This window comes from Lithobates pipiens, unplaced genomic scaffold, assembly GCF_037356315.1.
Source record: "Lithobates pipiens isolate NorthernLeopardFrog02 unplaced genomic scaffold, aLitPip1_a1.2 Scaffold_25, whole genome shotgun sequence".
Lineage (NCBI taxonomy): Eukaryota > Metazoa > Chordata > Amphibia > Anura > Ranidae > Lithobates > Lithobates pipiens.
Genome location: NW_027507787.1, coordinates 11785755 through 11857665, shown reverse-complemented (window position 1 = coordinate 11857665; position 71911 = coordinate 11785755). Strand labels below are relative to the sequence as shown.

General features: G+C 48.0%; 1 protein-coding gene across 1 annotated transcript; it reads right to left on the bottom strand.

Annotated features, from left to right (window-relative positions):
• Positions 1 to 25340: 25340 nt before the first annotated feature.
• LOC143930038 (pancreatic lipase-related protein 2-like) lies at positions 25341 to 48198 on the bottom strand. The gene is made up of 12 exons (XM_077453937.1): positions 48150 to 48198; positions 42149 to 42303; positions 40425 to 40550; positions 40214 to 40348; positions 39942 to 40050; positions 35609 to 35728; positions 35031 to 35147; positions 34829 to 34947; positions 34259 to 34397; positions 32993 to 33104; positions 28018 to 28185; positions 25341 to 25416 (listed from the first exon to the last, which is right to left on the bottom strand). Exons 1-12 carry the CDS (start codon positions 48196 to 48198, stop codon positions 25341 to 25343), a joined length of 1425 nt encoding a protein of 474 aa, XP_077310063.1.
• Between the last annotated feature and the right edge of the window lie 23713 nt (positions 48199 to 71911).

Sequence of the window (71911 nt, the reverse complement as noted above, 5' to 3'; positions counted from 1 at the left end):
AACCCCCCGTATTGATAAATTGGTTTACAAAGGGCTTGTTCCACTCTTGTTTAAAATTTGATCACACAATAGACACCTTCTTCCCTCCTGACCTCGCCGGTTCTTTGCAGTGAGCCCGAGACAAGGAGAGAAGAGAAAAAAAAAAAAAAATAATAACCCCAACCAAAGATAAGCTGTTGTCAGAAACCTTAGCCAACACCTTTGTGCACCCCCACCAGTCAGTGATGGGATTCACATGACTCTAGCCTGGACACCCCTCTCACCAAGGGGGGGGGGGGGGAATTGGTGCTAGCATTGCATCCATATCACACACCCCGACACCCCAGTGTCAGCCTACTTGAGCTGGTACCACTGCCACCTGGTTCAGCTAGATCCATGCATCTGGCATCCACACGATCCAGATGTGCCAGAAGTCCCCACCCTCCCGCGTTCCACAGGCCAGAACTCAAGGCCTACGTCTGCTGGACTCATGCCGGGATGCCATAGTATTTGGCCAGCGAGTCCTGTGCGGGGGAATGCTAGTATCATCTCTCCGCAGCCTGACTGTTACTTGCCAACCTCCTTCCCCCGGCAGCACCAGCTAGGCCCAGGGGGAAGGAGTGCTCCCATCCAGCCTCCTTCTGGTGGAAACACAAAGGACTGACGGAAGCCACCTTTTATGGATTTGAATTTTGGGTTTCCTCCAGAGGTGAAGCCCATCTATCTAGTGCTGTCCTAGATAGACTGTCCGCTGGGGAAGAGCTCACTCCCTTTCCTACATGCACAGATAAGGGTCTGATATGGATTTTGGAGGGGACCCTATGCAATTTTTTGGGGGTTCCCCAAATTTTCTATTGCCAGAATGCTTCATCTTAACAGTCACCTGTCAAGGGGAATCTCACTGACAGATGACCCATGGTTAAGGATGAAGGTGGCCGGCTTAAAGTCACATGTTCCAGGGGAGATAGGGCTCCACACTTCAATCTTAGATACCAACTCTGCTCATCTCCATCCAAGCCTAGCAACACACTAATAAAAGATCATTATTTTGCATCTCAGTGTGCAGCATTTCTGTTGCTAGTATAGTTAATTGAAGCCAGTGGACTAGAATGACAAGCAAACAGATAGCATTTTCAGGACAACATGATAGCTATAATCATTCAGCGGCACAATGAATACCACTTTAAAGCAGGTAAAGACAGAAAACACATAACATGGCAGACTACCAATTCTTCTTAAATATGATGTCTGCATTTGTTTTTTTAGACCATTTTCACCTAGTGATCTAGCAAGCCTATTTTTCCAACACCAAAAGCTGCCCTGCAGATGTTGTAGTTAAAGGGTTGAGAGAAACCACTTTTAACAATGGGAAGGAACAGTACACACACACACACACCGCTCCAAAGAGGCCGCTAGCAGAGTTCCTGCCAGCGCACCACTCCAGTGTGAAAATCCTCTGGGCCTCCCTCTGAGACAGGAGCAGCTCTTTCAGGGCACTTTGCAGGCACCATTTTTTAGCACTATGGCACCTGCAAAGCACCCCATTTTGAAAGGGGTCTTAAAGTCAAAGCAATGTTAAGGTGCCTGCATTGCTTAGACACAACAGTGCCAGAAAGTGCAGATTAAAGTCCATCTCCAAAGTCACACAAGTGTGACTGGAGCCTAACAGATAGATGCAAGACAATAGCAGGACTGTGCCAACACCCTCAGGGTACACCATGTCCAACAGATCAGGCTTCAGAAGAGCCCCCCCACTAGGGTTGCCACCTTTTCGTCAAGCCAAACCCGAACACTTTAGCAACGCACGGAATTTTTTTTTTTTGTAGTAGACGCTATAGATACTCGATATGATTGTAGGAGACTTGGGACACCTTTGAGTTACCCTAGGAGAGTAGTAAGGAGGCGCGGATAGTGCGCTGCAGTGAACAGTGGCCAAATTGTGTTAACAGTGGAGAGGGGGGTAGACAAAGGGACATGGTTAAATAAAACAAAAGCATTTGAGTGACCATAAAATATGATTAGATTATTAAAAGAAATGTCACAGTTAAAATATGAACCTAGCCTATCTTAAAAGTGGACACTATCAGTGGGGCAGAGTGCGGTGTCAGTGGACTTTTAATTAACAAAAAAAAAAAAAAAAAAAATCAAAGCAATCCACAGGCACCTCATAAATAGAGAAGAAAAGATATTAAAGGCTACTGAGTGAGCACTGCACAATGAAGTCATTATGCCAGGATGGTACTGCAGGTAGAACTAGGTTGCAATCTTTAAATCAGCAGCCATGTCCCTGGAAAGACAAGCATGACAGTCCCACACTGGAGAGCTTGTGGACTGAACTGCAGGGAAGTAAAGGCCCTCAGCTCTGCACTCACCCAGCGGTCTGTCTGTGTCCCCTTCGCTCGCTCAGCAGGCTGTGTGTGTGTTCCTCTCGTTTTCTGGACAGGTCACATAAATGGCTAGCAGAGGGGAAGAGCCGAGGCTGTGTGTCTGCATGGAGTAGGCACTGGCGAGTCTCTTCCCCCCCTCACAGCCGCCCTGCAATGTGTCACAACTTAACTTACACAGTGCCGGAGACTCGGCCAGAGCACCAGGCAGTGCAGGCAGGGAGGGAGGGAGACACCTGCACGGGAAACCCCAATACACAGTAATAATAGGAGACTCCTCAGCACTGTGTCCAGGGCACAGGTGGACTGATCCCCAGACACAGGATTAGAAACCCTTACTGTCCGGGTGAATCCCGGACGGGTGGCAACCCTACCCTCCACAGCATAGGGCACTATTTATACCAGGCAGCCATTAAGCCCACTAACATCCTATAGAAACCCTACACTCAATAACAGCAGGGTTATCAGAGTGGATTTATGCCATTTACACACTCATGGTTACCTCAACAAGAGTGACACAATGATATCAGGCTCTTGAAGTACTCATAGCTCAAACATACTCTAGGAGACCTAAAAGCTGAGTCGGGGAAAAGACAATACAACATTTGCTCAGCACATTGACTTTATAGCATATAGACTATGGAGATTTCATAACAAATCCAGATCAGTGCAATTGCTAATAACAACCAACATGGCCCACCCCTCCCCCACATACCGAACACAGCAGATATCACTAAGCTGGACTCATACAAAATGACTAAACAGCAGGCTAATGATCATATGCACTAACCTTACAGCCTCTCTAAGGTGCACATGAAGAACATTACCCCACCTGGGGAAGTTGTATTTAAAGCACCTGCAGCTGAGCATGATTAGCTCTGTTAGGATAATGGTGACCCGCTGAGATTATCACTAACCTGTTTTCACCTTTCATAATTTACCAGTTTTTTGCCCCGACCCAAGTTAATTTTAAAGTGGCACTCCGGGCAAAGGGTTGTTTTTAGGGCCAGTTCACACCATAGAAATGCAGTCTGGGTGCGTTTCAGGTGCTTTTCTGCATGCATGTCTTTGACGTGTTCCATTGCATTTTTGGTGCATTTTTGATGCAGTCCAGTGCTTCCTCCCCTTTATTTCCTTAACCTTAAATAAGGACAAGTGTGTTTCAGTGCATTTTTGGTACTTTTAAGTGCATTCCAGTGAGTTTTTTATATGTTTTACAGAGTTCCAGTACAGTCCAGTGCGGAAAAAATACAGCATGTTCTACTTTTTTTCTGCAATTGTAACGCACTGGAACTGCAAGCACTGGTGTGAACTATGCCATTGAAAACCATATAACCTGAACGTTTCAGATACTTACAAATCTGCCACTTCTTTCTCTCCCATTACAGACTCCGGTCCCAGACCCAACTCACTATATTTGAGGATTTATGTTTTAACTTCCCACGCCAAAAAGACCTGATCTCCCTGATCTACAAAGCTCTTGAAGGACATGCTGTGGGTCAGACTCTGCGGTATAGATCACAATGGGAGAAGGAGTTGGCGCTGGAGACCGGTGTGGTAGACTGGGAAGAGGGATGGAACAATATGCGTAAATGCACTAGATCCTTAACAATCAGGGAAACGGCTATTAAAGTAATCACCAGATGGTACTACACCCCGGTGCGTTTGCACCAGATCTCTGCCCATACATCCCCTAACTGTTTTAGAGGTTGCAATCACCTGGGCACCTTTGTTCACATCTTTTGGGACTGTGATTTGATTCGCCCAGTCTGGCAAGAGGTTTTAAGGCTGATGGACAAGCTCGCTGGCCGGGCATTGTCCCTCACTTATCACCACTGTCTACTCTTCCAGACCCCGCCTGACACCCCAAAACACTTTGTAAGGCTCGTTCACTCCATATGTGTCTCTATGCTATGGACTATAGCACTTCACTGGAAGTCCCCGTCAATCCCTTTGTCTCAAGTTCTGTCACGCATTGATTAAGTAATGCTGACTGAGAAGATTTTCCATACTCTGCAGGACACGACTCACATATATGACCTAAAGTGGAACCCATGGTTCCTATTCCGTTTACTAAAATGATCGCACCTTGAGTTTTTTTTTCTCTTGGCTATCTGCACTTTTTTTCTCTTTTTTTTATTTCCTTTCTGAACTTTTTCTCCTCTCTTTCTCTGTATGATCTATTCTTATACATTTTAGATATGCTGGTCAGCACATTGAATGTTTTATCTTTTCTCTTTTTTGTGGTCTTTTGTTGGATGTAAGATCTACACTAATGTTTATAATCTTTGTTTGGTCTGTAGAGCCCTACGGTCTGTTTACCACTTCATTGCAATCTTGTCATCCAACTGCTGATGCTGTATATGTCATCTGTTCCTTTTTGCTGACGCTGTTTTCTATTTATCGCTTTAATATTTGAAAACAAAAAAAGAAAACCATATAACCTACTTCCATGCGTTTTTGATGCAGAGAAAAACGCACTGGACTGCATGTGGTGTGAACTGGCTCTAACCTTAAATAAGAACATGGGTGTTCCAGTGCATTTTTGGTATGTTTAGATGCATTCCAGTCCGTTGCCGTGAGTTTTTGATACTTTCTACAGTGTTCCAGTACAGTCCAATGCAGGAAAAATGCAGCATGTTCTACTTTTTTTTTTCTGGAACTGGAACACACTCGAACTGCAAGTACTGGTGTGAACTATGCCATTGAAAACCATATAACCTACTTTCTATGCATTTTTGATGCGGAAAAAAATGCACTGGACTGCATGTGGTGTTAACTGACCCATAAGGCTACTTTCGCACTGAGGCGCTTTATAGGTGATAAAAAATAGTGCCTGTAAAGAGCCTCTCCTGTCAGGCTTTCACACTGCAGTGGTGCGTTTGCAGGACGGTAAAAAAAAGTCCTGCAAGCAGCATCTTTGGAGCACTGTAGGAGTTGGCCTTTCGTCCGTTGCCGGTTCATCCGGATAGCATGCATTTATTGGGCTGTTGTTGGGAAGGGGAGCTTTTCGTGGATATGGATTGTGCCATCTCTTGTTCTTACTTTGAAGTGTTCAGTTCCTTTCTGGAATGGGTGGTCAAGGATTTGATGGGCCTTCATTCGATTTTGCACTATTTAGATGATTTTGTTGTGATAGGCCCTCCGGACAATCGTTCCTGTCTGATTTTGGTGGCCACAATCCAGCATGTTTTTCAGGTTTTTGGGGTACCGCTGGCTCAGGACAAGATGGAAGGTCCTGTACCAGTGTTGAAGTTCTTGGGTATAGTGATTGATGTTGAGCGTATGGAGTGCCGGCTTCCAGGAGATAAGCTGGAGGATCTTAAAGAGTCAGTGGCGACAGTGGCATTATGCCAATGGGGAGGGTGTTCTGCTGGGGTCTGGCAGCTGCTACGGCTGGGGTCAAGGTCCCGCATCATTTTGTTTGTTTGGGTCGGGACCATGGGGGTGATTTAAAGGTTTGGAGGGAATTTTTGGAGCAGTATAATGGTAGGTCTTTTTGACTTGGGCCTGCGGTACAGGTGCAGGAACTGGAGTCGTTCACAGACGCAGCAGGGTCTGGGGGTTTCGCAGCTTACTTTCAGGAGCGGTGGTGATTGAATAGAAGAGGAATTGAGGAATTTGATGTTGTTGGAATTGTTCCCTATTGTGTTGGATCTTTGGGGGGTGGGGTTTAGGGACTGGAGGGTCTGTTTTCATTGTGATAACCTGGGGGTGGTTCATGCACGTCATCTTTGCTGGTGATGTGTTTGTTGCGTCATTTGGTATTACATGGTCTTATTTTGAACATTGTTGTATGTGCTGTGCATATCCCAGAAGTTGAGAATGAAGTGGCTCATGCACTTTTTCGTTTACAGTGGGACAGGTTCCCGCAGTTGGCACAGGAGACGGAGGGGCTCGGGGTCCCATGTCCCAGTTGTTTATGGTATCTTGTGGTGGTACCATGATGGCGTTGGTTCGGCGGTCGATCACGAATCCACTTGGAGGTCGTACGAGCGGGTTTGGTGGGAGTGGTACGAGTAGCATTGGTGGTTGTCCTGGCACTGAGGACAGGCTCCATGCATTGCTTTATTTTCTTGGTCATAATTGCGAGGAGGGAGTGTCAGTAGCTTCTTTGAATTGTAAGTTTGTCTTTTTTGTTTATATTGGGAGGTGTAGAAGATGTTTCTAAGACTTTCATTGTCCGTAAGGTGCTACGGGGTTACAGGAAGGGGCGGGCGAGGCCTGATTCGAGTCGCCCGGTGTCATTGGGGATGTTAGAGGTTTTGACAGCGGTGTTACCCCAGGTGTGTTTCTCTTGAGACGTTGAGGGCGTTGAGAGTGGACGAGTTGGTCAGTCCGTTGGTGGTTAGGGGGTTAGACGTCTCGGATGTATCAATGGGGGGTGATTCAGTGACGCTGCTCATTTGCAAGTCAAAGACGGATCCTTTGGATAAAGGGACCAGGGTAGTACTGGGAAGTGTTCGTGTTCAAGACATGCCTGGAAGTGGGGGGATTTTCTGCATCGGATTATTCATTCCATTCATTTAGAATTGGGGCAGCAACAGAATAATCAAGGTGGGGGTTTGAGTGATCAAATCTTGTAAGGTATGGGGCATTGGGAATCAAATCAGTTCAGGTTATATGTCCCCCATCACCTCCTATGGGGGGGAGCATGTCCTTTGTTGTTGTGTTTTTCGTATTTGTGTTTATGTGGGCTGTCTTTCTAGGGTGTGTGCATGATGGGAGTGTGGTGATTTTTCCCAGGGTCTATGTCTTCTTTCTTTCTTTGTTATAAGCCTGGTGTGTCTGATGTGGATCCTGGGCCATTCCTATATGCACTGGGGGGCAGTGGCAGCTGATGAAGTTTTAGGATGGGGGTTCCCTCCACATTGGCCCCTCCCCCTTTATTATAAGCCACACCCCTTATATATTTCACATCATATACCAGGCGTAGTGATGAACGAACTTCCGACAGGACGTTTCGCGAACGAGATCCACGAACGTGCCCAAATGTTTGCGAACCACAGGTTTGCGGCAGACTCCATTCACTTTAATGGCAGGCGAACCTTAAAAACCTCCAGGTCATATTTTCAGCCACAAAATACTTACTAGCTGTGCACACATAGTCCCACAACATGGACACTGGCATGTGTAAGGCTGACCGCAGGTCAGCCTGTGTTTATAGGAGGAGTCAGGAGTCGGGCTGCATAAAGCCTGCCCTCCTCTGCCTCCTCCTCTCTTGGACGCTGGTTTTCGTGGGTGGACGCTGGCTTTCGACGTCACTTCCGGGAGCCTTCCCCCGTGTTATTCTGCAAGGGGGAACGGGGGGTTTGCTGGCGGCTCCGGTATCCGCAAGGGTGCCCTTCTCCCACCCGCCTCCCTCTTCGGCTGCCTTCTCTGGGAGGGGAGGGGGAGTGGGGTTTGTTCATCCAGGCTTCCTGTGAAATTCTCCTGGGGGAGGGGGGTTCGCTGGCAGCTCCGGTCTCCACAAGGGAGCCCTTCTCCCGCCCGCCTCCCTCTCCGGCTGCCTATGCCGGAGGGGAGGGGGTAGAGATGTTTGATCATCCATGCTTCCTGTGAAGTTCTGCTGGGGAGTAGGGATCGCTGGCAGCTCCGGTCTCCTCGAAGGGGCCTTCTCCCACTCGCCTCCCTCTCCGGCTACCTCTGCTGGAGGGGAGGGGGGAGGGAGGTTTGTTCATCCTGGCTTCCTCTGTGTAGTTCTGCCGGGGGAGGGGGGTTCGCTGGCGGTTCCGGTCTCCACAAGGGAGCCCTTCTCCCGCCCGCCTCCCTCTCTGGCTGCCGGAGAGGTGGGAGGTTTGTTCATCCAGGCTTCCTCTGTGGGGGGAGGGGGGGAGGAAGGTGTCAGCTGCAGGCTCTCCCGCCCGCCTTCTTCTGGTGGTTCTGCCGGGGGAGGGGGTGAGATTTGATCGCCTCCCTCTTTCCCCAGGTTTGTTTCAGCCACCCCCGCCTTCTCTCCCGGTGTTCATGCTGGGGGGGTGTTTCGTCCCCGCCAGCTCCACTCATTGACCCCACTTCTCCCGGTGTTCCGCAGAGGGGTGTTCAGCACCCGGGGGGCCGTTTCTCCTGCCCGCTTGCTTGCTGGGGGAGGGGGGGTTCGTCCGCCTCTCCTGCCTGCCTCCTTTTCCTGGTAGTTCTGCCGGGGATAGGGGGGTGGGTTTAATCGTATGCCGAGGGGAGGGGGGTCTTTCCAAGGGAAGGGGGGTCAGTCTGCCTGGTGGCTGCAGGGGCGATGCTTCTCCCACCCGCCTCCCTCTCCCGGTGTTTCTACCGGGGGGAGGTTCAGGTCACCTGCTTCTGCCGGGGGAGGGGGGGTTCGTCCACCTGCTGGCTCCGGGGAGCCGCTTCTCCCACCCGCCTCCTTCTCCTGGTGTTTCTGCTGGGGGGGATTTGGTCGCCTGGTTCTGTCGGGGAGGGGGGGGTCCATATGCATGGTGGCGCGCAATTTACGGTTTCTCATGCAATTTACGGTCTCTCATGCAGTTTACAGTCTCTCATGTGGTTTGTGGTCTTCTCATGCAGTTTGTGGTCTTCTCATTCAGTCATGGTCTCATGCAATTTACGGTTTCTCATGCAAATTTATGGTCTCGTGCAATTTATGGGTCATTATGCAATGTGCAGTTTTGCTCATTTACGGCTTTAGGCAATTATGGTTTACGCAATTTACAGTTCTCATGCAATTTGTGTGTCTGATGCAGTGGACATTTCATGCGATTTACGGTTTCTCGTGCAATTTATGGTTTCATGCAATTTACGTTCCATGCAATTTTACAGTTTTCTGCAAATTTCGGGTTTTCTTGCAATTTGCGCTGCTCACTTGTTTTGCGTTTCTCAGGCAGTTGACGTTTTACATGTTTTACGGTTCTTATAGGGTTTTCAAGGAATTTATGGTTCTCAGGTTTTACATTTTCCCATGCAATTTTGTGTGTCTGAGGCAATTTACGTGTCTGTTATATTTTACATGTCTCAGGTGACTTTTATTTTCTCTTACATTTTTCTCATGTTTTCTTACGTTTTTTCCCGTGTTTCTTACGTTTTCCCATATGTTTACGTTTTTCCAGTATGTTTACGTTTTTCCCAATATGTTTAAGTTTTTCCCATGTGTTGCATGTTTCATGTTGCCCTTTGTTTGCAGCATTTCCGTTAGCTGGTACTTACATCCAGGATCTGTCACGTCTACAGGACCATACGGGCTGAGGTTTCGTTGTTAATTGATTGTCATCCCACAATCTTCTCACCTGTAGTCCACTTATCATACGTATGTGTTCACCGTTACACCTTTACCACTACCCACCACGGTCTGACCTTGCCCCTAGGTATTCCTGCAGCATGTAAATCAGACGCTGGCGATGGTTGCTGGAACTGATCATACCTTGGGGCTGCGGACTAAAAATTGTCTGAACGCATCGGTCAGACGGCCACCTTCTCCACCGCTCCTTCTAACCGATGCCTCAGCAACACGTTGTCCAGGACCAGGAGTTTGTAACCTCCCAGTCTCTGGGAACACGTTGCACAGACCTTTCTGCAAGTCCTCCCGGAGATGTCTCATCCTCTGCTCCCTCTGCGATGGCAAGATAAGGTCGGCAACCTTACCCTTGTACTGTGGATCAAGGAGAGTGGCCAGCCAGTAATGGTCCCTCTCCTTGATAGGAAGAATACGAGGATCCTTCCGCAGGCTTCGCAAGATCAGGGAGGCCATGCAGCGTAGGTTAGCTGAGGCATTCGGTCCGGAGTCCTAAGGACAACATGATCCGCAACTACCTCCTCCCAGCCACGTACAAGTCCACAGGTTTCTTGGGACTGTAAATCATCCCTACAAGACTGCTGCTGATGCTGAGTGCCAGCCTCCACCTCCATGCTGACACAATCATCCTCCTCTTCCTGTGTGATGGGTGGGACAGCAGGAACACTGTCTGGATAAAGGGGGCCTTGAGAGGCAAGAAAGTCCTCCTCTTCCTGCCTCTGTTCTGCCTCAAGTGCCCTGTCCATTATTCCATGCAGCGTATGCTCCAACAGGTGGACAAGAGGTACAGTGTCACTGATGCATGCACTGTCACTGCTCACCATCCTTGTGGCCTCCTCAAACGGTGACAGGACAGTGCATGCATCCCTGATCATGCCCCACTGGGCATGATCGGCAGAAATGCACACAGACTTTCCTGGCCTGCTTCAGGACATCCTGTAAGCCCAGGTACCTGCCCAAGAACCGCTGCACCACCAGGTTAAGGACGTGAGCCACAGAGGGCACATGGGTCAGTTGTCCTTGTCAGAGGGCGGAGAGGAGGTTGGTGCCATTGTTGCAAACCACCATTCCTGGCTTAAGCTAGCGTGGCGTCAACCACCTCTCGGCCTGCCCCTGCAGAGTTGACAAAATATCTGCCCCAGTGTGGCTCCTGTCCCCCAAACAAACCAGCGCAAGCACGGCATGGCTCATTTTGCCTGCGTACTTGCGTAGCCCCTGGAACGCCTACGGAGTACCGCTGGTTCTGAGGACAGAGCACTGAAAGAGGCCATGGAGGAAGAAGAAGAGGAGGGGGTGGAGGAGAGAGGTGTGTCACAACCAGTAGTAGCATTTTGGAGGCGTGGTGGTGGAACAACCTCCAACACTACTGCACCTTGTCCTGCATCCTTCCCAGCTGCCGGAAGAGTGACCCAATGGGCCATGAAAGACAGGTAACGTCCCTGTCCATGCCTGCTGGACCATGAGTCAGCGGTAATATGCACCTTACTGCTGACCGCTCTGTCCAGCGAGGCAAGGACATTGCCTTCCACATGCCGGGAGAGTGCCGGAATCGCCTTCAGTGAGAAAAAGTGGCGTTTGGGGACCTGCCACTGAGGAACCGCACATTGTAAAAACTCACGGAAGGGGGCCGAGTCTACCAACTGAAAAGGCAGCAGTTGAAGTGCTAGCAATTTAGTCAAGCTAGCATTCAACCGCTGGGCATGTGGATGGCTGGAAGTGAACTTCTTTTGACGGTCCAGCAGCTAGGGCAGGGAAATTTGCCTGCTATAATCGGACGTGGGTGTTTTGCTAGCAGAGTGCCCACAAGCACTTGGCTGTGACACACCTAATTCTACACCTTCATTCCTCTCAGAGCAGGTTTCAGAGAGGACTGAAGGTCTAGTGGGGTTGGAGATCCCAACTGATGAGGAGCAAGGAGAGGTCCGCTTTGTTCTTTGGTGTGGGTCTTTGAGGTACGCTTGCCAACAAGCTGCATGGCAGGTCAACATACGTCTGGTCAAGCTTGTGGTGCCCAAGCGGCTGATGTTTTGGCCACACGAGATACGCTTGAGACATATGTTGCAAATAGCAGCGGTGCGATCTGATGCACTCGTCTCAAAAAAGGCCCACACCAAAGAACTTTTAGAATAGCGCGCAGAGGCAGCGCCCTGCACAGGCGGAGCTCTGCGGTGTTATTCAGTCGGTGTGCTGCCCCTAAGCTGGCCCCCGGAGGGCATCCTGCCTCGTTGGACATGTGCCGCCTCCTCCTCCTCTCTCCTACCAGGCACCCACGTGGAGTCGGTGCCCTCATCATCCCCTCCCTCTTCATCGCTGGAGCAAACCTGGCAGTATGCTGCAGCTTGTGGAACATGACTGCCAGATTGCTGTCCTTCTTGAGCATCCCCTCTCTCTGCGCTCACGCTACTGCCTTCCTCTAGCTGAGTATCATCATCAGAACCTACAAAACACTGGGCATCCTTCTGGAGCATGTACCCAACACTGTGCTGAAAGAGTTCAGGAGACTCTTCAGGAGGACGTGGTGGGTCTAGGGAATAAGTCACTGATGATGACATTGAGAGGAGGGAAGACGATGCGTTGGCAGCTGCTTTGCTAGTACCCTGAGCCTGGGTGAGAGAGGATGAGGAGGATGAAGAGGGCTTGGTCATCCACTCTACCAAGTCTTCGGCATGATGCGGCTCAAAACGTCCAGCTGCCGAAAAGAAGGACAAGCGTGTCCCATGGCCACATGCTGATGATGACGATGCACCGCGTCCACGACCAGCACTGTTGTCTCTAGACAAAGAGCCTGCTTGACCTCTTTTATCGGCTCGCGCCTGTCTGCCTCTCCTTGTTGGCCTTCCAGACATGGTAATGGCCTGAAGGGAGATGGGAAAACCAGCAATTGGGTAGTGTATATTGTGCTGGAGGCACACAACACCCACTAACTCCTGCAGATGGCAGATGGCTCAATTAGAGAAGAGCTATATAGGTGGATATAACGGTGTATACTGCGGTCAGAGCACGCAGATAGCACGCACAATCTCCTACAACTGACTGCAAACTCTACTACAAAAGAGCAATATAGCTAGCTATATAGGTGGATATAACTGTGTATACTGCGGTCAGGGCACGCAGACAGCACGCACAATCTCCTACAACTGACTGCAAGCTCTATTGCAAAAGAGCAATATAGCTAGCTATGTAGGTGGATATAACGGTGTATACTTCGGTCAGGGCACGCAGACAGCACGCACAATCTCCTACAACTGGCTGCAAGCTCTATTACAAAAGAGCAATATAGTTAGCTATATAGGTGGATATAACGGTGTATACTGCGGTCAGGGCACGCAGACAACAGGCACAAACTCCTGCAGATTGCTAACAGCTCAATTACAGAAGAGCAAGAACGCAAAATCGGCCGATAATGAACGGTGCATACTGTGTTGAAGGTACACAGAGAACACCCACTAACTCCTACAGACGCCAACACACTACACAAGGCCGCCGCACTGGAGGCCTTATATAGTGTGGGGCGTGTACTACACAACCTGAGCTATGATTGGCCACAGGCATCCTGCGGCTCTCCTCGCTGCCGGCGCTGTGAATGGCCAAGCATGCAGGGTCACAGTGCATGCTTGGCCAATCATTAGCCAGCAATGCACTGCGATGGCGCAGCGCATTGTGGGCCGTGAGCGCCACACGAATTTGGCGCGAACGGCCCATAACGTTCTGTATTCGGCGAACAACCGATGTTCGAGTCAAACGTATGTTCAACTCGAACATGAAGCTCATCCCTAACCAATGGGCATTGTGGATGTCATTCCTGGGAGAGCGGCCACAGGAACAATGGGTGAATGAGTTGGACAGGCTGGTACAGCAGAAAATAGAGCTGGACAATCATTATCAGGCTCTGCAATGGCATGCAGAGCAGGGATATTTAGGAGAGACAACAGAATGCTCTCCGGAGGAATATGACTTTGGAGGCCCTGGATTGCTGTGGGAGAGCCTTACAGATCGTTTTGTGTTTGGCGATGAAGGGGAACCTACCCTTGAGGACCCGTGAGAATATAGAGAGGCTATGCTCGGTCTTGCAGGGGTCTCAGAGCTTAAACCTGATCTGGACCATTTGTTAAGGAAGGAACAGCATCTGGAAAGGGCATACAGGAAACTGCTAGAACACGTTCAGCAGCATGCCGAAGAATCTGCAGTGGAAACTCCAGAGATTGTTGTCCCCAAACCTGAAGTGCTGACAACAGGGCAGAGCTCTGCTCAGCACCGATAGCATCTTCTGGGTTCCATGGACAGGAGAAGGTGAAACTCTATCCCCAGACACCAGTTGCAGTGACAGGGGATTTGATAGACTTTTATGCTGAGGAAGAAAAACCTGATGAGCCTCCAGCAGAAGAGCTGGTATTAGCACCAAACTTCACTGTGCTCTGCCCAGCACCAACAGCAGTATCTGTGGAGTTACAAGGAACTTCCCCAGCTGAAGTGCTGGTCACTGGACAGAGGGTCCAAGACCTCTACCCCACACCTGCGGCAGTTCCAGAGGCTCAGGGTGAGAAGGTAGCGATCACTTCCCAGCAGCAGATACAGGGGGAGAAGGTAGAGGAGGTGTTGGTTGTCCCTCCTCAACCGTCAGCCAGGGTGGAGAAAGCAGTCTTTCCTCCCCAGCAAAGATCCGTGCACCTGGGAGACAGTACCACAGACATGTCATCCCAGCAGCCAGATGAGGGAACGGAAAGCAGCCAGCTCACCTCCCCAATGGCAGCTACACAGTTTGGGAGTGGAGGAATCTAGCCTCTTGCCCCAACAGTTAGCCAAAGCGGATGATGTGGAGCCACCCAGCAGAAATGCTGGCAACAGGGAAGAGTGCTATCAAACTCTGCCCAGCACCGGCAGCAACTGTGGAGTTCCAGGGAGCTGGGGAAGTTGGCTCATCTCTCCAGCCACAGATTACAGAATTTATGGATTTATGGACTGTTCATCAGAGGATGTTATAGATTACGCATCACCTGCCCAAGTACTTGTAGCAGGACAGAGTACTGCAGATCCCTGCTGCACACCCGTGGCAGTTTCGGAGGCCCAAGGTGAGAAGGTGATGGTCCCTCTCTCCCAGTGGATTTCAGAGATGAAGGGAGGAGAAGCAGACATTTTCCCTCCCTAACAAGGGTTCATGCCCCTTGGAAGACAATACCAGTGAAAGGGAGCTCCAACAGCAGACGGCACGCCAAAATGATGACATCAACCCAGCTGAAGTGCTGGCAACTGAGCAGAGTGCTACCAACTTCTGCCCAGCACTGCTAACAGCTGCAGAGTTCCAGGGAGCCAGGGCAGTCGGCCTGATTCCCCAAAAGTCAGCTGGAGTGGATGATGTGGGGTCCTCAGCTGAAGTGCTAACAGGACAGAATGCTACTGGCCCCTAGACAAAACTGCAGATTGAGCTGATATCGATGGATGGAACTTCAGTCACCACTTGTATACCCCAGGAATGCTGGGCGGTTGGCCCAGATCCCCAACAACTTGATGGAGTGAGCCCAGTCACCCGGTCTTCTCTCCAGCGGATGAAAAGACTCCAGGGAGAAGGGTCAGTCCAGGCCTCTCCCCAGCGGCGGATATGTTCTCTGAGAGAGGCAGAGGTTGGCTGGGTGAGGAATACTCTATTTGGAACAATTTGTTTGGGGCACTGTGTGGATACCGGCATTGGGGGACTGGAATCACTAACTTCGGTGTCAACCCATCTGGGGTCTGCTCCTGTGTTCGTCACCTGCCGAAAGGGGAGAAATGTTACAGACCTAGCCGGGACAGAGGTTGTTGGAGGGGACAGAATGCGAGCCTCTTGCCTTGCAATTATGGGCCCTGGCATTTGGGGGAACGGTGCTCTTTGTGAGTTGTATGCCTGGGGACCCCTGAGGTGGTGTTACTTAGATTCAGATCCATGACCCCCCAAGACACACAGACTCTGGATATGTATTTGCCATATTAGCAATAGACTGAATCACACTGTTCGGACACAAACTGTTAGATGCTAATGTCATCAACTCCAACTCCTGTCTGTTGTGTAAATGAGTCTGGTCTGGCTTGTAAGCATATTCCACACGTTGCTGTTTGTGCTAATTAACCCTGTGTTTATGTTTATGGTAATGTACATTGAATAGTCAATCAGTGAGCTAGGAGACAAAGTCTTACCCTGAAAAGCCCTCTCTCTCAGACAACCAGTCTGGGTCAATGATTAGATAATTAGCTCATGCTAATTAGGTTAGGTTTTAGTCTTCTACTGTATTATAAATACTCGTCATTTTGGTTCTAATAAATGAGTCCATGTTGAGCAGCTAAGCAAGTGTCATCTTGTTTTATGCTTGTGAGCGGTTGGAATTTCCGATATCTATATTCAGACTTAGGAAGCGGTATATTGACGGAAGCACTCAATCACATTGTGGGATCGGTTCCGGCACAATTTCCTTGCCTCTCAAGGCCCCCTTTATCCAGACAGTTTTCCTGCTGTCCCACCCATCACACAGGAAGAGGAGGAGGAGAATGAGGATTGTGTAGGCATGGAGGTGGAGCCTGGCACTCAGCAGCAGCAGTCTTTTAGGGATGATTTACAGTCCCAAGAAACCCGTGGACTTGTACGTGGATGGGAGGAGGTGGCTGCGGATCATGTCGTCCTTAGTAACCCAGAGTACTCTGGACCGAATGCCTCAGCTAACCTATGCTGCATGGCCTCCCTGATCCTGCAAAGCCTGCGGAAGGATCCTTGTATTCTTCGGATCAAGGAGAGGGACCATTACTGGCTGGTCACTCTCCTTGATCCATGGTACAAGGGTAAGGTTGCAGAGCCTTATCTTGCCATTGCAGAGGGAGCAGAGGATGAGACATCTCTGGGAGGCCTTGCAGAAAGGTCTGTGCAACACGTTCCCAGAGTCTGGGAGGTTACATACTCCTGGTCCTGGACAACGTGTTGCTGAGGCTTCGGTCAGTCACAGAAGAAGCGGTGGAGAAGGTGGCCGTCTAACCGATGCGTTCAGACAATTTTTTAGTGCACAGCCCCAAGGTATGATCGGTTCCAACAACCATCGCCAGCGTCGGATTTACATGGTGCAGGAATACCTAGAGGCAAGGTCAGACTTGGACACCTTTCCCACTGAAAATCCTCTGGCTTACAGGGTCTTGAGGATGGATCACTGGCCAGAGCTTGCACAGTATGCAATTGAGCTACTGGCCTGTCCTGCATCCAGCGTTCTTTCGGAACGCACATTCAGTGCTTCTGGAGGCTTTGTAACTGATCACAGTGTGCGCCTGTCCACTGACTCGGTTGATCGACTGACCTTCATAAAGATAAATCAGTCTTGGATAACCACCAGCTACAAAGCACCTGAAGCTGATGTAACCGAATATTATTTTTTTATTTTTTTATTTCACATCCCTTCAAGACTCCCTATCCTGTTATGTTGACTGACTATACTCTTCCTCTTCAATGATCCTGCTGATAGCTTGGAAGAACATTTTTGATTCTGGGTGATGCCACCAGAGGCTAAGGACCACATTTTTCAGTCCCTGTTTAACAGGGGGGTGTAATTGCAATTTTTGATGCAATGCTTTGCAGCAGGGCTCATTCCTGCACTCCAACTAGAGTATCTGGGAGTGGTTGCAGTGTCGTGGCACCAGCACCAGTGCCTAAGGCCCAGTTTTTCAGCCCCTGTTTAACAAGTGCATGTAATTACAATTCTTGATATAATATTTCACAGCAGGGCCCGTTCCTGCGCCCACCGAGAGTAACTGTGAGGACTTATAGTGTTGTGGCACCAGCATCACCATAGGCCCAATTTTTCTACCACTTAATAATGGCATGTAATTACAATTCTTGCTATAATAGTTCACAGCGGGGTGCTCCAGCACCCACCAAGAGTCACTTGGAGGGCTTACAGTGTTAACTTGTGGCAACACCAACACCTTAGGCATAAAAATATATGTGGCTGCGCAGCCACATATATTTTTACGCGTATTGATCTTTTGGATGTGTATCACATCGTGGTAGCTGCAGCTTTAGTTGTGTGGTGAAATATTTTTTATTTTTTTTTAACCACTTGGGTACCGCGCTATTGCCGAATGACGGCATTAGCGCGGACCTAGATTTCCAGGACTACGTCTATTGACGTCGTCCTGGTTACGAGCGGCCTGCGCGCCCCCTGAGGGGCGCGCGCGGCGCGCTCTGTGATCGGCGAGTCCGTGAGACTCGCCTGATCACCGATCCGTGTAAGGGGTCGATCCCGACCCCTTATCACGTGATCAGCTGTCAGCCAATGACAGCTGATCATGTGATAGAACGGAGCCGGTAATCGGCTATTATTCCTCCTCGCGCTGACAGCGCGAGGAGAAAAAAAAAAAGCCGATCACCGGCGGCCGTGATCGGGACATCAGTCCCGATCACGGCCAGCAATGAAAGGCACCACATGCCACCTGCCAGTGCCCACCTGCCTCCCGCAGTGCCATCCTGAAAAATAACAAAGTAAAAGTAAGTGCCCCCCGTCTGTGCCCATAATGCCCACAGTGCCACCCCACAGTGCCACCCCACAGTGCTACCCACAGTGCCACCCAATCTGCCTCAAAGGTGCTGCACCCCAGTGCCGCCCATCAGTGCCCAGCAGTGCCGCCCATCAGTGCCACCTATCAGAGCCACCTATCAGTCCCATCTATCTGTGGTACCTATCAGTGCCCATCCGTGCCACCCATCCGTGCCACTTATCCGTGCCACCCATCCGTGCCATCTTATCTGTGCCCATCTTTGCCCATCAGTGCCGCCTTATCTGTGCCCATCGGTGCCGCCTTATCTGTGCCTATTAGTGCCGCCTTAACTATGCCTATCAGTGCCCACAAGTGCAGCCTATCAGTGCCCACCAATGCAGCCTATCAGTACCCACCAATGCAGCCCATCAGTGCCCACCAATGCAGCCTATCAGTGCCCACCAATGCAGCCTATCAGTGCCGCCTTATCAGCGCACTTCAATGAAGGAGAAAAATGACCCGTTTGCAAAATTTTATAACAAACTATTAAAACATGATTTTTTTTTTTTTTTTTTTTTTGCATCTTTTTTTGTTTGTTTAGCAAAAAATAAAACTCCGAGCTGTAACTAAATACCACCAAAAGAAAGCTCTATTTGTGGGGAAAAAAATGATAGAAATTTCATTTGGGTACAGTGTTGTATGCCCGCGCAATTGTCATTCAAAGTGCATCAGCGCTGAAAGCTGAAAATTGGTCTGGGACTGAGGGGGGTTTAAGTGCCCAGTAAGCAAGTGGTTAAAACTAGGAGTGCGCTAATTTTTTTACTTCTTGTTTGTTGCATACCAACACCTTAGGGCCACATTTCTGCAGAGCATATAGGGCAGGCCCCTACTTTCAAATATCCAACTTACAAACTTCTACTTACAAATGGAAGGAGACAACAGGAAGTGAGATGAAAAAAGACAGACGGACAAAAAAAAAAGTTATACAAGGGTGATGACCCTTCCCTATGTTTTCCAAAAAGCTTAAAAATAGATTTTTTTGACTGGAGCTACATTTAAAAAATGTACCAGTTCAAAATTACAAACAGATTCTACTTAACACAGAAAACCTACACAGTCCCTGTCTTGTTTGCACCGCCTGTATACTGCTGTTCTGAGTATATAGGGCCTGGGGCCCCCACGCCTTTCCTTTTTTTTTATTTGAGTACGGTGTTCCCCTTAATATTCGTAGAAGGCCCAAAAGGGGCTGGTAATGGGCAGGGGGGCTACCCACGCCATTTTTCTCAATGATTTTCATCCGTATTGCTGGAACCAGATATTACGTTAAAACAAGCATGCAGTTTTAAATGACTTTTTTCCCCATTAAAATGTCATTTTGTGCAGGGACTGTTCTAAACACAGGAAACACATGCCACTTCACAGACATACTATAGACACCCCCCAGGCACAATATTTAAAAGGAATATTTCACCTTTTTTCACTTTAATCGTCATTAAAATCAGTCCTCCCAAAAAAAAACAGGCATTTAAAAAAAAAAAATGTTCAATGATCCATGTCCCCTAGTGCAGGAGCCGGGTCCCCAAACCCTTTTTAGGGCAATATCTTGCATATTAGCCTTTAAAAAATAACACTCGATTTCGATTTTGAAGTTCTAAAGTTCGCACAAATTTTAGGTCCGTTTAAAGGTCCTGGTGCAAACCAAACCGGGGGGTGGGGGGGGGGGGGGTGTTCGGCTCATCCCTAGTTGACAGCTGTCCAGGATACACCCGGATAGTCCAGGTTTTGAATCATGTGTCCTGGCTTTAGTCTGCCTGAAACCTAGGCACAAATTTTCAGACCAAGCTATGGCTCCCCAAGTAACCAAGATAGTCACAAGCAAATCTGTTGCTGTAAAATGTACACCGCCGGTGACCCGCTACCACTGTGGTCAGACACGGAGGGAGCCAATCTATTGGGTCTGGCAGTAATGATGTCCACCGGGACCCACCGACCGTTCGGGAGACAGGCAGAATGGCAGTCTGTGAGAGTGGAATGCACAGATCCTGTGTTCCTGCTAAGCGGGAACATGGATCTTTACCTTCCCCCAGTCAAAGTACCTCCCCCGAAAGTTAGCAAGCACTCCCTAGGACAGTGATGTGAACCTTGGCACCCCAGATGTTTTGTAACTACATTTCCCATGGTGCTCATGCACTCTGCAGTGTAGTTGATCATGGGAAATGTAGTTCCAAAATATATGGGGTGCCAGGGTTCACCATCACTGCCCTAGGAGCACATTTAACCATTTCATCGCCCTTGATGTTAACTCCCTTTTTCAGCCAGTGTCATTAATACAGTGACAGTGTATATTTTTAGCACTGATCACTGAATTAGTGTCACTGGTTCCCCAAAAGTGTCAGTAAGGGGTCCGATTTGTACAACACAATATTGCAGTCCCACTATGAGTTGCCGATCACCGCCATTACTAGTAAAAAGAGAAAAAAAATCTCATAGATTGGTTTGCGCAAAAGTTAAAGCGCCTACAATCAATATGTACCAAAAATATGTAGCAGAATACATATTGGCCTAAATTGATGAAGAAAGTAGATTTTTTACCTTTTTTGATTGGATTTTTTTTTATGTAGCAGAAAGTAAAAAAAATATTGTTTTGTTTTCAAAATTGTCGGTCTTTGTTTATAGTGTGCAAATAAAAAAAATAAAAAAGCGCAGGAGGTGATCAAATATCACCAAAGAAAGTTCTATTTGTGGGAAAAAACCTCCATTATCCCCTACCCATTTTATTTATCTCACTAGGGAACATCAGGAAGATTTGCGGATGTGGCACACATTTTTGGAAATCTATAATGGTAGACCGGTTTGGATGTCCGGATCAGTAATTTTGATTTGGAGCGGTTTATTGATGCTGCAGGATCGACAGGTTATGGTGCATTCTACCAGGGTCACTGGAGCGCAGAACCTTGGCAGAGTTCCTAGTGAGACGCAGGGTTCCTTCATAACCTGGTGCTCCTGCAGCTTTTTCCAGTAGTGCCGGCTTTGGAAATCTGGGGTGAATCATTTAGGAATTTGTAACTTTGGTTGAATTGCGGGTGTGGTGCAAATCATTAACCGCATCTCATGTCGCAACCTGGTGCTTAGCTGCCTGCAGATGAATATTTTTCTGTATGCTGTACACCTCCCGGGGATTGACAATACAGTGGCTGATTTATTGTCTTGGTTTCAGTGGGACAGGTTTGCCTTGTCCAAGTTGGCTGCGGGAGATTGCCTTGGAGCTGTCGCTGTATGGATCAGAAGGTTGGCGAGTGAGGCCACCTGGGCGGCTTATATACCAAGGTATGCAGGAATGGTTGGAGTAAAGCCCCATACACACTATCAGTTTTGCTGCTGAGTTTTTCCATTAGATTTACCAAAACCATATAATATGAGGTCAAACCTTAAGAGTTTCAATGTGTATGCAATCAGGCAGGAACTTGCACTACATGGTTTTGGTAAATCTGAAGGAAAGAAAAAAAAAAAAAAAACAGCAGAAAATCTGATAGTGTGTATGGAGCATTAGTGTGGAATGCATGAGGGGTTTGGGAGGATTCGAAGGGAAGGCTGCTGGTCCTTTACTTCGTTTCCAGGAAGTTGGAGCAGGGCGTGTCGATGTCTGCCGTTGAGCAGAAACTGGCAGCCTTGGCCTTTTTCTTTAAAGTAGGGGGTGGGGTTGATTTTACAAAAGATTTTTTGGGTCTGCCAAGCTTTAAAAGGGGTAACAGAAGTTGCATACCCATAAGGATGCTAGGCGGCCCAGGTCCTTGCCATCTTGCAGATATGAGGTAGCCTCGTTTAAAGTAGCCTTTTCCTTAGCATTTTTTTGGGGAGTTCCTGATTAGCGAGCTGGTCAGTCCTTCTAGGAAGGTTCCGGGGAGACTCTTGGTGAGGGATGCTGTTTGGGAGAAGGACAGCGTGCAGGTTTTGCTACGCAGGTCAAAGATGGACAAGGGCACAGCTGTTTCAACTGCTGGGATTCCCAGTGGGGGTTTACAGGAATTTTTGGATGTGTGCCCGGGCCCTGTTATACAGGGATGGGTCGCTGGTGCGCAAGTTTCAGTTAATTGCCATATTCAGGAAGAGTTTTGGGGCAGCAGGTTTGGAAGAAAAACAGTATGCCCGGAACTCAAGGCAATTTCGTACCTACATTTTCCCACATTTTTTTAGCTTATTAGAAGATCATTGGGGGGGGGGGGGGGGGGGTACCCGATAGAGGAAGGGTCACAGTGGTTTATTGCTTGTGAGTATTAGTGGTGTTTGTTATCCTGTGGCTCTCATTTATTTTTATTTTCCATCAAAAAAAGTGCAGACATGCCTCATCTGGCTTTTGGGCCACTCATATGCAATTTTTTATTTTTTTGAGGGGGCAGCCAGACGAGCTGATGTTAGGCCAGATGGCAGACAGCTAGGTATTTCCATTAGGGACGTGTGTATTTGTTGGCTAGGCATATCAGAGACAATGTGGAACAGGGTGGCGCTAGAGGTACATTGTTTTGCATGCCTTGACAGGTCATCTGACATTATAGTGCTCCATTTTGGAGGGCATGATCTGGGGGATTCGTTCCAGTAGGGAGCGCATTATGGACATAAATTTTGTTTTCCTGCAACTCTGTACGGCCTTCCCCAATATGCTGGTCTTGTGGTCTGACCTGGTGGCTTGGACAACTTGGTGCATGGTGTGGTTGGTAACGACTCAAAATTAAAGTCAATAAAAAGTGTTTTTTTTTTTTTTTTAAATGAGACATGGGGCATGGTTATTCACCTTAGAAAAATAGAATCCAATACCAGGATGCACTGGTGAGGGGCAAGAGATTGAGTCCATTTATTGGCGATGGGGATAGATTTGGGGTTGCAGGATGGGATTCAACATGCTTTGAGGGTGTGGAGGGGTCTGTAATGGGTCACCCTTATGGGAAGTAGATTGGTCTGTGACAGTATAAGAAATTACTTGTGAGATGGAAGTGTGGGGGACTCAGTTAACATGGTTTAGTTGGAATAGGGTAATGGTTGCACTGCGGGTAGTGGGGATGTCTGAGCTGGAGGCCTTATGGTATAGTTCCCACAGTTGAACATTTATTGGAATGTTGGGGTTGCCGTCAGACCAACAGGCCTGAAGACTGTGTATTTTGGTTTCAGCTGTTGATTTAAAGAATGATTAAGTGTTTGGGTTTAAAAAAAAAAAAAAAAAAAAAAAAAAAAAAAAAAAAGCTATGGCCATTTGTACTCAATTTCATGTCTGGTCTCATTAATTTTGGTAATGAGAAGGGGTGGAGTACTTATGGTCAAGTAGGTAAAAAGAAAAGTTGGGGACAACTGGTCAAGGACCTAGGGACTAGTTTGTGCACAACTTGTAATGCATAGTACCCATCCTTAAGGGTATGCACATGGTGTCCCAAGCATTCACATAAAACTTGTTCCTTATTCTTCACTGATTATAATAAATGTTAAGCCTAGGTTCACACTAATGCATGGGGGGGGGGGGGGGGGGGGGGGAACACAGCATAACACAAATTACAGAAGGAGCCAGAGCTAAAAATTTGCCTAGCCACCTACACTAGGAGGGTGCTACATTTAACTCTTCTAGTGAGGAGCCAGGCATGCATTTGGGGCAGGTTTGGATGGCTATAAGCTTAATTTGAAAACCAGTAGCAAGGGGCCATCCCAGATTCAATATTATACCCTTAGCTGATCATGCAGCCTGTCAGGAAAACCTCCCCATATGCACACAAATATACAAGTTGTCCACTTCCAACTAGTGGAAACATGGGGAGGAAGCCTTTTTTTTGTTCCAGCATGACTATACCCCTGTCCTATGTGATAGATGCCCAACAAGCTGCTTCTATAGATGGAATTTGACCAGTTTAATGTTGAAAACATGAGTGGCCCATCTAGAGCCTTGACTTCTACCACTGAATATTTTAGGTTACATTGCAATCCAGGTCTTCCCCTTCCAACCTTTGTCCCAATTCCTGGATAGGCTTTGGGTTCCGACACTCAAGTTGTACAATTCCTGCTAGAGCGGATTGCCACAAAAGGAAGATGGCACTCCATGGTTTGAAATAGTATGTTGAAAAAGGTTGGTTAAACCCCCTGACTGTATTCCCGAGTCTGGCTCAGGGTTGAGATTTTGTACCAAAAAGCGGTAACCCCGAGCGAGACTCAGGACCGCATCGCTGAATGCAGGGAGAGGTTTACTTACCTTGTCCCCTGGATCCAGCAATGTCCCCGCGCTGTACGAGCGAGCCATATCTCGCTCCATGCATCACGGAGCTTAGTTCCCTGCGAGCGTCGCGACGCATGGGGAAAGAGGACGGCGCCAAATTCAAAAAGTTAAACACACATTACATTGCTGTATGTAATTATTTCACATACCCTTTGTCCCTAGTGTTCTGTCCATTGCACTGCATGCAGTTTTATAAAAAAAAAAAAAACTGTTATTTATGCCTGGAAACAGATTGTCCATAGCAACCAAAAATGGTTTTATACCAGCTAGAAAACAGCGATAATTAGAATCACTCACAGAATTAAGCTATAGCGATTTGTGGGGGGATCCGTCAAATATTGAAAAGTAATGACAGTGACAATTCTGCAACTGAGCAAATTTCAGTGTTTTTGATTTGATTACATTGAATAACTTTATTTGGTATATTTATAATTATATCATTCATGATTTTATTTTTCAAACTATCATACCCAAGATGTCTGCTAGACTCTGGTTTGGACAGATTTGAGTTATTCCTAAGAATTACAGGACTACAAATATAAAAAACGCCAAATTTCCATGCAAAATAATTGTACCTCTTTCAGCACCTAAAATCATACTACCAGGGAGGTTAAAGACACGTTCCATAGACTTTGCCAAATGTAGGAGGTCTAGTTACATCTACAAAAAACGGTAAAGCTTAGCACCATCACAAATAGCTTTTGGCTTGCCATTAATAAGGCACCCATCCCATAGAAAAAAAAAACAACTAGGGGAAGGGTGGTGAAGTAGAAGAATGGATCCAAATCTACCCTGAAGAATCATATATATATATATATATATATATATATATATATATATATACACATATACATATGCCTTGGACCAGTTTTACTATACCTATTATAGTGTTGAGTGGGTGGCAACTATAAAACAGGAAAAGGGTCAACAGTTGGAGGACTTCAAGATCAAACACCCACACACCATTTTAAATTCCTCCATTTATTAGCAAGTTTTAGAATTACAAAAAAGTGAAACATTCTTTCAAAGTCTGTTTTGCATCTTCTTCAGTCATATCTCTTCCACAGAACTTGAAACTGGAAAACAAAACAAAACACTGAATTAGGAAAAAGGGAAAAGAAACCCAAAAACCAGCAAAAAATGCCAAAGGTTTACCAATGTGAAGTTGACACATTTCAGGGTTCTTTGCAATCTTTTTACCCCTAAAGAAGGCATTCCAAGATGGGAATTCTCAAAAGCCCGAAAAATTTGAATGCATTACATACTTTAAATCAGGGGTAGGCAACCCCTGGCATTGGTGTCACAAGTGTCACGCCAAGCTTCTTTTGTGGACACTCGAATCCCTCCCCATCAGCAGCGTGGGGAAGTCAGTGAGACAATGCATTCCAGTTTCAGGGGGAGGCAATGTGCCCCCATGCATTGTAAAAGATGGGAAACATTGTTTGGTTCTCCAACTTTGCTGTAGCTGCGATAGCCAGCTTTTGTGATGGGGAAGAGAACAGGTGTAGTTCTGCTGGGGGCGTTGGTCCTTGTTTCCAGGAGGGGGACCATCATTGGCCACTGCTAAAGCCAATCACAGTCTTGCTAGCCCAGTCCACCATCTGGAGGAAGATGACCTGCTTGGTGGCCACTACCAATCTCAGAAGAGATTTCACCAATTGAGAAAACCCCAATCGGGTGACAGTTTGTGGAATTTGTTGAAATTTCTGAACCTTTGCACCACTTACTACTGTATCCCTTTAAGCCAGCGCCAGTATTCAGTGCAATGAAAAATAAACAAACACACCCCAAACAACCTTCTCAGCTGCAGGGGCCCAACTTGTGATTCTGCACACAGGCCCACTGCTTTCAGAAAATGCCCCTGACCCCATACATTCCATATGCCTGTATGTGATGTCACATACAAGTACGTGTCCTGAATGCGAAAGGTGGATCAGCAGGATAGGTGTGCCAGGACAGGTAGATGCATCTCATCTCTGCTCTAGCCCTAGTCTGCATATCATAGATGAGCATGGAGGGGGGGGGGGGGGGCTCAGTGTTTCTTGAACCACCACTGTAACCCACCCGGGTTGGGCCAGATGTGAAGAGGTGTATTGGTGGTACAGGAGAGCAGAGGGGTACAGAGGTGAGATGTGCAGGAGTTACATTGGTGGGGCCAGGGCTGTTAAGGCAGGGCAAAAGGGGCAGCTGCCCTTGGGCTAGTCATTGTTGTGGGACTCAAAGCAGTTGCCTCATACTTGCCAACTATCCTGGTTGATGCAACTAATCAGTGAGCCGTAATGTGTGCTGTACCTTTGGCAACCAGTCAGTGAGCAGTAATGATACACTAACCTCCGCCAACCAATCATAATAGCTGCCTTATCTGATTCAGTAGACCGATTTTGAGCCTAGCTGCCATTTATTGCATGTCTCAGAGCAGGTGGAGAGCGAGACTGCATGGGGGGGGGGGGGGGGGGAATCCAAAATGTTTTGCCCAGGGTCCAATATTAAAGATGGCCCTGGGTGGGGCAGCTGATCAGATGGGTTCAGTGTTAGGGCAGATGAAGCGATTCAGAAGTGAGAATGAAGAGCATGTGATACAGCGGTGGGCAGATGGGGGGGGGAGAGAGAATGTTAATTTCTCACATCTATAGTAGTTTACAGCATTTACTTTATTAAAAATATGTTTGATAGAGAGCGAGTGTGAAGTTGACTTTAGGTTTTTAAAACTGGCCTGCTCAATTTTTGAAAAAACACCCTTGCTTTAAATAAAATACCTTTTTATAGGGACCACATGGCCTCAGCTCCAAGATGCTGAGAGCTGGGGGGGGGGGGGGTTATAAACTGCAGTGCACTAAACATCCCAGGGAATGTCTGTACCAGCCAGGCTCTTTGCAATTGAACAAACCAGCTTTTTAGCCAGAACATTAACACTGGGATGGATGTGCTTACATGCCCTGATATGGTCAGTTTAAAATAGGAAAGCAAGGGGGATGGGCAGGATTACGAGGTATGTCACTTACATGCAAAGAACATGATCCTTTTTAAAAACAGGGTACCGACACATCAGGCATGTCAAATGTAAGGGTAACATTCTTTAGTAGACCCATTGGCTTATTTAAAGTGGTTGTATACTTTTTTCACTTTAACCTACAGGAAAGCCTATAAGGCTTACCTGTAGGAAAAAAAATAAAAAAATAAAAATCTCCTAAACCTGTACGGTTTAGGAGATATTCCCTAGGTATGCGCCGCTGACTGCAGCGGCGCATGCACACAAGGGGATTCTCGGCTGAAAATCAGGCAGTGGCCGACTGGCCGGAAAGAAAACCTCAGCGCGCATGCGCGGGAGTGACGATATCATGGTTCTGGCCACTCACAGCGCCGGAGCCGCGATACCCGGAAGAAACGCTGAGGGAGCATGTCAGCTCCCTCTGCATGGATCGGGCCAGATGTCGGGCCTTGTTCTAAGTCAAGTATTTCATAATGAGCTAGTATGCGGTGCATACTAGCTCATTATGCCTTTTGCTTTGCAGGTGGTAAAATAAAAAAAAAATAAAAAAACAAAAACAAACCATTAGCGGGTTTACTACCTTAGTCTTAATTACACCTAAATTTGTATCTCATTTGCAATAATATCAAAACAGGGTTGTACTTGAGTCTTGGGTTTAAAATCTGTTAGAATCAATTTTTATACATACATCTCTCCACTTGGTCCATATTGTAGTGTGACAGCTGAGGCACCTAGTTTAGGATGCAGGATGGAGAATTTATTTTTATGCCAGACAAATTCCACCATCTGGACAGGGTTCACATCCAACTCCACATCAACAAGAGAGGCGTAGGTCAAACCAGAATTTAGCAGCCCACTGCAAACAAGCATAGTGTTATTTGCCTATCCTGTTAAAAGACACACTGCAAAGACAAACAAACCTTATTTCAACAGGCAGGGCTTAATCCCATTTACTGGGGTCCACCAGACACATTACATAGACAGGTTCCGCTTTTCTAGTACTGCACAGTCATTTTGACATCGTAGTGTCCGATGCAAGTGAAGACACGCAGTTTAAACTACTAAAAATTACAATTTCCCAGGAAGGAATGACATTTTGCAACATTAGGGATGGGTGAAAGGTTTGGCCCAAGCATCAGTTCAGGCCGAACATTTGCTCGTTTGCCAAACAGAGCTGCACAGTGCATTCTGCGCCCTAATTGGACAAAGCTTTGCCCAATCAGGGTGCAGTGTCAGCACCTTGTCCACATGTTGATGGGGCCCCAATCCCCACAACCATGGCTGGGGTTTGCAGGCGGCTTATTGGAATATGAAATTAGAGTTAGGCTTACCAGTGACGCCTTTTCCAGTAGTCTTTCAGGACTACCACAATGTGACCTTGGCTCCCCCTTCCTTTGGAAACACTTTGCCAGCCCCATAAATTCACCTCCCCTGCCAGCCTCTTTTTTCAAGAGCACCACTGGTCAGCTGGGGAGACACACAAGAACATGTTAATAACATAACTATTGTGCTTAGGTCTTCAAGACCAGTGATGTAAGTAACCGAGTTAAAATAAACTGAGTTACGCAACGCAGTTACTTTAGAGGGTAAGGAGTAATCTAACCGATTACTCTTCCCCCTCATGGTAACTTAGTTCCCATAACTTGGGCAGCGTTACCTCAATTACATCTACCACCTGGGAGGCCCCGCCTGGCCCTTAGTTCCGCCACAGGGAGGGAGGCTTTTGCCCGCTGAGAAGAGTCCGAGACTCAGACTGTCTTGACCGCCCCATCCCCCCTGCTTATCCAGAGAGAATGTAGAGGGTGGGGTGGACACTGAAAAATGAAGTCAGCTGACACCAATCAAGTGAAGGGGAGGGTCTCTCCCCATGAGGAAAGGCATCCAAGTGACTGATTCGGATTGCAGTGCAATTGATCTATCCCAAGTCCTCTACCACCTCTGCTTACTGAACCCAGCCCTACCCACCCACATCACTTCAGAGGTGATGGGGGGGGGGGGGGGGGAATAGGGTAGATCAGTGGTGGAGGATGGGATCAGTAAGAGGTAGAGGTGGTGGGAGAGGATGGCACCACCACTGCTGCCCCCCCACCCTCCTACTATGAGCGTTTCCCCATGATAAGCATGGGGTCTTTGCATTGCTGCTTGAAGCAAAATGGGACACCCCCCCCCAGAGGTGGACTCATCTGAATAAGGTTGAAGACTTCCTCATTGAGGACCCAGTCACCTTAGTTGTTTCCAGCTGAGGAAGTCGGCCACTACAGTCTCTTCCCCCTTTAGAAAGGCTGACAGGGAAAGTGTTGGCTTCTACTCAGCTCAGATTCTGTTGCTAGGCTCAGCAGGACTCTGCTCCTCATGCCACCTGCTTGTTTATATAAAGCAATGACCAAGCAGTTGGCAGACCACACCTGGATGCGTTGGCCCAGGAGTTCTCCTGGGAAGGCTTTGAGTGCCAATCCCACCGCTTTTAGTTCTTTCCAGTTGGATGACCTCTTGGGTTCCTCCTTGCTGAGCTGGAATTAAACTGGATTTTCCAGATTCAGCAGCCATCCCAGCCCTGTTGGGGTCTGTTTTGTTAGCTCCAGATAAACTGCAAAGATGAGTAAATCATCCAAGTATGCAATAATTGATACAACCTTAAGTTGCAGAAATGCCATGGGGTGACAAGGATAGGCTGAATGGCAGGGCCTGAAATTGTTCATGAAAGGCTTCTTACTCTACCTTCACTGCTAGGTGTAGGAACTTTTTAAAAGTTTTAATAGGCACGTGGAGTAGACATGAGAAAAAAAAAAAAAAAAAAAAAAAAAGTTTTAATTTGTTAGTTTCGGTTATATTCGTTAAATTAGTTTTCGGATTGCTACTGAATAAAAAAAAAAAAAAAAAAAAAAAAAAAAAAAAAAAAAAGATGGATTTGAAAATATTTTGTGACCATGCATCTTGGGGTCACTTGGTGCTAGAAACCCCCAAATTTGGAGATGTTGTAGTGCTAGTTCTACTTTGTTTGCATACCCAATTTGGGGTGTCTAGCTATAAGTGGCCCTGAGATATGTGGCCCCAAAAGGTCATTCTCTGCTGCAGAAAAGTACTTGGCATATTGCCCATATCTGGGGTCAGACGATGTGGCAAGTGGACAATCCACAACTTGGTCACGTGGCACTCCTGGCCGGCCACGTGGCAAGTGGACAAGGACATACAGCATATGCACTTGCGATCGACATCCATGACTTCTTTAATCAGGCATGCTGACAACTTCATTGATACCATAAAAATAAATTAAATAAGGTGTGTTTTTTGTACTGGTACACTGCAAGTATGAAAAGTTGATGTGACAGATATACAAGTATAAGTAACTAACCATCTTCCAAAATTTCTAATTCAAATAAAAAAAAAAAAAAAAAAAAAGAAGATTAGAATTTATTTGAATTAGAAATTTTGGAAGATGGTTAGTTACTTATACTTGTATATCTGTCACATCAACTTTTCATACTTGCAGTGTACCAGTGAAGAGAAAACACACACCTCATTTATATTTATGGTATTCAATAAGTTGTCAGCATGCCTGATTAAAGAAGTCATGGATGTCGATCGCAAGGCTAGTATATATGCTGTATGTTATAGTCCACGTGACAAAGTTGGATTGTTCACTTGACACGTCACCTGCCACAAGTTGGTTCCTAGTACCAAGTGACCCCGAGATATGGACAATATGTCAAGTACTTTTCTGCAGAAGAGAATGACATTTTGCGACCCGGCTTTGGGGCCATGCATCTTGGAACCCCAAATTTGGTATGCAAACACATTAGAACTAGCACAACAAAAATCACCAAATTTGGGGTTTCTAGCACCAAGTGATCCCGAGATATGTGGCCCCAAAGTCGGGTCACAAAATGTCATTCTCTGCTGCAGAAAAGTGCTTGACATTTTGCGACCCCAATTTGGGGCCCCGTAACTTGGGGTCACTTGGAGCTAGAAACCCCAAATTTGGAGATGTTGTAGTGCCAGTTCTACTGGGTACCGAAATGCACATGTCTAACATGGAGGTAGGCATCCTTGAGATCCAGTGACACCATACAACAGTCTGAATATAGACTCCATCCAGAACCTTTTGTAGGCAATTGAGTGGTTTAGGGGATTCAGGTTTAGAATTAATCTGTAACTTCGAGGGCTTTCTTGCCACAAAAACATGTGACTAGAAGCCCCTTGCTTCTTCCCCTTTTGGAATCCTGCAAAGATTCCGTTACTGTAGTTCCTTTAATGCTCTCAGGAGGGCTTCTACCTTTGCCAGACATCTGGGGAGAAGCATGCCTAGGTTGACGTGGAGGGGGCTCTAAATTTTAGACAGTACCCCCCCCCCCCTTTTTATCCCCAGGATAAACTGGTTGGAGGAAATTGCTTCCCATTGTGAAAGGAAGGCCCCCAGTCTTCCACCACCTTACCCCTTTGGCCCAAAGTCTTTCCCCTTCAGGCAGTTGTGGACAACACCCCCTTTTGGACTAAATTGGGGTTCTCCGTTTAACCAGGAACACTTTTTCTTACCGGCTGTGCGGTCTAATACCGCTTCCAGACCAGGGCCGAATAGGGGGTCGAGTTAGTGGAATGCCACATAATTTAATGTTAGAGGCATCATCACCTGGCCATGTTGAGCCAGAGAGCCCTTCCGAGTTTGCTAGTGCAGCAGACATCCGAACCGACTCAGCAGAAGCATCCACTATATACGCTACTCTGTGCAAAATAGTCGGAAAGGGCGACAAAATGGTCTCTTGCCATACCTGCCTCGACGTGGGCTTGAATCTGTCCAAGTCAATGTTCAAGACTCCGAGCCACCACTGACCGTCATCTTTGGTTTCATATTGCCCAGAGTTGATCCCCAGGTCTTTAGAAGGGAATATTTTCCTCCATTGCAATCTGTCAGAGCCCCTAGTTCCATGAAGGCCAGATCTGTTTTTCTGGAAACTTGCGAGAATGCTGCATCCAGTTTGGGGTTCTTGTTCTACATTGATGGCGGGTCATCCGAAAACCCTTTCAGGGATCTTGAAAAGGAGAGTTTCCGCTCAGGATCCTGCCATTCCTTTTTGACTGTCTCAACCAGGACCTTGTGGACTGGGAAAACCTGTTCAGCAGAGTGTTTCCCCACCGGGGGAACACAAATAACAGGCCGTCAGGGAGAGGTGAAAGTTTATGGGGGCTGATGCAGAGTTTTCAAAGAAGGAGGAGCCAAGGTCTCATTGTGGTGGTCCTGAAAGACGGGGAGGGGAAAAAAAAAAAATACACATTTCCTAACACATCAGCCTGAAAAGGCTGACCCTGGTTTTGGTTGCACAAATTTATAAATGTGTAAGCTGCAGTGCTTAGTTAAGATTGCAGTTAATAGAGGATCCCCAACTATGTATTTGAGAGTCTCCAAGCAGTAGGAAAGATAGGGCAGGTTTGGCCAGAGGGAGCCCACTTCCCCTTAAGGTGGAGGGGTACAGACACCCAGCAAAAGCACAATGGCAACTGAAGGTGTCCAGTGCATCCCCACACCAAATCCAGTGAACAAGAGGGCAACCACCCTAGTTTACAAGTAGCTTTTACAGTAAGGCGCACACAAAAATCATGTAAAATGAGGTGGTTTTAAGTGCAAGTTTACCATGCCTCAGACCAGAATACAGTTGAGACTGACATACCTGTAAATTGTATGCAGACTGGAACATCCAGCTTTTCCACAGAGCGACACTGAAAGAGACCCCAAAACGAGATCCAATCCAGTGATTGTGATTGAGATATTATACCTCCAGCCTATAAAGAAAGAAATGTTGTTACAAGAAGATCACTGTTGGCATTATGGTAAGCCTTTAGTACACCACCCTCCAAAAAGGGACACTTCTAATCTTAAACACATCAAGTCCAGACACCTTCATCCCTTCAAGCCCAGGCCAATTTTCAGATTTCACATTGGCCCTGTGCGTCAGACGTTTGCAAGTCACAACAACCATTGACCAAAATTCTAAATTCACATATGTTACATGCTTTTGCTCGCAATCTGAACTGGGTGGCTCATGGCATAACCCATAAAGTAATTGCTTTAAATTTCTAAAAGTTTAGTCCACAGCCCATTTTAAACTTAAGAACATGTCAAGGAACAGAAAAGAGCCTTGGCCTTGCCCTTCAGTAGCTCATTTACCACTAGTAATGTTCTGAGCACCAAAATGAAATGGACCTTGTTGCATTGTGGGTGTATAAGAAACCGTATGAAGTTTAGTAAAAAATAGGACATAAAATCCCAGGTTTTCATAGAGATAGATGTAGTGGCCAATCTGTCAAATAACCTCCATTAAGTGGTTTGTCTTCTGTTCAGGTAGAAGGGCTGCCTAGTAGTCATTTTGATAATTACTTTCTAGACTAGGCCAAGAAAATCCCAAAACAATACACCAGAGTAGGGATGAGCCGAACACCCCCCCCGGTTCGGTTCGCACCAGAACTTTTGAACGGACCCAAAATTCGTACGAACTTTAGAACCCCATTGAAGTCTATGGGACTCGAATGTTCGAAATTAAAATTGCCATAGGAGACAGCAAGCCTGCACATGCAGCTGTGGAGTCTTGCTGGATGCCATTCCCTGCATGGCTGTCCTCCTGTTGAAGTCAGAGACCCCTCTCTAGCCCAAAAAGTTTGAGAAATAAACTTTTCAAGAAGCATCTGGCACCCAATAGCTTTAACTACTTTGCACCCACCATATACGGAAGGACGCCAGCCATCTCCGGCCCTGGAGGTTCTCAAACCAAAGAAGGCCTGGGCCTTGCTACATATGCAAAATTAAAATCAGTGGGTTGATTTGACTCTAGATGTCTAGAGCTGCAATTCATAGCTCAGCCTGAACACCAGACATGCAAGTCTGAAGGATTCTGGCATTAGTTTCAACCCAGCCATAAAAGCAGTTTTTAAGAACTTACGCAGGAAGTTTGAAGGGTCTCCAGTGTTCAAGAAAAAAAGCTTGTTGTCTGTAGAGTCTTGATCATGACCAAATACATATTCACCTGCCTTGTATCCCATGAAGGCACAACTTACTTTGGTGCATGGGAAACCAAATCCCTAGGAAGAAAGAAAAAAGAAAGTTCAACTGAGGTCATAGCTTGCCTTGTTAAAGAGTATCAGCTTATTATTAGAAGCCAGGTTCAATAATTTGTCTAATGCAGCAGCCTGCTCTCAAAACCAATAATAAGTGATCATGTAATTTGTGCATCATTGTAAAGTGTCCAAAATACATGTGGTTCCAAAACAGAGAAAGAATACGTTTTACTTTTTGAAAAGGTTTCAGACATTTCTTTGTAATGTGACATGGTCATGCGAGAAAGTTACAAATCCCATCTCAGCAAGGGGAGTTTAACCCTTCCCCATAAAGAAAAATCTGGCTTTGACATAGGTGGACAAAAAGATTGTCAGTTGGTATAAATAGCACTCCAGTTACTGCAACACCACTTTTAGCCCAGTTAAAGTTGCATACAACTTTCATGAAGACCAACCTTTTGAAAAGCGCTGTATGAAGAAGCAGAGTAACCAATGAATCCATCAGGCCTCAGAATGCTCTTTGTAAAGAACTGAAAACTCATTTGGTGGTTACAGAAGATCTTCTCGTACAAGTCTGGAAAAGTTAAGCAATTTTAAAAACATTGTTACACTACAATTGTGCACAGCGAAATAGGGGGCTCCATGGATGTTACCTACCTTCAGTCACACTTTCTATATCCTCAAGTCTAAAATATATTTTCTCACAGCTGGGCATCTTTATACCACCATTGGGGAAAAAGTCAACATTACCAACTGTCTGCTTCATGCCAAAGCCTAAGACAAATGCAAGTCAGATACAATCAGACCAATACAGCAAATATTATGGTTATGTCCCTCCTTACAGTAATGAAGGCAAGCCTGGCGATGTTCAAATTTTAATATTGTGACTTCTCAGTAAAATCAGGGTTGAATTTATTGCTATGAGCAGCATGGTTTAAATTTTTTTTTATTGCGCAATAGTTCATTTGTCAAACAGCCTGGGGGAAATTTTTAAATATATATAAAATTTAGATGACCCTTAACCCCCTTAGTTTTCCCTTCCATATGGACTACAATGCATTTAAAAAAAGGGAGTCTAAGGGAGGCAAGTTCTGGTAACAAATAAAGCAAGAAAAATCAGGCATATGCCTCACATCAATTCATCTATTTCTGCTCTGCCATAGGTTAAAAAAAAAAAAAAAAAAAAAAAAAAAAAACTGGGAAGGAGAATGTTCAAAGTGCAGAAACAAACCTACCAAGATGAAATGCATCTAATGACCCATCTGTGTGAATGGCATCAACGAAAACTGCATCTGTAGGGTCCAGTCTCACTTCAGGTGGGGTGTATTCAAAGTAAGGACCAGCTGCATCCAAACCTAGATAGGAAAGTTAAAGTCTGAGACAAGTTTTATGGGCCGTTCACGCCAAACGCGAGTGGCACATCACAACCCATAATTCACTGCAGCCTCGCAGTGCATTGGTGGCCGATTGGCCAAGCATGCACTATGACATGCATGCTTGGCCAATTATGGCTCAGGGACACACTGCATTCAGTTTAGCTAGATTTGTTACTGTGTCCTTCGCACAGTGTTCACTTAAAGCTACCCAATTGCTGGTCTTCTGATCCTATACCACAGGCAGGATGCTGCAGCAATTACAGTTGGAATACTCTGCACTTAAAGCTACCCCAATTGCTGGTGTTCTCATACTAATACTAAAGGCAGGCAGTTGATTCTGCTAGCTGCAGTATACATGTCCCAGCTTTGTGCAGCTACATCTCCCTGCTGGCCATTAGTATGTCTGGAAGGCCAACAAGGAGAGGCAGACAGTCATGAGCCAATAAAAGAGGGCAAGCAGGCTCTGTGTCTAGAGGCAACAGTGCTGGTCGTGAACACTGTGCATCCTCATCAGCATGTGGCCATGGGACACGCTTGTCCTTTTCGGCAGCTGGTCATGTTGAGCCGCAACATGCCGAAGACTTGGTAAAGTGGATGACAAAGCCATCCTCATTCTCTCACCCAGGCTCTGGGTACGGGCAAAGCAGTTGCCAGTGTGGCCTCTTACCTCGGCTCAATGGCATCAGTCACTCCTTCCCTAGCCCCACCATGTCCTCCTGAGGAGGAGTCCCCCGAACTGTTTGAGCACAGTGTTGGGTACATGCTCCAGGAGTAAGCCCAGCATTTTGAAGGCTGATGATACCCAGATAGAGGAAGGCATTAACATGAGCCTAGAGAGAAGGGGTGCCCAAGAAGGACAGCAAACTGGCAGTCATGTTGACCCAGCTGCAGCATACCGCCAGGTTTACAGGAGGAAGGCACAACGAAACAAGATGCCCACCAAGGGCCAGCTTAAAGTGGTTGTAAACCCTTACAAATCACTTTGACCTACAGGTAAGCCTAGATTAAGGCTTACCTGTAGGTCCAAGAAATATCTCCTAAACCTATATGATTTAGGAGATTTGCCCAAAAACAGGCACCGCTGTCTACGGCGCATGTGCCGCAGACAGCGGTGTGCAGGCGCACTGAGCGCGGCATGCTCGACGGAGCTGCCGCACGCGTCGGCTCCCGTGCGCATGCGCGGGAGTGACGTCATCGCGGCTTCGCCGAATGACAGCGGCGGAGCTGCGAGACCCCACCAAGAAGATGGATGCAGCGGACACTTCGCTGGCTCCTGTGTCAGGCAAGTGACACCTAATGGACTACTATGCGATGCATAGTAGTCCATTATGCTTTGCAGGGAATGAAAGGAAGTAAACTCATCAGGGTTTACTTCCTCTTTAAGGGCAGCACACCGACTGCATCACACTGCAGAGCTCCGCAAGTGCAGGGCGCTGCCTATTCTTATTCCAAAAGTTCTTTGGTGTGGGCTTTTTTGAAACTAGTGTATCAGATTGCACCGCTATTTGCAACATATACGTCTCCTTGTTTTACTAAATCCCCAAAAACCATTTGTCATTGGGACGGAAAGTGAGGCAAAATCTTCTGAAGAGGTGCACAGACAGCAAAACATACATTACAGGGGGTGATGACCCTTGTTTTCCAAAAAGCTAGAAAGTTTTTGGCTGGTGCTACACTTTGTTTAAAAATGAACCAGTTCAAAATTAGAGATTCTACTTAACCAACCTACAGTCCCTGTCTTGTTTGCACCACCTGTATACTGCTGTTCAGAGTATATAGGGCCTGCGAGCCCCACACTTTAATTTGGGTGTGGGGTTCCCCTTAGGCTTGATGCACACCTATGCATTTTTATTGCTTTTTGCCCTACAGTCCATTTAACATTGTTTCCTATGGAACACGTTCTGTAGGGCAAATCTGCCAAATGCACTAAAAATGCATACGTGTGAATCAAGCCTTAATATCCATATTGCTGGGACCAGACATTACATTAAAACCGCAAGCAGTTTTAAACTACTGATTCCTTTAAAAGTAAATTTAGTGCAGGGACTGTTCCAAGCACGGGAAACACGTGCTACTTTACAGGCATACTATAGACACACACCCACCCCCCAGGCATGATATATAAAAGGAATATTTTTACTTTTTCACTTTTAAACATCGCTAAAAATCACTGCCGGTTTCAAACTTTTTTGGCATTGATACATGTTCCATGGGGCAGGACCCAGGTCCCCAAACCCTCAACCAGCTCATCAATGCTTAGCATAGTCCGTAAACACAGATTGAACCCTTTATCCCTCCTCCAGGTCATTTATGAAAAAATTAAATAGGATTGGTCCCAGGATGGAACATTGGGGGGGGGGGTGGACCTCCACTTACCACACTGGCCCAATCTGAGTACGCACCATTTATCACTACCCTCTAAATTCAGCCCTGTAGAAAGTTTTCAATCCATGCACTCACCCTGTGGTCCATGCCGACAGACCTTAGTTTGTACAGTAAACATTTATGGGGAACTATCAAATGCCTTTGCAAAATACAGATACACCATGTATATGGGCCTTCCTTTATCTAGATGGCAGCTCATCTCATAGGTTAATAAGTTGGTTTTGCAAGATCAATTTCTCATGAATCCATGCCGATTACTGCCAAGGATATTTCTTATTACTAAAATCTTGTATAAAGTCCCTTATCCAAAGAGCTTGCATACTATTGATCTTTAATTCCCAGGGATGCATTTTGGCCCTTTAAATATTGGAGCTACATTGGCTTCTCTCCAATCTGCTGGTACGAGTCAGTAAACTGTTCATAAACATTATGAACAATGGTCTGGCAATTACTTGACCGAGTTCCTCAAGGACCCTTGGGTGCACGTCATCTGGTCTCAGTGACTTATTAAAGGTTACATTTTTCAAGTCCATTTCTAAATTCTTTCCCGTTAGCCCAGAGGATAAACATGGCAGTTTTGGTTACCGAATTCCCCCCTACTGATAATCCAAATTTGTGAGAGGAGGTCCATAGCATATGCCCAGTATTACTTCTCATCTCCCCCCCCCCCCCCCCCCACTTAGTTTCCTCCCTTTGTAGCTCTCCCCACAAGGATTCTACCGCCTTTTCTCACATTCACTTGTACATAATTTGATATACAAGCATACTCCTCCCCTTTTTTACCATCTCTATCTGCGATATAGGGAATACCCTTGAATGGTTGCCAGACAATCATGAGAACTGTTGAACCAAGTCCCTGAAATTCCTACAAAAGCAAAATCCTCCTTATACAACAGTAGCTCTAGTTCTCCCATCTTGTGCGCCAGACTCGTGGCATTGGTGAACGTGCCATGTAGTTTAGACCAGACTCACGCCATCTCCCTATTGTCAGTGCAGAACATGTCACAAGATGTACACAGAGTTGCATCGCACCCACACATTTAATGGGGATTATACCCTGTCCAAAATTACTTAGCTTCCTGACACCAATACCCAGGTACTCAATACACTAGTTGTGCACTCACAGCATGGCTAGCGCTGTATGGCAGCTGCCGAGTGAGGAAGGTGAAGGTCAGGCAGAACTCGTCCCTTCAAGTCCTCATCATTGGATCAGCAGACTGGACATTGCGGCCATCTTTGGTGTGGGCAGTACTGAAATAACACTGTCCCCATGGATTGGAATGCATAGTGGTAGGTCAGGGACAGGTTCCAGTGGTAGAGGGACAAAAGTAGGGAGAGATACCATCCTGCATCAGTCGTCCTGTTGCTAGTCTGCCTTCCAGCCACCTGGATATTGTCGTTAGGGGGTCTGTAGTGTGCCCCATGCACTGAGTTTTCCAGTCCTGAGTGTCAATGACCATCAAGTTGCTGTACTGTATATCATGTTAATGTGTGCCTGGTCCACTCAAACTGAAGGAAAACAGTCAGCCTGCAGCAACCTCTTGCAGTCCCTGCACTGACAGAAGCAATGCAGATGAGCCCATCAGTTGTGCTGCAGTGCCCACAAGCACATGCCTGTAGGAGGAGAGCACATTGTTTCTCTGCTAAATGTTTGGGGGTTTTGAGTAATTCTCCAGAGACCACAGGGAATAAAAATGGGAACATTGTAACTTTATCACACAGCATTTGTGCTGCGATTTGCATATATACATCTCCTGTGACCGTGATACAACAGCTGGTCACTATCAGATGCTCCAATTCCACCTACCAGAAATTCTTCCAATACCCCTCTGTCTCTTTCCAGCTTCACCAGCAACGTGGGACCCCAGGCTGTGTCCAATCAGATGAACTTCATGCATTTGATAGTCATGCACTGTCTGAAAGATTAACAATTTTAGCTGCCATGCTCTGAAGTGGGAATAATGCCTTCACCACCACTCCATTTTCATCACTTACTATTAAGAAATTACCCTTTTTCCCCCCTACCACATAAAGAGTGCAACAATGAGCCTCAGTTTGACTTGCCGACATGGTACATACCTGTAGAAAGCGCAAGAAATAGGCAATTTCAGCCCCAACCACACGGATATTGTTGGATGCTTGTGTGTAGAGGGCAAACGATCCTCCACTCCAGTCTACACAGAAACAGTTCACATCCGACACCTCTAGGAGAGTCTACAAAACAGAGGACTTCATGAAAGATCAATTTCAAAACAGGTGGCCAGGACCTCTTGCCTTCAGCCACACTGACCTGACACATTTCTACCAGCCACGGCTTGTTTCCGGTCTCCATAAAGCCATGGATGATGAATATGGATTGTCGGCTGGGTTTAAAGTTGGTACCAGTGATTGATGAGACATTGAGTGCACTGATAACCTGGAAGAGATATGCTCAAATCAGCTACAATGTAGTACTCAGCTATTAGTGATACGCCAAACCAAGTTTGGACTGCGTCTAAATTATATTTGGTAAAATGCATTGTTTGTATGGGCTTTCAGGATGCAAGACTTCAATTTTAATCTTTAACTAGATGCTGACCGCCGGCCGTCAAATGACGGTGCACCTATTGTGACGGGAGGCCGCCATATGACATCCTCCCATTTAAACAGGAAATGCGCGCGATCGTGCGCATCCCTGTTCCTTCGGTGGCGGCATGTCATGGAGACACCACTAGCCACCGAGGGGGGTGAACAGCCATTAGGCATGGCTGTTTACCACGTGATCGGCCGTTATGAAGTTTGGACCTCCCCAAACTTCTTGCCTTCCCCAAGAGAAGTTTGGAGTGTGCGGTAAACAGTCAGTACGGACTTTCAGCTCCCTAGCCAACCGGACTGTCGATCGGAGCCAGAGAGACCACTGTCTCCTCCACTCTAGAAAACATAGCCTCCCCGACTGTTTAGCAAGGTTCCTTAGTGGTGTCTCCCCACTGGAGGAAACACCACAACTGAGGGGACGGCAGGAGGATGAGACTGAAATTGAGAAATTGAAGGCGTTGTTTCCTAAGAGGGGAAGAGCCAGGGTCTCTACGGTGGCTGTCCTGAAAGACAGACTTGGGGGGGGGGGGGGGGGGGGGGGATTTCCCCCCCCCCCCTGGCCAGGCCATTTCACAATACGGCACTATGTCGCTTTAACTGACAGTTGCACGGTCCTGCAATGCTGTACTCAAACTAAATGGCCCCCTCCCCCCAGAGCTTTCTTTTGGTGGCATTTAAACACTTGTGCAAAAATCCTCTCACTTTAGACCAATATGTATTTTACATTTTTGAACCAGCGATTTTGTTGAAATCCAACATTGCAGTGGACAGAGCAGACAATTTTTTGGGAACCAGTCTGAAAAATATGAAGTTATTATACTAATAACTCTGGCAGGGAAGGGGTTAAGTGTCCAACCATATGGGAGACTGACAATACAGATTAGTCTTCCTGCATAGCTGAAAGACAGGACCTGTGTGATTTCCCACCTTTATACAGACAGATGCTTGTTTGTATCCCGCAGTGACAGATCGCGGGTTGCTGGCGGACAGAGTCCACACGCCCAACAGATTTGCGTGATCGAGCCACAGTACAACAGTGGCAGCTTTAGTTAAAATATGGCTTGTGTACATTAGTGAGCCAATCACATTTTTAAGCTGCTCTGCACACCAACTGTATACAGTAGGCCTCCAGGTTGCATTCAATTTTACAGAAAGTGCTTACAGCAATGCAGTTTTTTGCCATTTCCCTCCATAAAGTGGAGCTACCCTTTAAACCTGAAGTAAACCCATCCTTAAAAAAAATATTTCCAGCAAGTTCCAGAAAGGGAACACTATCATTGGTTGTGCTCGAACCAAGCCGTCAAGCTTCCAATGGCTGGTGTCTAAACTGACGACAAGCGAAGCATCATGGCACTTGTAGATTAAAACATAGGCAAAGATTAGTTTACTTGGCTGAAAAATATGGGGGGGGGGGGGAATATTTCTTGGAGCAAGACTTACTTGGTACTGATCAGGATTATTTCTAGTAAAGAGCAGGAATTGAGTGTTGATCACTTCTGGTGCCCATGGTAAGCGCCTGATGGGTCTTGCAAGTGTTCCAGAATAGGGAGGGTCATCTGTGAAACATCCCAGCCTATCATAGCAGATGTCAGCAGCTGAAAAGAGAAAAGGATAAAAATTACGGATTTCAGTGCACCATCATGGAGCAAAATATACTGAGCTGCCGAGGAGAGCTAAAAACTGAACCCCCCCCCCCACTACTATGCAACTTATGTAGAAATGGTATATTCTATATCAATTTGCTTCTACCCCCATGAAAACGAGAGTTAGACTTACCGGTAACTCTGTTTCTAGGAGTCGTCCAGGACAGCACTAGAGAGATAGGCTCCACCTCCAGAGGCAGGAAACACAAACCAGATCTTTTAAGGGCGGTCTCCGTCCCTTCCCCTTCAGTCTTGTAAACGAGAACTTCCCCGGAAACGGCTTCTGTAACGACAAAAACACTTGTCCAGCATTATAACAGCATATAGGGAGGGAATCCATGCTGTCCTGGACGACTCCTAGAAACAGAGTTACCGGTAAGTCTAACTCTCGTTTTCTCTAGTCGTCTGTCCAGGACAGCACTAGAGAGGATCAACGAGAACTTACCAGATTAGGGGGGGACTACCGCTTGAAGGACCTTTCTCCCAAACGCCTGGTCTTGCGCTGAGATAAGGTCCAATCTGTAATGCTTCATAAACGTCGAGTAGCTTGACCAAGTTGCTGCTCGACAAATTTGTTCTGGTGTTGCTCCAGCTCGCTCTGCCCATGAGGTCGATAGCGCCCGTGTGGAGTGAGCCATGGGGGAAAAAGGACATTCCATTTTCATTCCTTTGTAGGCTTCTACAATAGCTTGTTTGATCCACCTTGCAATTGTATTTTTTGAAGCTTGTGACCCCAATTTTTTACCCGCATGTAAAACAAATAATGCATCTGATTTTCTAATGTTTTTTGACATCTCCAGATATTGTAAGACACAGGCTCTCACATCCAGTTGGCTGAACTCAACCTCCTTAGGATTAGTGGGAGACCCACAGAACGAAGGCAAAACAATTTCCTGTGTTCTGTGGAATTTTGTCACTACTTTGGGTAAAAACCCAGGGTCCGTGCGCAACACCAGCCTATCCTCAAAAATTTGTAAAAACGGCTCTTTCACCGAAAGTGCCTGAAGCTCGCTAATGCGTCTGGCTGTGGAAATAGCCACTAGGAACACCGTTTTAAGCGTGATCCATCTCAAGGAAGGTTCTTCTTCCAGAGACTTTTTTACCCATCCCTGTAACACAATTGACAGGTCCCATTTGGGTAAAATTTTGAAAGGAACAGGTTTAATCCTGTCAACCCCTTAAAGAACCTGCTAACTAGCGGGTCCATCGCCAGAGGTTGATCCAAAAAAAACAGACAGGGCCGTAATTTGTACCTTTAAGGTACTAATGGCCAGCCCCTTATCCACACCGTCTTGTAAAAATTCCAAGACTGTCGGGATACTTATAGACACCTTTTTAGTGTCCAACCATGAACAAAAAACTTTCCAGTATTTAACATAAATTGCTTGGGTTACCTTCTTCCTACTAGCAAGAAGTGTTTTAATTACCCTATCTGAGAGTCCCTTAGACTTCAAGAGACTCTCCAGACGCCAGGCTGATAACTTTAGGGTCTGTAGTTCTTGTAGCAGAACTGGACCCTGAGACAGCAGATCCTCTCTCTCGGGCAGTATGAGGGGAGGTTCGTCTGTCAGGCCCAGCAGCACCGAGAACCATGGTCTCTTCGGCCAGTACGGAACCACTAGTATCAATGTGGTCTGTTCCTGCAAAAATTTCCTCAGGACTAGAGGAATTAACTTGAATGGGGGGAAGGCGTAGCAAATGCGAAAAGCCCAGCTTTGTGCCAAAGCGTCTATCCCTTTTGCCCCTGCCTCCCTCTCTAGGGAAAAGTATACTGGGACCTGGGTGTTCGCTTTCCTGGCGAACAAGTCCACTTCCGGAAGACCCCATTTGCGCACTAACATCTGGAAAATCTCCCTGTTTAGTGACCATTCTGATTCGTACACCCGGTGTCGACTCAGAAAGTCCGCCAGGTGGTTGTCCACCCCTTTTAGATGGACCGCTGAAAGCGATTTTAGGTTTTCTTCTGCCCAATGCATGATCGTACTTGTTAGTTTGATCAAGGACGGGCATCTTGTTCCTCCCTGCTTGTTTAGGTAGGAAATCGTCACTATACTGTCCGAAAGGACCTGTACATGGTGGTCCTTCAGATCCCTGGCGAACACCCTTAAGGCTTCCCAGACTGCCTGCAACTCCCTCCAATTGGCTGACCTCTGGGACTGTCTTCCCCCAGCATCCTTGGGCTACCTTCGACCCCAAGTGGGCCCCCCAGCCCCAAGCACTGGCATCCGTGGTGATGCGAACAGACACTGGAGGAGACCACCAAAGACCCCGTACTAGGTTCTCTTCTCTCTTCCACCACCAAAGAGACCTTTTGGTCTTTGAGGATAGATGGATAGTCCTGTCCAGGGACTCTTGTGTCCCGTCCCAACTGCCCAGAATATTGGCCTGGAGACACCTGAAATGAGCTCTTGCCCAAGGAACTGCAGGGATTGTTGCCACCAATAGGCCCAACCCTGCCATAGCTGACCTGATGGAAATTATCTGATTGGACTGCAGGAAGGTTACCATGTCTTTCACCTTTATCACTTTTTCCTCCGTGAGGAAGACTTTCTGTGACACTGAATCCACCAGAAAACCTAGATACTGTAAGACCTGTGTTGGTATCAGGTGTGACTTCTCTTGGTTTATCAACCACCCCAACCTTTTTAGACAAGAGATAGCTACCCTCAGATCTCCCTGCAATTGGAGCTTTGAGGGGGCAAAGAATAAAAGGTCGTCCAAGTACGGTATGACAACGATCCCTTTCAGTCTTAGGGGAGCCAATGCTTCTGCCAGGACCTTGGTGAAAATCCTGGGGGAAGAAGACAGACCGAAAGGCAGAGCCCTGAATTGGAGGTATCGAATCTGACTTCCCCAAAGAATCGCTATCCTCAAATACTTGAGAGTCTTCTCGAATCGGGATGTGAAGATACGCGTCCCTTAGGTCGAGAGAGGCCATGAAACAATTTGGAGGGAGTACTGATCTCACTGTAAAAATTGTTTCCATCCGGAATTTCCTGTAAGTTACCCACTTGTTCAGTAACTTCAAATTCAAGATCAACCGGAATTTGCCTGACGGTTTCCTTACTACAAACACGTGTGAATAGAAACCCTGATTTATTTCCTGTGGCGGAACTGGCACTAGAACCCTCTGATCTATTAAATCGCCAATTTGCGACAGCAAAGCTGACGCTTTCTGGGGGTCTTTGGGAGGTTTGGTCAGACACATCCTTGCAGGTGGGACGTGTGTGAACTGTATTTTGTAACCCTCCCTGATGATCCTCCGGATAAAAGGACTTGGAGTAGTGTATTCCCACTGTGGGAGGAACTGCCCTAGTCTCCCCCCCACAGGAACCGCGTCACTGGGATTTAGTGTTTTTTTTAGAAGAGGAAAAGAGATTGCTTTTCTGTTTTCCTCCCATCCACTGTTTCTTAGGGGTTGACTCCTTAGAGGTCTGTCCTTGTGACTGTCCCTGTCTTTGAGGACGAAAAAAGCGTTTGCCTGTAGTCTTCTTAGGTTTGACAGGAAAAGCCTTTTTCTTGTCTGCAGTACGGTCCAGGACTTTCTCAAGATCCTGTCCGAACAGAAGGTCTCCCTCAAAGGGGATGCCACATAACCTCACTTTTGAGGCTGAGTCTCCCGACCAAGACTTCAGCCAAAGTGCCCTACGTGATGAATTTACGAGGGCAGCGGTCCTGGCTGACAATTTAACAGACTCCGCAGAGGCATCTGCTATATAGCCTGCTGCTTTATGTAGCATAGGAAGGGAATCCAGAATTTCCTTTCTGGAGGTCCCCCCTTCCAAGTGGCCCTGTAATTGTTCCAGCCAGAACTCCAAGTTGCGAGCCACTATTGTCGTGGCCATTGCAGGTTTTAAGTTATTCATGGTTACTTCCCATGACCTCTTTAACAGTACTTCCATCCTTTTATCCATGGGTTCCTTTAGAACACCCATGTCCTCAAAGGTGAGATCTGTTGACTTTGCACACTGGGAAAAAGCTGCGTCTACCTTGGGCACTTTATTCCAAACACAAGAGGGGTCCTCGCTGAAGGGGAATCTCCGCTTCATGCTTTTAGGAAAAAATAATTTTTTCTCTGGTTCCTCCCACTCTTTTTTGATTGAGTCCATCAGTGTGCTATGAACCGGAAAGACCCTAACTGAATCAGTTTTAAGGGTCTGATACATCCGGTCATGCAAGGACAGGGAGACTGGCTCCTCTCTGATTTCGAGCGTCTCATAAATTACCCCCAGTAAGGCATCAACCTCCTCGAGTGAGCCTGTATCTGGGAGAGCTTGACCCTTGAACAGGAACATCTCTGGATGATGCCGCCTCACTTAGGCCATCCAGAGAATCAAGTTCCTCCTCCTCTGATTCGTCACCTACAACTGGGGTGGAAGCAGAGGGGACTGCGGCTGGTTTTGGGGTTTCAAGGTTCGCTAACATTGCTTTGATGGATTCCATTTCTTTCTGTACTCCAGAAATCAAATCCTTACAAGCTCCCGTAGCTTCCTTATAGACCAATTTGTCTATGCATGGTTTACAAAAGGGGCTTAGACCATCCTTTTAATTTAGCCATACATGAAGGACATCTCTTCTTCCCCCCTGACCTCTCTGGTTCTTTGGGCAGAGCCTAAGGCAAGAGAAGGAGAGAAGAAGGAAGGGAAAAAAAACAAACAAGCCAACGTCAGCGAAACCTTTAGCAAAATAGGACGCCTTCACCAAACACCTATGTGCACCCCACCAACCGCTAACAGGATTCGCAAGACTCTTTAGTCCGGATCCTGTTTGAGAGAGAGAGGGAGGGAGGAAAATTACACCTGGACCATTTCAAAATGCCTTTGCATTGATTAGTCCATTACTCCCCCCCCCCCCTCTCTCCCAGCCCTGTAGGTACAAGACACCTCTGTGTTTGCCTACCTGAGCTGGTTCGGCTCCACTGCCACTCTCCACTGCATCCATTTCGTTCAGAGCACGCCTGAAGGCTTCCCCTCGTAACGGTGATGAAGCGATGCAGCACGAACGCTTGAAGCACGCGCTTAACCGCCTGGAGGTTTTCCTTCGTAATGGCGATAAAGCGATGCAGCGCGAACGCCTCGTGGCTGCGGCTTTTTATAATAGCTGCCAAAGTCCCGAACGTCCACGCTCGCCGCGCGACCCGGAACCGGTAGTGGATTGCCGGAAGTCCTCTATCCTCCTCCTGTGATGCACAGGCCGGAACTCGAAGCCTGTGCCCGCCCCCCGCCTGACTTCGCGCCAATTTAGAACCTATTGTCAGGCGGGGAAACGAACGCCCTCCCCGGGCTTCAGAAGGAGAACGCCGGTTCGAAGCTGCAGTCAACCCGACCGGAGGACTTCAAAAACGTCCGTTTACCAACAGGTAATCCGAACTCCTTCCCCGTCTCTTATGGGCTATCCCACCGTCAGGGGAAGGGGAGCTCCTGATCCAGCCTCCTCCTCCGGTGGAGGAAACACAAAGACTGAAGGGGAAGGGACGGAGACCGCCCTTTAAAGATCTGGTTTGTGTTTCCTGCCTCTGGAGGTGGAGCCTATCTCTAGTGCTGTCCTGGACAGACGACTAGAGAAAATGGAGTTACCCTACTGCCCTGCTACTCCGCATCTCCCCATTAATGACACAGATGCTGATAAAACTCAAACACAATAACCCTTTCCTGCTCTGTACAAAAGGAGATGCTTGGTCAGTGTTAAGCGTATGGCAATTAAAAAGTACCAAACTTAAATGTGTGCCCTCCCCCAAATCTGACCCTAGCCCTTTTCAGATAATACAGAATCTCTATAAAATGAGTAATAACACATACCTTCAATAGCAGCTGCTATGGACAACACCAGAACCAGTTTGGTAAACATCTGGAAAAAAAAAAAAAAAAAAAAAAAAAAAAACTCTGCACATTAAAGAGGAGATCTCTGCCAACATAAAATGGCCTAAAAATGCTAATCACCTGGCTGTCACACTGATGTCCCAATATCACTGAGCTGAATCAGCTAGGGAATGCATCCACACACTTGTAGTCAAGCAACTATTGAACATCTAGTATTTCAGTCCGAATACAAGTTGACAACATTTTTTGGAGGGGAAAAAAAATAAGGGAGGGGGAGGGCGGAGGGAGTTCAGGAGATTGACCGATGCAAACTATTGGTGACAAAATAGCTGGTTAAGCCACGGACCATCAGTCAGCTGTCAGCGGGCTTCCCCTCCGACAGATGAAAAGTAATCCCCCCCCCCCCCCCCCGGAAATCAATTCCTTGCAACCCCCCGTTGCTTCCTTTGTAAACCCCTGTATTGATAAATTGGTTTACAAGGGGCTTGTTCCCCTCCAATTTAAAATTTGTTCACACAATTGACACCTTCCCCCCGCTGACCTCTCCGGTTCTTTGGAGTGAGCCCGAGAAGGAGAGAAGAGAAAAATAAAAAATAACCCCAACCAAAGATAAGCTGTTGTCAGAAACCTTAGCCAACACCTTTGTGCACCCCCACCAGTCAGTGATGGGACTCACATGACTCTAGCCTGGACGCCCTCTCACCAGGGGGGGGGGGATTGGGGCTAGCATTGCATCCATATCACACACACCCTGGCATCCCAGAGTCAGCCTACTTGAGCTGGCACCTAGTTCAGCTAGATCCATGCATCTGGCATCCACACAATCCAGGTGTGCCATTAGCCCCCACCCTCCCACGTTCCACAGGCCAGAACTCAAGACCTACGTCTGCTGGACTCATGCCGGGATGCCATAGTATTTGGCCAGCGAGCCCTGTGCGGGGGAATGCTGGCATCATCTCTCCACAGCCTGACTGTTACTTGCCAACCTCCTTCCCCCGGCAGCACCAGCTAGGCCCAGGGGGAAGGAGTGCTCCCATCCAGCCTCCTTCTGGTGGAAACACAAAGGACTGACGGAAGCCACCTTTTATGGATTTGAATTTTGGGTTTCCTCCAGAGGTGAAGCCCATCTATCTAGTGCTGTCCTAGATAGACTGTCCGCTGGGGAAGAGCTCGCTCCCTCTCCTACATGCACAGAGAAGGGTCTGGTATGGATTTTGGAGGGGACCCTATGCAATTTTTGGGGTTCCCCAAATTTTCTATTGCCGGAATGTTTTATCTTAACAGCCGCCTGTCAAGGGGAGTCTCACTGACAGATGACCCATGGTTGTTAAGGATGAAGGTGGCCAGCTTAAAGTCACATGCTCCAGGGGAGATAGGGCTCCACACTTCAATCTTAAGATACCAACTCTGCTCATCTCCATCCAAGCAACACACTAATAAAAGATCATTAATTATTTTGCATCTCAGTGTGCAGCATTCCTGTTGCTAGTATAGCTAATTGAAGCCAGTGGACTAGAATGACAAGCAAACAAATAGCATTTTCAGGACAACGTGATAGCTATAATCATTCAGCAGCACAATGAATACCACTTTAAGCAGGTAAAGACAGAAAACACAACATATGGCAGCCTACCAATTCTTCTTAGATGTGATGTCCGCATTTGTTTTTTTTAGGCTATTTTCACCTAGTGATCTAGCAAGTCTATTTTTCCAACACCACAAGCTGCCCTGCAGATGTTGTAGTTAAAGGGTTGAGAGAAACCACTTTTAACAATGGAAAGGAGCAATATACACACACACACACACACACACCACTCCAAAGAGGCCGCTAGCAGAGTTCCTGCCAGCGCACCGCTCCAGTATGAAAATCCTATGGGCCTCGCTCTGAGACAGGAGCAGCGCTTTCAGGCACCATTTTTTAGCACTGTGGCACCTGCAAAGCACCCCATTTTGAAAGGGGTCTTACAGTCACAGCAATGTTAAGAAGGTGCCTGCATTGCTTAGACACAACAGTGCCAGAAAGTGCAGATTAAAGTCCATCTCCAAAGACACACAAGTGTGACTGGAGCCTAACAGATAGATGCAAGACAATAGCAGGACTGTGCCAACACCCTCAGGGTACACCATGTCCAACAGATCAGGCTTCAGAAGAGCCCTCCACGGCATAGGGCACTATTCATACCAGGCAGCCATTAAGCCCACGGACATCCTATAGAAACCCTACACTCAATAACAACAGCAAGGTTATCAGAGTGGATTTATGCCATTTACACACTCATGGTTACCTCAACAAGAGTGACACAAAGATATCAGGCTCTTGAAGTACTCATAGCTCAAACATACTCTAGGAGAACTAAAAGCTGAGCCAGGGGAAAGACAATACAACATTTGCTCAGCACATTGACTTTATAGCATATAGACTATGGAGATTTCATAACAAATCCAGATCAGTGCAATTGCTAATAACAACCCCTCCCCCACATACCAAACACAGCAGATATCACTAAGCTGGACTCATACAAAATGACAAAAGAGCAGGCTAATGAGCATATACACCACAGGCACTAACCTTACAGCCTCTCTAAGGTGCACATGAAGAACATTACACCACCTGGAGAAGTTGTATTTAAAGCACCTGCAGCTGAGCATGATTAGCTCTGTTAGGATAATGGTGACCAGCTGAGATTATCACTAACCTGTTTTCACCTTTCATAATTTACCAGTTCTTTGCCCCAACCCAAGTTAATTTTAAAGTGGAACTTCGGGCAAAGGGTTGTTTTTTTTAATGTTTTACAGCGTTCCAGTGTGGAAAAAATACAGCATGTTCTACTTTTTTTCTGCAATTGTAACGCACTGGAACTGCAAGCACTGGTGTGAACTATGCCATTGAAAACCATATAACCTACTTTCCATGTGTTTTTGATGCAGAGAAAAACGCACTGGACTGCATGTGATGTGAACTGGCTCTAACCTTAAGGCTGGGTTCACACCGCTGCGGGGGGAGAACCGGATGTGATTCGCACAGCAAATCACATCCGATCTCCGTAGCGCTGCGAGTTCAGCCATACAGATAGTATGGCTGAACTCGCAGCGGTCCCGCAGCAAACTCGCACGGGACCCTTTTTTGGGTCCGCAACGGAATCGGATCGCATGGGGGTTCACACCATGCGATCCGATTCCTGTGCGAGTCGGCAGATCGCACTGCGATATGCCGACGGATCTGGGGGTGTCATTAACATAACATTGACACCCCCAGCCGTCCGCATAGGGCAGTGTGAACTGCCGGCGGGAGGTATGCGATGCGGGAAAACGCCGCGGATTCGCGGCGTTCCCGCATCGCAGCAATGTGAACCTAGCCTAAATAAGAACATGGGTGTTCCAGTGCATTTTTGGTATGTTTAGATGCATTCCAGTCCGTTGCCGTGAGTTTTTGATACTTTCTACAGTGTTCCAGTACAGTCCAGTGCAGGAAAAATGCAGCGTGTTCTACTTTTTTTTTTCTGGAACTGGAACACACTGGAACTGCAAGTACTGGTGTGAACTATGCCATTGAAAACCATATAACCTATTTCCTATGTATTTTTGATGCAGAAAAAAATGCACTGGACTGCATGTGGTGTTAACTGGCCCATAAGGCTACTTTCGCACTGAGGCGCTTTATAGGCGATACAGCGATAGAAAATAGTGCCTGTAAAGAGCCTCTCCTGTCAGGCTTTCACACTGCAGTGGTGCGTTTGCAGGACGGTAAAAAAAGTCCTGCAAGCAGCATCTTTGGAGCACTGTAGGAGTTGGCCTTTCGTCTGTTGCCGGTTCATCCGGATAGCATGCATTTATTGGGCTGTTGTTGGGAAGGGGAGCTTTTCGTGGATATGGATTGTGCCATCTCTTGTTCTTTTTTTTTATAACAAACGCAGGTTTATTAATCATGTAAAAAGGTTACAGAAAAAGTAGTGGGTGCAACCACACATCTTATAAAGTAAACAAATACCAGTATAAGCTCACCCCCAACACAGTGGGGAGAGACAACCTAAACAACAGAATAGTACAACCATGGGAGCTTCCCGTCCACCCCCCCCCCCACATCCCCATGGCACAACCACTATGCGTTGCCACATCAAATAACGCAAGTTTCAACTGCATTTAACCATCTATGCCACACCTTGTTGTATTTGGCAGGGCATCCACGATGACTATACACCAACTTTATATACGGTAATTTATTATTAATTTCTATGATCCAGTCCCGGACCCCAGGAGGAGCTGGTCGCATCCAATGTTTCGCTATCAACTTTCTTGCGGTAAACAGTGTGGACTGTAGAAACGTGGTAAGGTACGTATCCATAGCTACGTCTGGGAACATTCCCAGTATACATACTTTTGGGTCAAGTTGTAAGGGCGACCCCATGTGGTCATGCAGAAAGTTAATTATGTGCACCCAATAGGATTGAATCTTAGGACACAACCACATTAGGTGGTAGAAGGTTCCAGAGAAGCATGAGCACATGGGGCACCCCGGACTATGGTCAGGCTGGAATTTCGCCAACCTTACAGGGGTTAGATACGATCTATGAATTACGTATAGTTGCGTAAGGCGGTCTGGAAGTTTCAATGATACCTGTTTAACATTTTCAAGCAAGTCATCCCAATCTGACCCCTCCAGCGGACCTACATCCTCCTCCCATCTAATCCTAGCCCTCTCCGAGATCTGAATCGACTCCCTCGCCCTCAATAAGTTGTAGAATGTGGAAATCAATTGAGCCGAGGTGTCACCCAGCAGCAGGTCAACCAAGAACAAAGTCTGGACGTTAGGGAGGCCTTCAGCAAATTGGGATCTGAGTGCGTGTCGTAGTTGTAAGTACCGGAAATGCATAGATTGGGGCAGGTCAAACTCTGCCCGCAACGTAGAAAAATCACGAACGCCGAGGGGGGATATGACCTGGTATAGAAAAATAACACCCCTAGCAGCCCATAGTGCGGCCCCAGGGACCGCTAGTAATTCCTTCAAAGCGGGGTTACACCACAGGGGGGTATGCGAGTGGTAAAAGTCAGCTCCAACAACACCCAACGCCAACCTCCAGATCTTCCTATGGTAGGACAGCATAGGGGTCTGGACAACCCCCGCCCTCCCGGCCCGAAAGAGCAACTGTAACGGGGTATGAGTGTGTAGGCCCTCTCCGCCACCCACTAGCGTCTGGTATCTTGCCCCATCTGATCTGTGCAGGTGGTAAAAATGCGACAGTTGTGCCACCAAATAGTAACTCCGAAAGTCCGGGAGGGCCACCCCCCCCCGAATTCGACGGGTTTTTGAGCGTAGTCCACGCTAGCTTGTGCCTAGAGGAGCCCCAAATAAACGTACTCAAAATATTATCTATCGTTTTGAAAAGCGGAGAGGGATCAGGACCGGAGAGTGCCAGAGCGCATAAAGAACCTTGGGGAGTAAAATCATTTTCGTCAAGTTAACCCTGCCCATCACCCCGAGAGGGAGACGGGACCAGGCCTGGGTGCGTGTTTTAAGAAATAGAAAGAGGGGCTCGACATTAAGTAGTAGGTAATCTCGCGGTTCTCTAGTTATATATATCCCCAGATACTTAATTACGGAGACCCTGGAGAGTGGAAGGGAGGCCGCGCAGCGGTCCGGCACCGACACGTCCAAAGGTAAAACCTGGGACTTAGACCAATTTATGGTTAAGCCCGAATGTCTGCCGAACTCCCCCAACACCTCCAGCGCACTCCGCAACGAAGGACCCTCATCCTCAAGGTACAAAAGGGTATCATCCGCATACATACTCACGGATTCCACCAGGGTGCCACTGTGGAGGCCGACCATCCCCGGATGATGCCGGAGCCTGGCCGCCAGGGGTTCCGCCGCGAGGGCATATAAAAGGGGGGAGGAGTGGGCACCCCTGACATGTGCCCCGCCCCACGGGGAAGGGATCCGATACCCAGCCGTTTACTGCGACCCTTGCCATCGGCCGATAGTAAAGCAAAGTGACCCATTTTATAAAGTTGGGGCCAAAACCAAAGCGCCCCAGGCACTCCCAGAGATAACCCCATTCAATGTCGAAGGCCTTGGCCGCGTCCAAGGACACTACTGCCCTCGACCCCACCGAGCCATGCCCCGCCTGTATATTCATGTATACACGACGAATATTCATAGCTGTGTTTTTCCCCGGCATAAAGCCTGTTTGGTCAGGGTGCACAAGGGACAATATAATCTTATTCAGTCTGATGGCCAAAATTTTCGCTAGAACTTTAATATCGGTCTGAAGTAGAGAGATGGGACGGTATGATTCAGGAAGAAGGGGGTCTTTGTCCGGCTTGGGTAACACAATAATGGTGGCCTGCCGCAGCGTCTCGGGAAGCGTCTCTGAGTCAAACATATAGTTGTACAATTTCAGCAGTTCCGGAACCAGTACGTTGGAGTATTGGGCATAGAAATCCAAGGGTATACCGTCCTGTCCGGGGGCCTTAGCAGAGGCCAGAGATGATATCGCCAATGCGACCTCATCGCTGGTTAGGGGGGCATCAATATCCGCAACCTGTGTTGGTGACAGTCTAGGGAGAGAAATACCCTCTAAATAGGTCCTGGTCTCTGGTCTTGGAGTAGTCACCTGGGAGGTATAGGTCATCCTGTAAAACTCCCGAAACATCTCCGCCACTACCGGCGGATCAGACACCACCACCCCCCGGTGATCGGTTAAGGAGACAACCACCGGAGGTCTGGAGTCTTGATGCGCCAAATAGGCCAAAAGCCTCCCCGCCCGCTCTCCCTGCTCGAATACACATTGTCTAGTAAAAAAGAGCTTCCGCCTAGCTTGTTCGTATTGTAAATGTTCCAACGAGCGAGTGTGATGCCTGAGCGACTGCACCTTGGCCTGGGTGGGGTTAGCGCTGAAGTCGGCTGTAACCGCCTCCAGCGCCTCTGCAGTTTGCGTCAGTTGGGTCAGGGATGCTTTCTTCAACCGGCCTATCCGCCGCGAGAGAGTGGAGCGGACATGTAGCTTAAAGGCCTCCCATACGTGATCTATCCGGGCTGTGTCTCGGTTTGTATCAAAATAGAACCGCCATTCCTCCTCTATGTCCTCGCATTCGCCCAGCTTCGACAGCCAAAAGGGATGTAGCCTCCACTGCCTCGGACCCGCCTGACATGCCAGCTCAAATGTAGCCCAGCAAGGAGCGTGGTCCGAAAGCGACCGGGCGCAGTACCCGGCGTCCAACAGTCTGGGCAGCAGGCTCCTGGTAGTCGAAATGTAGTCAATGCGGGACATAGAGGAGTGGGTAGCCGAGAAACATGAGTACTCCCGCTTCCCTGGATACCTGTGACGCCACGGGTCAATGAGGGAGAACTCCCGTAATGTACGACCCAATCTGGTTTCACCGTGGACTCGGTCACCCCCAGCCAGACGCATCCTGTCTATTTCCCGGTCTAGAACCATGTTAAAGTCCCCAAGCCAAATGGCAGGGGTAGTGGGGTGCATGGCCATGTAGGATAGCCCCTCATTAATAATCATAGAGTTATATGGCGGGGGAATATAAAACGCCAACACAAGGTATTGAACCCCATAGAGAACACAATGCAAGAATAAGTACCTGCCCTGGGGATCAGTCCGCAAAGAAATCAACTCAAATTGGGTAGACTTAGTCACCAGGACAGTGACCCCATGGGAATAAGGGGTATAGGTGGCATGATATGCCCAGCCAATCCAGGGGCGCTTCAGTGCCAACTGTAATTGTCCGGTAATATGCGTTTCCACCAATACTATAAGATTAGCCCTGTATAATTTAAGACGGTCGAATACTGCCGTGCGCTTTAATTTGTCACGCATCCCCCTGACATTCCAGGACAGAAACTTCAACTCACCCACAAGAAATATCCCGTAAATGCATGGAGAGGAGGGAGGCGGACGATCCCCAAAGCAGTGACTCTCCCCAACATAACATGGTCATAGAGCATATAGAAAATCAATCGTATTAAAACTGGTAAATATGCATTCCTTGCAGCTAAGTGCAAAGTGGAAGCTACACAATACAAATAAAACCTGCATCCAAATCGAAAACTTAAACAGACCAACCCCCCCCTCCCAGCTCTCGGCCTCCCCAACCAAGCCGGAGCATATATCCCTGAACAAAACCCAACCAGGTTCAACCCTGGTAAACTATGGGGGCGAAAAATCCGCTGGGTGTAGTCCCAGCGATGGAGCGAAGTGCACACACACCGCTCTCTGGCACAACAACCAGCAGCTAAAGATCAAGTTGAGCCGAACACGCCGTACCATAGTCATATAGCGCCCATATAATCCTATCATCAGAAATGCAAACATTAGAGTCTTTTAAGTGCGAGAACAGAGTCCATGTTCCCAGGGTCTTAGAAAGAGTCCGGCACCGGCCAGGTTCCAATCCCCAGGTTTGTATACCAGCAAAGTACCTGCCAAACATTATACAGATAATGAACCCTATACTACAGAACCATGGCCCCGAGGGAGGCTAAGAGAGAGAAAGCAGATTCAGGGAGAAACAGAGGAGGTGGAGGGGATAGAAGGAGGGGAAGGATAGGGAGAGGGGGAGAAAAGGGCAATACCCAGAGAGGAGAAAATAGAGGAGAGCAGGAAAGGAGGGGAAGAGAGGAAAAAGTGAAGAGGGGAACAGCAGTAGAAGCAGAGACACAGAAGGGGAGGGAGAAGAGGGGGGGGAACAAGGCCGGTGCAAAAGCATAGGAGTTCCGTTGAGCCAGGAGCCGAATGTAGATTCTGGCGACATTGAGGAAAGTCCAGCCACTGCAGTGAAACAGCCATTCACAGACAAATATCCTCCATGTGGGAGAGAAGGCATCACAGGGGAAAAAACACACACATGCCCTCCTCATATCCACGGGCGGAACATGGGCAAACAAAAGAAGGGGAAACGGGGGGAACACACGTGTCCAGACAGGCCTTCAAAATCTCCGTAGCGGCAGGGCCCAATCCAGGATACCCCGTCAACCAGGGCGTCAGGGGATAAAAGAGGTAAGTCACAGGTAAATTATGTACTCACAGGCTCGCGGATCATTCAGTCCCGCGGCGGCCGTTTGCGGGCCGCGTCCCTCTGATCCAGCCAGGCCATCCCCTCCGCTGGATCTTCAAAAAAGTGAGCACGATCTTCCCCCACCACACGAAGCCTGGCTGGAAAGAGCATAGCATACTTCACGTGGTGGGCCCGGAGGCGTCGCTTAATCTCCACGAAACGGGAACGTTGCCTCTGGACCTCCGCCGAGAAGTCCGGGAAGACCGAGACGTGACCATTCTGGAAGGGGATATTCCCCCGCTCCCGGGTGAGTCGCAGGATGGTGTCCCGGTCCCGGTAGTTCAGGAGCTTGGCGATGAAGGTACGCGGTGGGGCACCGTCAGGTGGTGAGCGCGCCGGCATCCTATGCGCCCTCTCCACCACAAACGAGGCAGAAAAGGCCTCCCTCCCGTAGCACTTAATGAGAAGATTCTCCAGGAACGTAGCCGGGTCTGCACCCTCCGAGCCCTCCGGCAGGCCCACGAACCGTAAATTGGACCGACGGGCTCTGTTTTCTAAGTCGTCCTGTTTCTGGGCCAACTGCTGTAGTCTCCGCTGGATGTCCTCCTGTGCGTTCTGCAGCGGGAACAGGACATCCTCGGCCTGGCTAATCCTGGTCTCCGTCTCCGTAACCCTGTCCCGCAGCTTAGAGAGATCCTGGCGGATCAGGGAAATGTCCACCTTGACTTCCTCGATCTTGCAAGTAAGGGCAGACTGGCATGAGGATATTGCCTCCAGCACCTTTGCCGTCTCCGCCGCAGCAGGCTCCGCTGGCGGAGCGGCCGGGCCGCCATGTTGGTCCTCGTGGTCCCGGTCCTGCCTCCGGAATTTGTCGAGCGCCGCGGCCGCTGCAACGCTTCTTTTCGGCGGGGACATGTCCGCGCACACTTCGGAGACCGACTGGTACGGTATGGCTACACAGGGGGGCTTGCGGGCACACAGGATAGACGTTAAGGATGGTGAAAGGTACGGAGCTCAGCTCACACGCGTCTCACTCCATCGCTGGCCAGGCCACGCCCCCAGCCATCTCTTGTTCTTACTTTGAAGTGTTCAGTTCCTTTCTGGAATGGGTGGTCAAGGATTTGATGGGCCTTCATTCGATTTTGCACTATTTAGATGATTTTGTTGTGATAGGCCCTCCGGACAATCGTTCCTGTCTGATTTTGGTGGCCACCATCCAGCATGTTTTTCAGGTTTTTGGGGTACCGCTGGCTCAGGACAAGATGGAAGGTCCTGTACCAGTGTTGAAGTTCTTGGGTATAGTGATTGATATCGAGCGTATGGAGTGCCGGCTTCCAGGAGATAAGCTGGAGGATCTTAAAGAGTCAGTGGCGACAGCGGCATTATTGAGGAAACTCAATTTTGTGCACTGCATTATGCCAATGGGGAGGGTGTTCTGCCGGAGCCTGGCAGCTGCTACGGCTGGGGTCAAGGTCTCGCATCATTTTGTTTGTTTGGGTCGGGACCATAGGGGCTATTTAAAGGTTTGGGGGGAATTTTTGGAGCAGTATAATGGTAGGTCTTTTTGACTTGGGCCTGCGGTGCAGGCGCAGGAACTGGAGTCGTTCACAGACGCAGCAGGGTCTGGGGGTTTCGCAGCTTACTTTCAGGAGCGGTGGTGATTGAATAGATGAGGAATTGAGGAATTTGATGTTGTTGGAATTGTTCCCTATTGTGTTGGATCTTTGGGGGCGGAGTTTAGGGACTGGAGGGTCTGTTTTCATTGTGATAACCTGGGGGTGGTTCATGCACGTTATCTTTGCTGGTGATGCATTTGTTGCGTCATTTGGTGTTACATGGTCTTATTTTGAACATTGTTGTATGTGCTGTGCATATCCAAGGAGTTAAGAATGAAGTGGCTGATGCACTTTTTTGTTTACAGTGGGACAGGTTCCTGCAGTTGGCACAGGAAACGGAGCGGCTCGGGGTCCCATGTCCCAGTTGTTTATGGTATCTTGTGGTGGTACCATGATGGCGTTGGTTCGGCGGTCGATCACGAATCACTTGGAGGTCGTACGAGCGGGTTTGGTGGGAGTGGTACGAGTAGCATTGGTGGTTATCCTGGCACTGAGGACAGGCTCCATGCATTGCTTTATTTTCTTGGTCAGAATTGCGAGGAGGGAGTGTCAGTAGCTTCTTTGAATTGTAAGTTTGGCTTTCATTGTCCGTAAGGCGCTACGGGGTTACAGGAAGGGGTGGGCGAGGCCTGATTCGAGTCGCCCGGTGGCATTGGGTATGTTAGAGGTTTTGACAGCGGTGTTACCCCAGGTGTGTTTCTCTTGAGACGTTGAGGGCTTTGAGAGTGGACGAGTTGGTCAGTCCGTTGGTGGTTGGGGGGTTAGACGTCTCGGATGTATCAATGGGGGGTGATTCAGTGACGCTGCTCATTTGCAAGTCAAAGACGGATCCTTTGGGTAAAGGGACCAGGGTAGTACTGGGAAGTGTTCGTGTTCAAGAGATGCCTGGAAGTGGGGGGATTTTCTGCATTGGATTATTCATTCCATTCATTTAGAATTGGGGCAGCGACAGAATAATCATGGTGGGGGTTTGAGTGATCAAATCTTGCAAGGTATGGGGCATTGGGAATCTAATCGGTTCAGGTTATATGTCCCCCCTCACCTCCTATGGGGGGGGGGGCATGTCCTTTGTTGTTGTGTTTTTCGTATTTGTGTTTATGTGGGCTGTCTTTCTAGGGTGTGTGCATGATGGGAGTGTGGTGATTTTTCCCTGGGTCTATGTCTTCTTTCTTTCTTACAGGCCTGGTGTGTCTGATGTGGATCCTGGGCCATTCCTATATGCTCTGGGGGGCAGTGGCGGCTGATGAATTTTTTGAATGGGGGGCGCAAGACCCCGCCCCTCCACTTTGGCCCATCCCACTTCTCATAAGCCACACCCCTTATATATTCCACATCATATACCAGGCGTAGTGATGGACGAACTTTCCGACAGGACGTTTCGCGAGCGAGATCCACGAACGTGCCCAAATGTTTGCGAACCACAGGTTTGCGGCAGACTCCATTCACTTTAAAGAGGAAGTAAACCCTGATGAGTTTACTTCCTCTTTCATTCCCTGCAAAGGCAAAGCATAATGGACTACTATGCATCGCATAGTAGTCCATTATGTGTCACTTACCTGACACAGGAGCCAGCGAAGTCGCCACTGTCCCCTGTAGTCCGCCGCATCCATCTTGATGGTGGCGTCTCGCAGCTCTGCCGCTGTCATTCGGCGAAGCCGCGATGACGTCACTCCCACGCGGCAGCTCCATTCTTGGAAATGCCACGCTCAGTGCGCCTGCGCGCCGCTGTCTACAGACAGCGGTGCCCGTTTTCGGGCAAATATCTCCTAAACCATATAGGTTTAGGAGATATTTCTTGGACCTACAGGTAAGCCTTAATCTAGGCTTACCTGTAGGTCAAAGTGGTTTGTAAGGGTTTACAACCACTTTAATGGCAGGCGAACCTTAAAAACCTCCAGGTCATATTTTCAGCCACAAAATACTTACTAGCTGTGCACACATAGTCCCACAACATGGACACTGACATGTGTAAGGCTGACCACAGGTCAGTCTGTGTTTGTAGGAGGAGTCAGGAGTCGGGCTGCATAAAGCCTGCCCTCCTCTGCCTCCTCCTCTCGTGGAGGCTGGTTTTCGTGGGTGGACGCTGGCTTTCGACGTCACTTCCGGGAGCCTTCCCCAGTGTGATTCTGCTGGGGGGAGGGAGCGGGGGTTTGCTGGCGGCTCCGGTATCCGCAAGGGAGCCCTTCTCCCACCCGCCTCCCTCTTCGGCTGCCTCTGCCAGAGGGGAGGGGGAGGGGGGTTTGTTCATCCAGGCTTCCTGTGAAGTTCTGCCGGGGGAGGGGGGGGTTCGCTGGCAGCTCTGGTCTCCATGAGGGAGCCCTTCTCCCACCCGCCTCCCTCTCCGGCTGCCTATGCCGGAGGGGAGGGGGGAGGGAGGTTTGTTCATCCAGGCTTCCTGTGAAGTTCTGCTGCAGAGGGGGGCTGGCAGCTGGCAGCTCCGGTCTCCTCGAGGGGGCCTTCTCCCGCTCGCCTCCCTCTCCGGCTACCTCTGCCGGAGGGGAGGGGGAGGGAGGTTTGTTCATCCTGGCTTCCTCTGTGTAGTTCTGCGGGGGGGGGGGTCGCTGGCGGTTACGGTCTCCACGAGGGAGCCCTTCTCCCGCCCGCCTTCCTCTCCGGCTGCCGGAGGGGTGGGAGGTTTGTTCATCCAAGCTTCCTCTGTGGGGGGAGGGGGGGGGGGAGGTGTCAGCTGCAGGCTCTCCCGCCCGCCTCCTCCTGGTGGTTCTGCCGGGGGAGGGGGGAGATTCGATCGCCTGCCAAGTGGCGGGGGGGATTAGTCCGCCCCTCTCTCTCCGGGTTTGTTTCAGCCCCCCGCCTTCTCTCCCGGTGTTCATGCTGGGGGGGGGTGTTTCGTCCCCGCCAGCTCCACTCATTGACCCCACTTCTCCTGGTGTTCTGCACGGGGGGGGTGTTCAGCACCCGGGGGGGCGTTTCTCCTGCCCCCTTGCTTGCTGGGGGAGGCGGGGTTCGTCCGCCTCTCCTGCCTGCCTCCTTCTCCTGGTAGTTCTGCCGGGGAAAGGGGGATGGGTTCAATCGTTTGCCGAGAGGAGAGGGGGTCTTTCCAAAGGAAGGGGGGGTTAGTCCGCCTGGTGGCTGCAGGGGTGATGCTTCTCCCACCCGCCTCCTTCTCCCGGTGTTTCTACCGGGGGGGAGGGGGAGGTTCAGGTCACCTGCTTCTGCCGGGGGAGGGGGGGTTCATCCACCTGGTGGTTCCGGGGGGGGCCACTTCTCCCACCCGCCTCCTTCTCCTGGTGGTTCTGCTGGGGGGGATTTGGTCGTCTGGTTCTGTTGGGGAGGGGGGTCCATATGCCTGGTGGCGTGCAATTTACGGTTTCTCGTGCAATTTACGGTCTCTCATGCGGTTTGTGGTCATCTCATGCAGTTTGTGGTCTTCTCATGCAGTCATGGTCTCATGCAATTTACGGTTTCTCATGCAAATTTATGGTCTCGTGCAACTTACGGGTCATTATGCAATGCGCGGTTTTGCTCATTTACGGCTTTAGGCAATTATGGTTTACGCAATTTACGGTTCTCATGCAATTTGTGTGTCTGATGCAGTGGACATTTCATGCGATTTACGGTTTCTCATGCACTTTATGGTTTCATGCACTTTACGTTCCATGCAATTTTACAGTTTTCCGCAAATTTCGGGTTTTCTTGCAATTTGTGTTGCTCACTTGTTTTGCGTTTCTCAGGCGGTTGACGTTTTACATGTTTTACGGTTCTTATAGGGTTTTCAAGGAATTTATGGTTCTCAGGTTTTACATTTTCCCATGCAATTTTGCGTGTCTGATGCAATTTTACATGTCTGAGGCAATTTACGTGTCTGTTATATTTTACATGTCTCAGGTGACTTTTATTTTCTCTTACATTTTTCTCATGTTTTCTTGCGTTTTCTCCCGTGTTTCTTAAGTTTTCCCGTATGTTTACGTTTTTACCAATATGTTTATGTTTTTCCCATGTGTTGCATGTTTCATGTTGCCCTTTGTTTGCAGCATTTCCGTTAGCTGGTACTTACATCCAGGATCTGTCACGTCTACAGGACCATACAGGCTTAGGATCACAGGCAAACAGGGATAGTCAAGGACACGCCAAAGTCGGTAACAGAACAACAGAAGAGCACACTGCAGGTAACAGGAAGCCAAACACACAAAGGATGATACACAATGGTTGATATGCACTGCTGGCTTGCAGTGCACAGGTTAATATAGGGTTCCCTGATAGGGCCTGGGGTGGAGCCATGCTTAGAGGAGAGGCTATAAAAACCACCAGGTGGAAGTGGCTGGCCTCTTAGTCAGAACACATGGAGGGGAGGTAAGCAAACAGAGGAAGATCACTGCATAACCATGACACTGAGCCAGTAGAAGCTGCGGAGCAGCAAAAGGCTGACTAACCAATCGTTCCATACCATAGCGCAACTCCTGGCCGAAAGCCTCTAGGAAATTAAAGATAGTGTGGACTGACACCCCACTTGGTCAGGAACACAAATAGGTTTCGTTGTTAATTGATTGTCATCCCACAATCTTCTCACCTGTAGTCCACTTATCATACGTATGCGTTCACCGTTACACCTTTACCACTACCAACACGGTCTGTGGGTACCTTAGCCCTGAGTGTTCGTTTTTCATTTCCTGTCTTAGCGCTGCAGGTTGCTCGGGCTCACTTCTGCATTTATTAGGGTGGTGTCATCAGGTCACATTTAGGCACTGTTGGTCCTGTCATTTCGGCACCCACGTCCTTACACTTTAGGTCCTACGTCCTTTTCTTTTCAGGTACCAGGGGGTTGTTGGGTCACAGGCGGGTTGTTGTTAGGTTTTCTGGTTGTCTCACACAGCTGGGTTGTCCATGTTCTTCCACCGCGGGTTACCCATCACGCCTATGGGTTTAACAGATTGAGGTGATCGTTTTTAATTGGCTTGATTGGTGGCAAGTCTTCTCATCTGTTTTACACCACTCACATTTTGTTCTAACTCACGTTTCTCATGCAGTTAGTTTGTCATGCAATTTACATTTCTCACGCAATGTTAAGTTTCTCGTGCAATATTACGTTTCTCGTGCAATATTACGTTTCTCATGCAATGTTACGTTTCTCATGCAATGTCACGTTTCTCATGCAATGTTACGTTTCTCTCGTTTTCCAGGTTTCTCTCGTTTTCCCAGGGTTTTCTCTCGTGTCCCCCCCGGGTTTTCCCTCGTGTCCCCCCCGGGGTTTTCCCTCGTGTCCCCCCCGGGGTTTTCCCTCGTGTCCCCCCCCCGGGGTTTTCCCTCGTGTCCCCCCTGGGGTTTTCCCTCGTGGTTCATCGTTTCATGTTCTAATGATACCTGCGGTTCCTCGTGTTTTCTTGCAGCCTTGGTTCTTATGCTGCTCACGGTTATCAGCTCACGCTACTCATGTTTCTCGTCCAGTCTTGTTTCTTCTTACAGGTTACATTCTTGTCTCAGGTTTCTTTGTCTGCTCACGGTTCTCTCGCTATTTGTGTTCCTGACCAAGTGGGGTGTCAGTCCACACTATCTTTAATTTCCTAGAGGCTTTCGGCCAGGAGTTGCGCTATGGTATGGAACGATTGGTTAATCAGCCATTTTAGCCTCTCCTCTAAGCATGGCTCCACCCCAGGCCCTATCAGGGAACCCTATATTAACCTGTGCACTGCAAGCCAGCAGTGCATATCAACCATTGTGTATCATCCTTTGTGTGTTTGGCTTCCTGTTACTTGGAGTGTGCTCTTCTGTTGTTCTGTTACTGACTTTGGCGTGTCCTTGACTATCCCTGTTTGCCTGTGATCCTGACCTATTGGCGTGTCCCTGACTATTCCTGTCTGCTTGTAGCCCCGACCTTGGCTTTATCCCTCACTATCCCTATCCTCCTGTTGCCTACTGTGGGTGCGAGCTGGGGGACCCTGGGGGTCGCGACCTGGAGCCAGTTGCAGCCCAGTCTATCCTCACCACTAGAGGCTCTGGTGAACACCTGCTGGCTCTTAGACTCTGCGCCCCAGGGAATCTTAACCCCAGTGGGATCTGTCTTGGTGTTCTGGTGGCCCTGCCTTCCTTATCCCCTTGACTCCCGTCCGCAGCAGTCAGCCGTAGGGTCCACAACCTTGCGGTGCACTCCTGATCCCTACGGTGTGCATCTGTCACCTGGCCTCAAGGTGACCTGACACTCAGGGGCTTTAGTGGATCCTGGGGCCCGGGCCAGTATCAGGAGGCTCGGGTCTCGGAAGCAGGTACCAGCGCCGCACTTTTTCTTCAGTTTCAGTTTGTGGTGGATTAATTTTCCATTTGGCTGACGTAGCAGCCTTGATCTATAGGTTTTGTTTTTAATACCAGGAAGGCTCATGACACTGTTTGGCATGTTTTCTAGTCTTTCCGGTCTAGGTTTCCAGTCCTGTTGGTTGACATCCAGTTCCTATTTTGCTTTTCTGTGTTTTTTTTTTTGCCTCTTCCAGCTTGTATCGGCCCACAGCACTTTCAGGGCATATCGAGTTAAGTCTCAGCATTTCATGTTGAATGACCCGTCAGGTAGTTTTGTTTTCTGCACTTTCTTTTGGCGCCGTCCAGGGTTACAGCGGAGTAGACTCCCGACTGTGCTCAGCTAATTGTTCATTATGGGTCTTATTTTTGTCACGTTTTTGACATACTCTCAGGTCTCCTTTTGCGTTGGTTACCAGCTTGGGGCTCAAGGCGGTGTTATAGCTGGCTTTTGTGGTTCTTAAGACAGGGGGGTGCTTCTGGCCCAGGGTCTCACTTGCTTTGGTCAATCTACTGGTTGGCACCCCGGCCCTTTCTGTTACATCTGCATGCTCGCAAGGCGCAGCATTTGAGGGCGGCACTGTTATCAGGTTCTTGGAGCCTGCCTAGGTGTGGTGCTTGGTGTTGGTTTAAACCAGCTTGTTAGTGTTATTTTTGTCAAACCCTGGGATGGTCCTCTACTGCTTTTCCTAGCGCTTCCTTTTCTACAGCCAAATACGTACCACATTGCCACCACCCCAGGTTAGACGGTAATTCACTGTGTAATCTGCTTGTTAAGCTTTCATCCTACTGGGTTATTTTTTGCCCCCTTTTAGGCATACTGACCACATGATCCCGGCACACTTCAGGTCTATGTTCTTTGTTGCTTTGTTCCTTTCCTTACTATTCACGGATTGACTCTGAGTACAAGTGTTTATAGGAGGAGTCAGGAGTCGGGCTGCATAAAGCCTGCCCTCCTCTGCCTCCTCCTCTCGTGGACGCTGGTTTTCGTGTCCCACCCACCCATTCCCTTTTCCTTTCATTGATTACATTTCATACTTGGGTATGCCTCCTTTTAGGCATACTGACCACGTGATCCCGGTACACTTCAGGTCTATGTTCTTTGTTGCTCTTTGTTCCTTTCCTTACTATCCACGGATTGACTCCGAGTACAAACCAGAAGTATTAAGTGAATCTGGGATCGACAACGACAAGCATTCTTTTTTTACTTTCAAACGTTTTTATTTATTTCAAAATAACATCCATATAGCAAACATCGGCAACATAGCATCTCATTTGTACATACAGAGAGTAGAGATTATTTAAGAAGGCACAAGTGTTAGGAATTATAGGGCTTGAACAGGCCCTGAATTGTAGATAAACCACGTGGCCTATATATCAGTTATGTCTGGTCATGGGGAACTTAACTGCTTGAAGTGAGGTTTTACGGTTCGGCACACAGCTCCCCCGACACCCCAATTGGGATCACTCTGTGTCGAGGCAGGCCGGTGCCCGAACCTTACTAACAGGGGCTGTGCATCCATGAACAGAGCGGACAGATCTAGCCAGCCTATCAGCCCACTGGAGGATCCCCCTCCCGTCTGCTGGGTAGAGGGTGCTTTTGTGTGTCTCAGAGGGCTCAGGCTGCTTACAGTCCAGCAGCACCTATGAGACGCTCTTACATGTATATAGTCCTTTCTGGACTAACATAAGACAGAGAAGAGAGAGAAAGATGGAGAATTGAAAAGAAAGGGAGGAAGAAGGGAGGGGAGGAGGGAAAGGGGTAGGGAGGAAGTATCACTACTTGTTCACAGTTCTAGGCAAGAGGGTTACACGTAGGGAAAGTTGGATAGTCCCATTAGAAAGCTGGATCTGGAGCTGGATCTGGCCTGGTGCTGGGATAAGGGTGGATAGGTAAGAATACGCTCTCACTTTAATCTGTGTAATCTTGTCTCTGTATTGAAATGACTATATATATATATATATATATATATATATATATATATATATATATATATATATATATATATATATATATATATATATATATATGATGTTGTGATTATAATACATAATAATTTTCATACTAAATCAATGTATTTTTAGATGTAGGTAATATCCTGAAGAAGCTGTGAAGCGAAACTAATCGATTTACCTCACCCTTCTCTACGAATCTGTGATTCATATTTAAAGATATTATATCTTTGTAACTTTAATAAATTGTTTTTATATTAATTAATGTTGTTGTCATAACTGTTTTATCATTATTTGTGCCCCGTGATAGTCCCCTTGCTCACACATTTCCCGTTGACATCTGTGATAGGAGACCAGAGACGTCAACACCTTTTTCTAGATTATCTGATTGGGATGAGGGTGCACACTATTAATTTATGCTCTATTATGCTTTGAAGCCATCCATTACTTATTCCATAGGGTGTCTGCTAAAACAATATTTCTTGATCATACATCACGGGACACAGGAGCTTCATTACATAGTGGGTTATATAGGCACCTCTGGTGATTGGACACTGGTTAACCCTCAATTAAGGAGAATTCCTCCCCTATATTACCCCTCTCATATGGGAGGCACCTCAGTTTTTTCGCCAGTGTCTATGGTGGTTGGTCACGTAAAACATGTGCTATGAAGAAAGCTCTGTGCAGGTCCCTGGTGGGGCCTAAGGGCTACAACAAACCGGATCCATATCTCGGGCCCATATTTTGACTTCCAAGATGGTATGGTACCCGGGCCTCGTCATCCGAAGAAACAAGGTTTTGCCTGCAAGTCCTCTCCTATTGGAAGACTGGGCTCTGGGAAACCCAGACTTGGTGTACTATTTACATAGTGGCACGAAAGTTTCTGGCAGAGTCTTTTACAAGGTCCAGGAAGGAGGTTCCTCTGAGAAGGAACCCCAAAAAATCCTGAAGATTGGCACAACTCTGCCCGCCGTGATGGGTGAAGGCTGGAATCTGTCTGTTTCAGCAATTCCTGCGGCGAGGACAGGTAAGGGAAGTTAATCCTATATAAATGTATATTATGGATTTTTTCATTGAGTAGTTGTATGTCTTACCTGGTTTCCACCACTAGAGAGAATAAGAGCAACCTGATGCATACTTACATGCCTTTCAGATACACACACTCAGTGAAGCCTGGTTCCTCCAGGTGACTCACGTTTCCACTGCACTCCCTGCCACAATAAAGGTAATACAGGGGTCCCACGTAGTCTGGGGGTCCCGCGCGGCTCTGATGGTGGTCCCCTTACCCCCTGGATGTCCGGTGGTCCTCGTGCACGCGCGCCGAACCCGCTCCCATGCTAATGGAGGGGTGGGGGGTGTGGATGCGAGCCATGCACGTCGGTGTACACGGCGCTGTACTGCGCAGGCGCCATGCGGCAATTTTAAAAAAGCCCAGAGTGCCAGGGGGCTGTAAGTGGAGACACAGGAGCTGTGGGCAGTAAGCATCCTAAGGGATTGGATCCAGGCAAACCTAAGACACCTACTCAGCATCAGGTTGTGCAGTTTAAGCATATATATTTATTGTGAGACTTTGAGCACAACAGTGATTGCACTTTTTACTAGTACCTCTGCTTTGTAGCTTAGGACTATGTCTCCTCGTAAGAGGGTCTCAGGGAGAGGTAACAAAGGCACTGGTAAATCACCGCCTAATTCTAGGGGTTCTAAAAATGCCTGTAGGTTACCATCCCCCCCCCTGCAAGACTGGAGCCAGCCTCCCAGGATGAGTCAGTGCCCCTGTCAGGTTTTGCAGCCTCTCCTAATATTTCAGCCCCGGTATGTGTCACTGAGGACTCCCTTAGGGCTACATTGGAGGGTTTTGAAGGGAGAATCATGAATTTTATTTCAGCTTCCCTAAAAGATAGCAGGAAAAGGGGTAGATCCCTCCCTCTGCTGAGATTCCTCTTTCAGATGACACCTCTGACAATGAGGAGAGATCCCTATCTTGCGACAGGGATCATGAGCAGTCGGATGAATCAGAGGAAGAGGAGAGAGTCCCCTCCTCCCAGGCGCTCAGAAAACAGGTGCAATATTATACTGAGTTGGTGCGTACCACATTCAGAATGAGTGCTGCTGAAGTCGCTACGTCCTCTGTTTCTTTCCTGAGGGTCAGGAAAACCCCACAGACTGCCTTTTCCTTTCCAATTCATCCCTTAATGGATAAATTGTTGTATGAGGATTGGGGACATCCCAATAAACTGTTTGCTCCTCCTAAAAGGTTTTCTATGCTTTATCCTCTGGAGGAAAGTTTTGCCAAGAAATGGGGGGTCCTATCTGTCGATGCGGCTGTTTCTTGCGTGAATATAAAACCTGACCTGTCCTTTGGATAATGCTCAGGTATTTAAGGATCCAGCTGATAAGAAGCTGGAAACCTTATTGAAAGCCTCCTTTTCCATGACTGGCGCAGTAGTGCAACCTACAGCCGCAGCCGTGGGGTTGTCTCAGTTCCTCAAGGAACAAGTTAAGCAGATGCTTGGCCTCCTTCCCAGTGAGGAAGTGGAGAACTATGCAGAAATACCTCAAATTCTGTGTTTTATGATTGATGCGATTTTGGATTCTGTCCAACAAGCATCTCGTTTGTCTCTCCTTTTGGTACACATGCGAAGGGCCCTATGGTTAAAAAATTGGGCAGCTGAGCTATCATGCAAGAAGCATTTGATTGGGTTCCCGTTTAAGGGGGAACGTTTATTTGGAGAAGAATTAGACACGTTCGTCCGAAGAAATACTCTCCTTCCAATCAAAAGGAGCAAACGTCCATCGTTTAGGCGTTCTCTCTCTCCCGGAGCATCAAGCTCTAAGCAGCGGCGACGGCCTTCCCAGCCTCCCTCTACAGGAAAGGCTCAAGGCCGGGCCCAGGGGCAGAAAAAGACTTGGGGGCAAAAGTCTGCCAAGCAGAGCCCAAAAGCTTCCTTGTGAAGGGGCGCCCCCGCTCGGCCGAGTGGGGGGAAGGCTCCTGCAGTTTGCAGAAGACTGGCGGGAAGAGATCTGGGACAAGTGGATAGTCTCCTCGGTATCTCTGGGCTACAAGCTAGAGTTTCAGGAGATTCCACCTTCTCTCTTTCTAAGGTCAAGGATCCCCAGGGATCCAGTAAAGCAAAGACCGCTATTCCTGGCCTTAGATCACTTACTATCCCAGGGGGTGATAGTGGAAGTGGACCTGAAAGAACAGGGTTCAGGCTTTTATCTCGAATCTCTTCACCATTCCAAAGCCAAATGGAGGTGTCAGACCTATCCTGGATCTGAACCGGTTTTTACACATCCGGTCCTTCCGAATGCAGTCAATACGCGCTGTGGTCTCCTCCCTGCAAGGGGGAGAGTTTATGGCGTCAATAGATATCAAGGATGCATATCTTCATGTGCAATATTTTCCACACACCAAAATTATCTAAGGTTCGCGGTAGAGCGGCGCCATTTTTAATTTGTGGCTTTGCCGTTCGGGCTCGCTACGACTCCTCGAGTCTTCACAAAGATTCTAGACCCTCTCTTGGCAAACCTAAGAGCTCAGAGTATAGCCGTCATGGCTTATCTAGACGATTTGCTTCTCATAGAGAAAACAGTAGCGCTCCTGAACCACAGTGTTACCAGAACACTAGACTGGAACGCCTAGGTTGGATTATAAACCTAGAAAAATCATCCCTACAGCCTGCTACCAGGTTGGAGTACCTGGGTATGGTCATCGACACCGTTCAAGGCGGGGTGTTTCTACCAAGGCCAAAAGCCTTGGCCTTTGGGGGTCTGGTGCGCCTTATTCTGGGCAGATCTTCCCTCATTCAGTTGTGCACGAGACTGTTAGGGAAAATGGTTGCCTCCTTCGAGGCCGTTCCATTCGCCCAGTTCCATTCGCCCAGTTCCACTCAAGGCCTCTGCAAAGATGCATCCTTGCGGCGTGGAACAGGAAGCCCCAGGCCTTGGATCTTCCTATGTGTCTGTCCCCAGGGACACGCAAGAGTCTCGTTTGGTGGTTACAAACCGAGAATTTGCTGAAAGGCAAAACTTTTCTTCCTCTTCCATGGAAGATTATTACGACAGATGCCAGCCTGACAGGCTGGGGAGCAGTGTTGGAGGAGACATGCTCGCAGGGGAAATGGTCTGCGATCGAGAAGCTATTGCCCATAAATGTCTTGGAGATCTTGGCAGTTTATATGGCTCTCATAAAGTGGTCTTACAGACTACGGGGTCTCCCTGTTCAGGTTCAGTCCGACAATGCCACAGCAGTGGCCTATATCAATCCCCAGAGTGGTACCAGGAGTCTGGTTGCACAAAAAGAGGTGAATCGCATACTTGCCTGGGCAGAAAGGCATGTTCCATCCCTTTCTGCAGTCTTCATTCCAGGAGTGGAAAATTGGCAGGCGGATTTTCTGAGCCGCCAGGAGTTGTGCCCAGGAGAATGGGCTCTGCACCCCAACGTGTTTCAGAACATATGTCGCAGGTGGGGTACTCCAGACGTAGATTCTTTTTGCGTCCAGATTCAACAGAAAGCTGGACAAATTTGTGTCAAGGACAAGAGATGTTCTTGCTCAGGGGTCGGATGCTCTGACAGTTCCCTGGGATCAGTACAATCTAATTTATGCCTTCCCCCGTGCCCGCTTCTTTCATGGTTCCTGGGAAGAATCAAGAGGCAAACAAAGTCGGTGTTTTTGGTAGCCCCGGCTTTGCCCAGGCGACCTTGGTATGCAGAGATCATGAAGTTGGCAGTAGGCAGGCCATGGATCCTTCCTCTCCGGCCAGATCTGCTCTCACAGGGTCCAATTTACCATCCTGCTTTACACAGTCTGAATTTGACGGTTTGGCTGCTGAGACACACATTCTGAGAGACCGTGGCCTTTCGAGGCCAGTCCTTTCTACTCTGGTCAATGCCAGAAAGCCGGCCTCCAGGCTTATTTACTACAAAAT

Coding starts and splice junctions, on each gene's coding strand:
- LOC143930038 (XM_077453937.1), bottom strand. CDS start 48,198: ATGTTTACCAAACTGGTTCTGGTGTTGTCCATAGCAGCTGCTATTGAA. Junction 40,051..40,213: donor ATTTCTTGCGCTTTCTACAG/GTATGTACCATG, acceptor TTAATCTTTCAG/ACAGTGCATGACTATCAAAT. Junction 35,148..35,608: donor ATTAGATGCATTTCATCTTG/GTAGGTTTGTTT, acceptor CATTTGTCTTAG/GCTTTGGCATGAAGCAGACA.